Below are 72,089 nucleotides of genomic sequence, written 5' to 3'. Positions count from 1 at the left end.
AAAGCTGTTTTTTGATATAAATATGAACTTGATTGAACAAAACATGCATGTATTGTATAACATAATGTCCTAGGAGTGTCATCTGATGAAGATCATCAAAGGTTAGTGCTGCATTTAGCTGTGGTTTTGTTTTTTGTGACATTATACGCTAGCTTGAAAAATGTGTGTCTGATTATTTCTGGCTGGGTACTCTGCTGACATAATCTAATGTTTTGCTTTAGCTGTAAAGCCTTTTTGAAATTGGACAGTGTGGTTAGATAAAGGAGAGTCTTGTCTTTAAAATGGTGTAAAATAGTCATATGTTTGAAAAATGGAAGTTTTCGGATTTTCGAGGAGTTTGTATTTCGCGCCACGCCTACCATTGGATATTAGAGCAGGTGTTCCGCTAGCGGAACGTCTAGATGTAAGGGGTTAATGCCTTATAGAGAAACTGAAATATCCAATGTAGTCATAAACTGTGCAGTTATTGAACTGTGATGTGTCTGTATGCGTCTGAAGTGGAGATGAGAGCAATTTAGAACAACATGGCACATTTTCAAAGGAAGATAGGACACTACTTGTAATACACGAAGACATCAGTATACTTAAACTGGGACTTAGAGTTCTCTGTTAGAGTACTACGCAGTACTGTGTAATATAATCTAACATACAGTGAGGGAAAAAAGTATTTGATCCTCTGCTGATTTTCTACGTTTTCCCACTGACAAAGAAATTGTGAGTCTATAATTTTAATGGTAGGTTTATTTGAACAGTGAGAAAAACGCATGTCAAAAATGTTATAAAATGATTTGCATTTTAATGAGGGAAATAAGTATTTGACCCCTCTGCAAAACATGACTTAGTACTTGGTGGCAAAACCCTTGTTGGCAATCACAGAGGTCAGACGTTTCTTGTTGTTGGCCACCAGGTTTGCACACATCTCAGGAGGGATTTTGTCCCACTCCTCTTTGCAGATCTTCTCCAAGTCATTAACCTCTCTGGGCTAGGTGGGACGAATTCGTCCCACCTACGTAACAGCCAGTTGAATCCTGTGGCGCGATTTTCAAAACCTTTGAAATGCTATTACTTCAATTTCTCAAACATATGACTATTTTACACCATTTTAAAGACAAGACTCTCGTTAATCTAACCACACTGTCCGATTTCAAAAAGGCTTTACAACGAAAGCAAAACATTAGATTATGTCAGCAGACTACCCAGCCAGAAATAATCAGACACCCATTTTTCAAGCGAGCATATAATGTCACAAAAACCCAGAAGACAGTTAAATGCAGCACTAACCTTTGATGATCTTCATCAGATGACAACCCTAGGACATTATGTTATACAATACATGCATGTTTTGTTCAATCAAGTTCATATTTATATCAAAAACCAGCTTTTTTACATTAGCATGTGACGTTCAGAACTAGCATACCTCCCGCAAACCTCCGGTGAATTTACTAAATTACTCACGATAAACGTTCACAAAAAGCATAACAATTATTTTAAGAATTATAGATACAGAACTCCTCTATGCACTCGATATGTCCGATTTTAAAATAGCTTTTCGGATGAAGCACATTTTGCAATATTCTAAGTACATAGCCCGGCATCACAGGGCTAGCTATTTAGACACCCAGCAAGTTTAGCATTCACCATAATCAGATTTACTATAAGAAAAATGGACTTACCTTTCCTGTTCTTCGTCAGAATGCACTCCCAGGACTTCTACTTCAATAACAAATGTTGGTTTGGTCCCAAATAATCCATCGTTATATCCGAATAGCGTCGTTTTGTCCGTGCGTTCCAGAAACTATCCGAAATGGTAAATAACGGTCGTGCGCATGGCGCATTTCGTGACAAAAAAATTCTAAATATTCCTTTACCGTACTTCGAAGCATGTCAACCGCTGTTTAAAATCAATTTTTATGCAATTTTTCTCATAGAAAAGCGATAATATTCCGACCGGGAATCTCCTTTTCGGCAAACAGAGGAAAACAATCACAAAGACGGGGGCGGCCTGGTCACGCGCCTAAGCCCACAGTCCCTTGATTGGCCACTTGAGAAAGGCGATAATGTGTTTCAGCCTGGGGCTGGGATGACGACATTCAGGTTTTTCCCGGGCTCTGAGCGCCCATGGACGACGTAGGAAGTGTCACGTTAGAGCAGAGACCCTTTGTAAAAGATAGAGATTGCAAAGAAGTTCCAGAAATGGTCAGACAGGCCACTTCCTGTAAAGGAATCTCTCAGGTTTTGACCTGCCATTTGAGTTCTGTTATACTCACAGACACCATTCAAACAGTTTTAGAAAATTTAGGGTGTTTTCTATCCATATATAATAAGTATATGCATATTCTAGTTACTGGCTAGGATTAGTAACCAGATTAAATCGGGTACGTTTTTTATCCAGCTATGAAAATACTGCCCCCTAGCCCCAACAGGTTAAGGTTTCGAACCTGACGTTTGGCAACTCGAACGTTCAGCTCCCTCCACAGATGTTCTATGGGATTAAGGTCTGGAGACTGGCTAGGCCACTCCAGAACCTTAATTTGCTTCTTCTTGAGCCACTCCTTTGTTGCCGTGGCCGTGTGTTTTGGGTCATTGTCATGCTGGAATACCCACCCACGACCCATTTTCAATGCCCTGGCTGAGGGAAGGAGGTTCTCACCCAAGATGGTACATGGCCCCGTCCATCGTCCCTTTGATGCGGTGAAGTTGTCCTGTCCCCTTAGCAGAAAAACACCCCCAAAGCATAATGTTTCCAACTCCATGTTTGACGGTGGGGATGGTGGTTCTTGGGGTCATAGGCAGCATTCCTCCTCCTCCAAACACGGTGAGTTGAGTTGATGCCAAAGAGCTCCATTTTGGTCTCATCTGACCACAACACCTTCACCCAGTTGTCCTCTGAATCATTCAGATGTTCATTGGCAAACTTCAGACGGGCATGTATATGTGCTTTCTTGAGCAGGGGGACCTTGCGGGCGCTGCAGGATTTCAGTCCTTCACGGCGTAGTGTGTTACCAATTGTTTTCTTGGTGACTATGGTCCCAGCTGCCTTGAGATCATTGACAAGATCCTCCCGTGTAGTTCTGGGCTGATTCCTCACCGTTCTCATGATCATTGCAACTCCACGAGGTGAGCTCTTGCATGGAGCCCCAGGCCGAGGGAGATTGACAGTTCTTTTGCGTTTCTTCCATTTGCGAATAATCGCACCAACTGTTGTCACCTTCTCACCAAGCTGCTTGGCGATGGTCTTGTAGCCCATTCCAGCCTTGTGTAGGTCTACAATCTTGTCCCTGACATCCTTGGAGAGCTCTTTGGTCTTGGCCATGGTGGAGAGTTTGGAATCTGATTGATTGATTGCTTCTGTGGACAGGTGTCTTTTATACAGGTAACAAACTGAGATTAGGAGCACTTCCTTTAAGAGTGTGCTCCTAATCTCAGCTCGTTACATGTATAAAAGACAGCTGGGAGCCAGAAATCTTTCTGATTGAGAGGGGGTCAAATACTTATTTCCCTCATTAAAATGCAAATCAATTTATAAAATTTTTGACATGCATTTTTCAGGATTTTTCTGTTGTTATTCTGTCTCTCCCTGTTCCAATAAACCTACCATTAAAATTATAGACTGATAATTTCTTTGTCAGTGGGAAAACATACAAAATCAGCAGGGGATCAAATACTTTTTTCCCTCACTGTATATAAAGGCCCCGTGCACACACACATGCACACACACACACCCTTCCCAGTTCACGTTCACTACGGAGCACTACAGAGCACTACAGAGCACTACAGAGCATGACAGAGCTCTAAATTGCACGGCCGAGCACTACAGAGCACGACAGAGCACGACAGAGCTCTACAGATCACTACAGAGCTCTGCAGATCACTTCCTTCTCCTTCTCCAACTACAGAGCTCCAGTGGTGTTTGTAAAACTAGGGTATCACTCACACCTATACTAGAGATAGAGGAACACACACACACACACACACACACACACACACACACACACACACACACACACACACACACACACACACACACACACACACACACACACACACACACTCTCTAAATGCCAGTCACACCTGTAGTAAATAGGAACCGAATGACCTGATTTTTTCAGTCCCAGGAGTGATGTTCCCAGGAGAGGAAGCATGGTGAATCAGACCTTCATTTCCATCCCTCCCTCCCGTCCTTCATTTCCATTCTTTCTTCCCTCCCTAAACCCCTCCCTCCCTCTCTCCATTTCCCTCTCTGCTGTAACCTGTCATGGAATCACTCCTGCCTTCTGATGTTGTTCTCCATAGGGAATAATGCAGTGAAGGTGGTGCATGGTTCAGCCCACACTCTCTCCCTCCATCTTTCTTTCCCTCTCTCTTTCCATCTCTCCTCCCACTCCCTATTTCTGTATTTCCTACTTCTCGTTCGCTTTTCTCTTTCCCCTCTCTGTTGGAACTGGCGGACTATGATTAGGACAGAAGAGAAATGATAGTGAGAAAGAGTGATAGGAAGAGAAATAGAGGGACAGATATAAAGAAAGAGATAAAGAGAGAGAGCAAGGTAAGAGATAGAGAGAGGGGGAGAGAGAAAGAGTGATAGGGAGAGAAGTAGAGGGACAGAGAGAGAGAGAGAGAGAGAGAGAGAGAGAGATGAGGGTGAGAAAGTGACAGAGAAAAAGAGAGATGAGAGTGACAGAGAGAGAGAGAGATGAGAGGATGAGAGAGCGACAGAGAGAGAGCGACAGAGAGAGATGAGAGGATGAGAGAGCGACAGAGAGAGAGAGAGAGAGAGAGAGAGAGAGAGAGAGAGAGAGAGAGAGAGAGAGAGAGAGAGAGAGAGAGAGAGGAGAGAGAGAGAGAGAGATGAGGGTGAGAAAGTGACAGAGAAAAAGAGAGATGAGAGTGACAGAGAGAGAGATGAGAGGATGAGAGAGCGACAGAGAGAGAGAGAGAGAGAGAGAGAGAGAGAGAGAGAGAGAGAGAGAGAGAGAGAGAGAGAGAGAGAGAGAGAGAGAACTAGGTCATGATGCCGTATGAGGAGGTCCCTGGCTGCTTGATGAAAAGAAAGAAGAGAAGAGGCTAAAAAGAGATTGATGCTGGAGTTAGAGAAAAATATTTATGTGCTGCTGGAGAAAATGTAGGAGGAGGTAGCTAGAGAGAGACAGAGAGGGGGAGAGAGAGAGAGACAGAGAGAGAGAGAGAGATGAGAGAGATGAGGGAGAAAAAGTGACAGAGAAAGAGAGAGAGAGAACGACAGAGAGAGCGAGAGAGAGGGTGGTAGAGATATTAAGAGGTAGAGAGAAAGAGAGAGAGAGAGATCGTAACAACAAAGACAAATCAGGATACACAAACTATGAATGTTTTTTGTTAATTCCTTCAAATGTTTCAAGTAATTGTCTTTTTGTTTTCTCATTATTTGGTTGGGTCTAATTGTGTTGCTGTCCTGGGGCTCTGTTTGTATTTGTGAACAGAGCCCCAGGACCAGCTTGCCTAGGGAACTCCTCTCCAGGTTCATCTCTCTGTAGGTTATTGAATCGCTTCCTTCTAGGTGGTTATAGATTTTAACGGCTCTTTTCGGGATTTTGATGAATAGCAAATAGCAGGTATCGGCCTAATTCTGTTTTGCATGCATTATTTTGTGTTTTATGTTGTTCACTGAGGATATTTTTGTAGAATTCTGCATGCAGCATCTCAATTTGGTGTTTGTCCCATTTTGTAAATTCTTGGTTGGTGAGTGGACCCCAGACCTCACAACCAAGAGTGACAATGGTTACCGTAACTGATTCAAGTTTTTTGGGGATGTCAAATTTATTTTGCATTGTCCTTCTTGCCTTGTCTCTCAGATCGTTCACAGCTTTGTGGAAGTTACCTGTGGCACTGATGTTTAGGCTGAGGTATGTAGAGTTTTTTTGTGTGCTCTAGGTCAATGGTGTCTAGATGGAATTTGGATTTGTGGTCCTGGCAACTGGACCTTTTTTGGAACACCATTATTTTTGTCTTACTGAGATGTAGTGTCAGAGCCCAGGTCTGACAAAATCTGTGCAGAAGATCAAGGTGCTGCTGTAGGCCCTCCTTGGTTGGAGACAGAAGCACCAGATCATCAGTAGACAGTAGACATGTGACTTCAGATTCTAATAGGGTGAGGCCTGGTGCTGCAGACTGTTCGAATGCCCTTGCAAAGTCATTGATAAACATGTTGAAGAAGGTGGGGCTTAAGCTGCATCCTTGTCTCACCCCACAGCCCTGTGGGAAGAAATATGTGTTTTTTGCTGCACACTTGTTGTTTGTGTACATGGATTTTGTAATAGTGTATGTTTTTCCCCCAACACCACTTTACATCAATTTGTACAGCTGACCCTCATGCTACATTTTGTCAAAAGATTTTTTGAAATCAACAAAGCATGAGAATACTGCCTTTGTTTTGGTTTGTTTGTCAACAAGGCCGTGCAGGGTGAATATTGGGTCTGTCGTACAGCAATTTGGTAAATAACCAATTTGACATTTGCTCATTACATTGTTTTCACTGAGGAAATCTACGAGTCTGCGTTTAATGATAATGTAGAGGATTTTCCCAAGGTTGCTGTTGACGCATATCCCACGGTAGTTATTGGGGTCAAATTTGTCTCCACCTTTGTGGATTTGGATGATCAATGATGATGATGATGATGATGATCAATCAATCAATCAATGATCAATCAGTTCCAAATATTGGAGAAGACGCAAGAGCTAAGGATGATTTTAAAGAGTTTAAGTTTAGCCAATTAGAATTTGTGTTCTGTATATTTTATAATTTAGTTTAGGATACAGTCAACACAACAGGCCTTTTTGGGTTGGAGGGTTTGTATATTGTCCTGTATTTCATTCAATGTAATTGGAGAATCCAGTGGGTTCTGGGAGTCTTTAATAGTTGATTCTAAGATATGTTTTTGATCATGTTCTTGGTATTTGTTCTTTGTTATAGGGCCAACATTATTGTAGAAGGGGTTTATCTATACATCTCCATTTTGGATAGAAACCTCTTTGTGTTGTGGTTTGTTCAGTGTTTTCCAATTTTCCCAGAAGTGGTTAGATTCTATGGATTCTTCAGTTACATTGAGCTGATTTCTGACGTGCTGTTCCTTTTTTTCTGTAGTGTATTTCTGTATTGTTTTAGTGATTCACCATGGTGAAGCCGTAGACTCAGGTTTTCTGGGTCTCTATGTTTTTGGTTGGATAGGTTTCTCAATTTCTTTCTTAGGTTTTTGCATTTTTCATCAAACCATTTGTCATTGTTATGAATTTTCTTCAGGTTTCTGTTTGAAATGTTTAGATTAGATAGGGAAGCAGAAAAGTGAAATATACTGTTTTCTACTGTCAAGTTTACACCTTCACTATTACAGTGAAATGTTGTCTAAAAGGAATTGAATTTGATGTTTCCTAATTGTTTTTTTGGTAGGTTTCCACACTACTTTCCTTCTGTCTATAGCATTTCTTAATATTATTCAGTTACTTTGGCTTTGACGTCTCATTATTGAGTTTTGCTCTTTTCAAGTAGTCTGTGATTTTGCTGTGATCTGATAGGGGTGTCAGTGGGCTGACTGTGAATGCTCTGAGAGACTCTGGGTTGTGGTCAGTAATAAAGTAATCTACAGTACTACTGCCAAGAGATGAGCTATAGGTGTACCTACCGTAGAAGTCCCTTCAAAGCCTACCATTAACTATGAACATACCCAGCGTGCGACAGAGCCGCAGGAGTTGTGACCCGTTTAGGTTGGTTATGTTGTCATAGTTGTGTCTAGGGGGGCATACGGGAGAGTGAATGCTGTCACCTCCAGGTAGGTGTTTGTCCCCCTGTTTGCCGATGGTGTCAGGTTCTTGTCCAGTTCTGGCATTAAGGTCGCCACAGACTAGTACATGTCCCTGGGCCTGGAAATGATTGATCTCCCCCTCCAGGATGGAGAAGTGAGCAGATAGCACACAGGGCGACTGTGTTTGGACACCAGAGTTTAGACACTCTATGTTTAAGAAAACACTTTTTTTTTCTTGTATATATTTCCCGTTTGAGTCCATAAGGAGTACAATCTGTGTCTTTTGTATGTCCTCAGTGGGTGTGGGGGGGTTGTCAGGAGGGCTATCATGGTGGCAGACAGAGGGGGTGCTCAGAGGGGGTGGGATCCCCTGGGCTTGGGGTTCTTAATTTATCTGTCCCGCTGTGATGTCGACGCTATGGTCAGGGTCTGGGGTGAACTGTTCTGCTGTGGTGTTGAGACTTTTGTCGGGAGCTGAGGTGGGCTGTTCTGCTGGCTTCTCTGCAGGGGTGGCCACCTCTCTAATGCATTGTTCTCTGTCACACGTCATCCCCTCACTGATCCTCTCCTCTAGTGCTCTGTTCTCCGGCTCCTGCTCTTTCTCTTGTAGATGTTGTCTCACTACAGTCCAGAGTGCAGATATGTCTCTCTCCACCTCCAGCTCTCCGGGTCTGGTTAAGGGGGTGTTGTTGTGCTGGACTGTTGTCTGGGTCTGTGCTGACTGGAGTGTAATCTCCTGCTGTTCCAGCTCCACCTGCCTTACCTCCAGCTGGGTAAATGTATCCTTCATTTCAATGAGGGGATAGTACTCTGTGCTGGGAGGTTGACTTTCTGCTTGGGGGTGCTCGTCTGTGAGGTTGTATAATGAAGATGTCTGGTCTGACCCGCTCGGAGTGGCGGTATCTTTCTCAAGGGAAAGCTTCTCCTGCTGAGCTATTTATTTGATTAGGTGAAAGTCCAGCTGAAACTGCTTGGAGTTGCCCTGTACCAATACTGTTCCGGACTTACAGAGATTTATATTAGCTGACTCAGAGTCCTCGTTGTCTAGTATCCTGAGTTTCCACCCATCAGTAACACCCCTCCTGTTAACAAAGGGGTAGTGTTTTAATATAGCACTGCGCCATGCCAGGGGATGGTCTGTGTGGAAGATAAGGTTGCTTATGTTCCCATTTTTATAATAGTCAGCAAAAAGTGTCTCTTGATTTTCCATATGGAGCTTCATTTTGTTCTCTTTTCGTGTCTTATCATTCTTTACATACTGAGGATACTGTATTTGAATTACCTCTGAACAGTGGGAGGCAGCTTCTAAGGCCTCTTCATTTGGTTGGGGCTCTCCTGCCATTGTTGGGCTCAACGGCTTTGACACCTCTCACTTGACACATCAGTGCTAATTGAAGTTGTATCTCTTTGTCCTGTCAAGCTTTGTAGCCTCAGCATTCAGTCCTTATAAAGTAAAATGTATCATTGTAATGTATTTTTCTTCTTGGCTTTTGAAAGTAAAAAATAGTTTCAATAGCTCACTCAGTTCCAGAATGGATGTTGTTTTCAGGTTTCTGTTTGTTTGCCAGAGCATTTGCTGTATAGCTTGGGAATAGTAATCCTTGGGTGTAAGGAAGCATTCCAGGTAATTCCATCAAAAATCAGGTTGTAGGTTTGGAGTTGGAGCGAAGGTTATGCTGTGGAGGGAGGCATCCTCTATATGTCGACCTAGTGGAGTTCTCTCTCTAACAGTCAGTCGACAAAGCAGTCTGTCCCAGTGGCTAGCTGTTCAGCACTTATCATGAGCATCCTTTCACCTGCATGCTCCCTTCCTCCCTCCCTCCCTGCCTGCCTAAATCCATCCACATTTCCCTCCCTCCCTCAATCCATCCACCTTTCCCTCCATCCATCCATCCCTTCATCACTCCTTCAATCCATCCACCTTTCCCTCCCTCCCTCAATCCATCCACCTTTCCCTCCATCCATCCCTCCCTCCCTCCCTCCATCACTCCCTCAATCCATCCACCTTTCCCTCCCTCCCTCCCTCCCTCCCTCCCTCCCTCCCTCCCTCCCTCCCTCCCTCCCTCCCTCCCTCCCTCCCTCCCTCCCTCCCTCCCTCCCTCCCTCCCTCCCTCCCTCCCTCCCTCCCTCCCTCCCTCAATCATTCACCTTTCCCTCCTTCCATCCCTGTTCATTGCTTATGTCATGTTTATATGCTATCTGGGATGTTAATTGCTAAATTAACTCAGGAACCGCACCTGTGTGGAAGCACCTGCTTTCAATTTACTTTGTATCCCTCACTTACTCAAGTGTTTCCTTTATTCTGGCAGTTACCTGTACATGGGTCGCATCCCAAATGGCATCCTATTCCCTGTGGGCCTGTAGTGCTCCATATAGGGAATAGGGGCCCATAGGACTCTGGTCAAAAGTTGTGCTCCATATAGGGAATAGGGGCCCGTAGGACTCTGGTCAAAAGTAGTGCACTATGTAGGGAATAGGGGTCCGTTTGTGATGCCTCCGATGTATCCATCAGATGTGTGTCGTCCTCGTGGATTTCTACTTGGCCTAATTTAAAACACCGTAGAATAAATAGAAAGGAAACCGTAAATCGCTCTGGATAAACACTTACCTAAGATTAAAACCTGCAGCTTCAGAGCTGCTGAATACATGTTATGACTGTGTTATTTTATTGGTATGCATGTCTGTCAAGATTTTTCATCTCATATCTCGATGTAGCTGCCCGCTTTAGGAAATTCTATTTTCTTCAAGATTAGATTTTGACTATGCCTATGGGCCCTGGTCAAAAGTAGTGCCCCACATAGGGAATAGGATTACATTTGGGATATAGCCTTGATGTCCCAGTGCTTAATAGCACAGGGCTGCTGTCTCACTCATGATCTGTGGAGCTGAATATACTGAGTCCTCTACTGCCCCCTGGTGGATGGTTATAACCACAATCATTAAGCCTTTCTCTTTCTCCACTGCCAGCGTACTGCCAGCGTACTGCCAGCATACTGCCAGCGTACTGCCAGCGTATTCTAACAACTGGTTTAGAGGTTGGGCTTGATAGACTGTCATCCCATCTCCTTTTCCTCAACTTGACTAAACACCATTCTCTCAGCAGGTTTCAGGGTTGGGGTCAGTTTCTCTCTTTCAGGTTTTTACTCTATCTATCTATCATCTCAATTCAATTCAATGGGACTTATTGGCATGGGAAACATATGTTTACATTGCCAAAGCAAGTGAAGTAGATAATAAACAAAAGTATCTCTCTCTCGATCTATCTATCTAGCTTTCGCTCCGTCTCTCTATCTCAATTCAATCTAAGGACTTTATTGGCATGGGAAACATATGTTAACATTGCCAAAGCAAGTGAAGTAGATAATAAACAAAAGTCTCTCTCATACACAAACACATATATATATATATATATATATATACATATACACACACACACACACACACACACACACACACACACACACACACACACACATACATACATACATACATACATACATACATACATACATACATACATACATACATACATACATACATACATACATATAGCGCTCTCCCTCCCTGTCCCTCCCTCTTCTCTTAATTGAATTCAATTTAATATAAAGGGGATTGGAAATAAATATTTACGTTGCCAAATCAAGTAAAAAACACTATAAACAAAAGTGAAATAAACAATAAAAAATTAACAGTAAACATTGCACTCACAATAGTTCTGAAATATTGGAGACATTCCAAATGTTATATTATGGCTATGTACCGTTTTGTAACAATGTGCAAGTAGTTGAAGTATGAAAGGGAAAATAAATAAATGGATAAATATAGGTTGTATTTACATTGGTGTTTGTTCTTTGCCGATTGCCTCAATTTGTGAGCAGTGGGAACATAAGGGTTAGGGTTGAGAGCCAGGTCTTCTTATGGCGGCCTCTCTCAATAGCAAGGCTATGGTCACTGAGTCTGTCACTCTCTCCAGGCCAGGTCCACAGTCAGTGCCAGTAATTGCTTTTCTCTTTATAACTAGGTGCTAATTGTTGAGAGTGTGGAAAGAGAAGGGTTTATTATACAAAGTAAACCCAACACCAAAAGCCAACGATCTTCAAAGTTAAAACTCCTGTTGATGTTTTTTTTCTTATTTTTCTCGTTATTAGTTTAGTTTCTCTTTGTACTTTTTGTTTCATTGCATTTTAATTTGGACATATTACTCATTTAGCAGACGCTCTTATCCAGAGTGACTTAATTTTTTATTTTTGTATTTTTTTAATTGAATATCCGAAACATACAATATACCTGCAGTGAAGCCGCTCAACAACAACACCATACCAGTCATCCAACAGACTCCCATTCAGAGCGACACACAGAAGCATCCAGGGTCAATGCCCGATCTACCACCAGTTGACCGATCTACCACCAGGCCAAAAAACGTGAACCCGAACCCTCCAACATCCCCCCCACAGTTCCCCAATAGCTGTCCCTCAACCATTCGAGACCCCTCCCACAGCCCTCCCCAACAAGAAAAATTAAAATTAAAAATACAATTACTTCCATTTCCCTCCAAGAACCCCCAAATGCACCAACAACCAGGAGAATGAACTAAAGAGAAAAAACAAAAAGACAGAAGAAAACAGCCAACAGCAATGAAAAAAAAAACTAAAAACAAAATGAAATGAAAAAAAACAAAGGACATCAAGGACAACTAAAATCATAATAGCAATGCCAACTGTATATGTTTGTGTGCATGTCTGGCACTATTACATGTATGTGTGTGTTCTTGTATGTGTTTATTTGAGTGAGAGTGTGTGTATAGGCATGTGTACCAACACCTGCACGGCATCAGCCTCAGGCAAACCGGCATTAGCTGTAAAAACACTGCCCCTCAGTGTCATTCAAACATACTTTTTACTATGTTTTATTTTGACTTTACTTTTTACTTTTATCTTTGACCATCATTCTATCTCCTGCACAGCAGACACACTTATCCAGAGAGACTTACAGTAGTGAGTGCATACATTTTCATACTTTCTTTTCATATTGGTCCCCCGTGAGAATCGAACCCACAACCCTGGCTTTGCAAGCGACATGCTGGACCAAGTGAGACACTAATACAGAGTAATAATCTGTTTACTTGGAGGTCTGAGAAATTCAACATTTAAGAGGATTTCCTTCTCCTGATTTTTGCCACCAGCGTCAGTCATAATTAATGAACTCATTCACAGGAAAACAATGAACTGCTTCTACAGAAGAGACAGGTCATTGAGTCCTTCAATAATGAACTACTTCTACATAAGAGACAAGTCATTGAGTTGTTTAATAATGAACTACTTCTACAGAAGATACAGGTCATTGAGTCCTCCTCTTAAGGATTGGACCCTTTTTTTTTCTTTTTTTTTCGCCTAAAATGGCATACCCAAATCTAACGGCCTGTAGCTCAGGACCTGAAGCAAGGATATGCATATTCTTGATACCATTTGAAAGGAAACACTTTGAAGTTCGTGGAAATGTGAAATTAATGTAGGAGAATATAACACATTAGATCTGGTTAAAGATCATACAAAGAAAAAAACACATTGAAATACAAGAGAAATGCCATAATGTATTATTCCAGCCCAGGGGCAATTTAGATTCTGGCCACTAGATGGCAGCAGTGTAATGTGCAAAGTTTTAGACTGATCCAATGAACCATAAAGAAAGAAAGGTAATTTCAATTTTTATTTAAACTTTATTTAACTAGGCAAGTCAGTTACAAACAAATTCTTATTTAAAATGACAGCCTACAACAACCAAACCTGGACGATGCTGGTCCAGTTGTGCACCGCCCTATGGGACTCCCAATCACAGCCGGATGTGATACAGCCTGGAATTAAAACAGGGACTGTAGTGACGCCTCTTGCACTGAGATGCAGTGCCTTAGACTGCTGCGCCACTCGGGAGGCCAAGTCAATGAGTTCTTTATAATTCAAACAGAATGTCTTTAGTCGTGACTCAGACCTTATGATGACCTTCTTATCTCTCCGAGGGAAAGAGTCACGACCATAGCTGCCATGTAAAAATAACGACTCTTTATCTACGGCAGTCCAAAGCACACCATCCCTCAGTTTGATCCTAATGGCATTTTCATTAGGCTTTTAAATGTGACAGTGAGGAGAGTGTTAAAATGTCTCCACTATGCAGTTTGTTATAATGTAGCCCTTTGTGAAGTCTAAATCAGAGCTCATACATATCAATCAATAATTTATTATCTTTCTACTCTGTGGTTTCATTCATGAAATTATTCCTTGTGTAAACAGCCTTAGAAAAGAAAGTTTCCTGCTGAGACTTGCCTCTAATTCAAAATCTCAATCCCAATGTTACCTGTGGTCTGTAGGGGGTTTTCCAATGTGCAGAAGGATGTTATATGAAATAACCAGATGATTAAAAACATATTGATTTTCCTCATCATTATCAGCAGTCGTCCACCATGAACTCATGTATGAAATTCTAATGTATTATGCAAAAGGGTGCACTATGTTATAAATGTATCACGAAAGGGTTATGAATGTGCTATAAAATCCTTATGTAACGTTAGGTATGGCCTACATTCAAATGAAAGTGTCAACAAGTTTTCTCTGGCTGACCACTAGGTAGCAGTAGTGGAGTAGCTTGGTATTTAGACAGTCCTGTCAGAAGGTGAAGAACGTTGACGGGACGGGGGGACGGGGGACGGGGGGGAGAAGAGGAGAAGGAAGAGGTCAGGTTAGTTTGGGGGTCAGGACATCAGGATATCTCCAGGGACTTTCTAAAGTGTCTGCTGCTGTGAGGGACATTCTCTCTCACACACACACACACACACACTGCTTAGAGGGAGGTTTACCCAGGGAAGACTAGCATAAACACAAAGTCTTCCTTAACTAACCTTGTGGACACACAATTGATTCCCATTCAAAATCCTATTTTCCCTAACCATAAAACTAACCTTTAACAACAAACCCTAATCCCAATTCTAAACCTAACACTAATTCTAACACTAATTTTAATTATAATTCTAAACCTAACAGTAATTATACTCCTAATTCTAAACCTAACACTAAATCTAATCATAATTCTAAACCTAACACTAATTCTAATCCTAATTCTAAACCTAATACTAATTCTAATCCTAACACTAATTCTAACACTAAACCCCATAGAAATATCATTACACCTTGTTGGGATTAACAAAACCTGCAAAATGTCCCCAGTTGGTCAAATGTTTGGTTGTTTACTAGTCTTGTTGGGAATTCGGACACACAGACACACAAACACACACACACAGACACACACAGACACAAACACAGACAGACCCATAAACACACAAACACACAAACACAGACACACAGACATACAAACACAGACATACACACACCCACCCACACACACACAGACACACACACACAGACACACACGCAAACACACAGACACACACACAAATATACACACACACACACACACACACACACACACACAAATACACACACACATACAAAAACACACATACACACAAACAGGCACACTTACAGAAACACAGACACACAGAAACACACACACACACACACACACACACAAACACACACCCAGACACAGACACACCCACAGACACACCCACAGACACACCCACACAGACAGACACAGAAACACCCACAGACAGACACAACCACACATAGACACACCCATAAACACACACACAGATGCAGACACACACACATACACAGAGACGCACACACACACACACACACACACAGAGACGCACACACACACACACACACACACACACACACACACACACACACACACACACACACACACACACACACACACACACACACACACACACACACACACACACACACAGACACCCACAGACACCCACACCCACAGACACCCACACCCACACACAGCCACACACACAGCCACACACACAGCCACACACACAGCCACACACACACCACACACACACACAGAGAGACAAACCCATAAACACACACACACAGACACACACACACACACACAGAGACAAACCCATAAACACACACACACAGACACACACACAGACACACCCATCAACACACACACACACACACACACACACACACTCTCTACCATACTATAACCCTGTATCCCCCTCTACCATACTATAACCCCCTATACCATACTATAATCCCCTCCACCCCCTCTACCATACTTTAACCCCCTCTACCATAATGTAACCCTCTCAACCATACTATAACCCTGTAACCCCCTCTACCATACTGTAACCCCCTCCACCATACTTCTGAATACAGCAGCTGCAGACCTTAGAGTGAAATACTGACTTAAAAGCCCTGAAACAACAAAACAGTTTTCAGAAAAATAAGTGTTAGGTAAAACATTGTACCAAATCTGGAAATCTACCCCTCAACACCCAACATTCCCCTGTAAATCCATCTAATATACTATAACCCATCTACCTTGCTATAACACCGTCTACCACACCATAACCCCGCTGCCATACTGCAACCCCCGCTGCCATACTGCAACCCCCGCTGCCATACTGCAACCCCCGCTGCCATACTGCAACCCCCGCTGCCATACTGCAACCCCCGCTGCCATACTGCAACCCCCTCTGCCATAACATCCTCTACCATACTATAACACCCTCGAGCATACTATAACCCTCTCTACCATACTATATCCCCCTCTACCATACTATAAGCCTGTAACCCCCTCTACCATACTATAACCCCCTCTACCATACTGTAATCCTCTCTACCATACTATAACCCTGAAACCCCCTCTACCATACTGTAACCCTCTCTACCATACTGTAACCTCCTTCTACCATACTATAACCCCCTCTGCCATACTGTAACCCCATCATCCATACTTTAATCCCCTCTACCCCCTCTACCATACTACAACCCCCTCCACCATACTACAACCCCCTCCACCATACTACAACCCCCTCCACCACACTACAACCCCCTCTACCATATTATAACCACCTCTACCATATTATAACCCCCTCTACCATATTGTAACCCTCTCCACCATACTATAACCCCTTCTACCATATTGTAACCCTCTCCACCATACTATAACCCCTTCTACCATACTGTAACCATCTCTACCATACTGTAACCCCCGTCTACCATACCCTAACCCCCTCTGCCATACTGTAACCCCCTCTGCCATACTGTAACCCCCTCCACCATACTATAATCCCCACTACCCCCTCTACCATACTATAACCCTCTCTTCCATACTATAACCCCCTAGACCATACTATAACCCCCTCTAACATACCTTTACCACATCCACCATACTATAACCCTCTCTACCATACTATAACCACCTCTAACATACTATAACCCTGCAACCCCTTCTACCATACTGTAACCCTCTCTACCATACTGTAACCCCCTTCTACCATACTGTAACACCCTTCTACCATACTATAACTCCCTCTACCATACTATAACTCCCTCTACCATACTATAACTCCCTCTACCACACTATAACTCCCTCTACCATACTATAACTCCCTCTACCATACTATAACTCCCTCTACCACACTATAACTCCCTCTACCATACTATAACTCCCTCTACCCCCTCTTCCATACTATAACCTCCTCTACCGTACTATAACCCCCTCTACCGTACTATAACCCTCTCTACCGTACTATAACCCCCTCTACCGCACTATAACCCCCTCTACCGCACTATAACCTCCTTCACCATACTATAACCCCCTCTACCATACTTTAACCCCCTCCACCATACTGTAATACCCTCTACCACACTATAACTCCCCCTACTTTACTGCAACCCCCTCTACCTTACTATAACATCCTTTACCATACTATAACATCCTTTACCATACTATAACCCCCTCTACCATACTATAACCCTCTCTACCATACTATAACCCTCTCTACCATACTATAACCCCCTCTACCATACTATAGCCCCCTCTACCATACTATAACCCCCTCTACCATACTATAACCCCCTCTACCATACTATAACCTTGTAACCCCATCTACCATACTATAACCCCCTACTACCATACTATAACCCCCTTCTACCATACCATAACTCCCTCTACCTTACTGTAACCCCCTCTACCATACTGTAACCCTCTCTACCATACTGTAACCGCTTTCTACTATACTATAACCCCCTCTACCATACTATAACTCCCTCTACCATACTATAACTCCCTCTACCATACTGTAACCCCCTCCACTATACTTTAATCCCATCTACCCCATCTACCATACTATAACCCCCTCTACCATACTATAACCTCCACCATACTATAACCCCCTCTACCATACTATAACCTCCACCATACTATAACCCCCTCCACCATACTGTAATCCCCTCCACCATACTGTAATCCCCTCTAATCCCTCTACCATACTACAACCCCCTCTACCATACTATAACTCCCTCTACTGCAACCCCCTCTACCTTACTATAACATCCTTTACCATACTATAACCCCCTCTACCATACTATAACCCTGTAACCCCCTCTACCATACTATAACCCCCTCTACCATACTATAACCCTCTCTAACATTCTATAACATCCTTTACCATACTATAACCCCCTCTACCATACTATAACCCTCTACCATACTATAACCCCCTCTACCATACTATAACCCTATAACCCCCTCTACCATACTGTAACCCTCTAACATTCTATAACCCCCAACCCCCTCTACCTTACTGTAACCCTCTCTACCATACTTAAACCCCCTTCTACCATACTGTAACCCCCTCTCCCATACTGTAACCCCCTTCTACCATACTGTAACCCCTTCTACCATACTATAACCCCCTTCTACCATACTATAACCCCCTTCTACCATACTGTAACCCCCTCCACCATACTGTAACCCCCTCCACCATAATGTAACCCCCTCCACCATAATGTAACCCCCTCCACCATAATGTAACCCCCTCCACCTTACTGTTACCCCCTCAAATTCAGATCTAGACTTTGAAGGTTGTTTCATTGATTTGTTTCATTCTTCTCCGCTAAACAGGAACTGATTTAGACTTGGGAGACCAGGTGGTGCATTTAACGATTAGGTAGAACAGAAAACCACCACTAGTCCAGACATCGTAGGGTCAGAGTTGAATATCTCTAGTCTATTACATTCTACTGGGAGGAAGAATCAGGGTTTTTAACAGCACCAGGACATTTAACAGCACGAGGATATTTAACAGCAGCAGGATATTTAACAGCACCATGATGTTTACCAGCACCAGGATATTTACCAGCACCAGGATATTTAACAGCACCAGGATATTTAACAGTACCAGGATATTTAACAGCAGCAGGATATTTAAATTAACAGCATTAGGATAGGTGTAGAAACTCAAAGAAAGCCAAATATCACATGGGACAGGAACAAACATTCAATCCCAGAGCAGATAGGTGAGTATTTAAGAATGGAGATTAGCCAGGGGCTAGAGAGGGTGTTTCAAAATCTGCCAGTTTCCACAGTGTATTCCTTTTTAATATCAGGATAAAGGCCAAGCGTGTTTTTTTTTAGCATGTATTCTGCGGACAGAAAGGAATCCCTTTGGTGGTTAAGAGACCTGTGCTGGATTTTATTGGGCTGTGGTGGATCAGGCCAGGAAACCAGAGTTAATACCTCTCTACCACTTCAAACACATGCCAGGACCTCTTTAATGTCATGGAGTGGAGGGGAGGTGGAGGGGGTGAGGGTGAGACAGAAGAGAGATCAACCTGGAAGGCGGGAGATCTAGGCTTAAACCTTGCTTATGTCAGGGGGAGGGATGGATGGTATGAGGAGGGTGGGAGGTGGGGAGGTGGAAGATGGGAAGAGGGGAGGTGGGGAGGGGCCTCTGTATGCCTATGTAGCTATTCCATAAAAAAATCTGCCGTTTCCAGCTACAATAGTCAATAACAACATTAACAATGTCTACACTGTATTTCTGATCAATTTAATGTCATTTTAAGACTTTTTTTTCTTCATCAAGGACATTTCTAAGTGACCCCAAACTTTTGAACGATAGTGTATATCTTTTTAAGATATATTTTTAGAAATATTACAATGTTTCTTCCACATCACAGATTATTTTGTGTAAATTGCTGACAAAAAAATGACAGTTAAATCAAATGTAATCCCTTTTTGTAACACAACATTTTGAAAAAGTTAACTTCTGCTACTCAGTTTTATACTCTGACCCAATGGTTGACCCTTTCTTATGGTAGCAGGTCACACATCTTGCTGCTGTGATTGCACACTGCGATTTTTCACCTAACAGATATAGGAGTTAGAGCTCTCACTCACTCACACACACACTCACTCACTCCCCTGGTTTCACTGCTACTCTTTCATGTATGACTACAGTCATTGCTGTTCTATGTGGATGAGAATAAAGGCTTGAGGGTTGTGGGGTGGAGTGGGCTTGTTGCAGGGTTGTTATGTGGCAATCCTAGGATGTCTTTCTAGTCCTGCCAGCAGTAGCGGCAGCGTTTATGGGTGAGAGTTAGACTCAGTTTCTCCGACGTTAATGTCTTTCTGTAAAGACAGCTATGACACATTCCCTCCTCAAGGTTATTGTTGGAAAACCTAGATGGTCTAGGGATGTCTCTCTCTGTGTCTCTCTCTGTGTCTGTGTCTCTCTCTGTGTCTGTGTCTCTCTCTGTGTCTGTGTCTGTCTCTGTGTCTGTCTGTCTGTCTGTCTCTGTGTCTGTCTGTCTGTCTCTGTGTCTGTCTGTCTGTCTCTGTGTCTGTCTGTCTGTCTCTGTGTCTGTCTGTCTGTCTCTGTGTCTGTCTGTCTCTGTGTCTGTCTGTCTGTCTGTCTGTCTGTCTGTCTGTCTGTCTGTCTGTCTGTCTGTCTGTCTGTCTGTCTGTCTGTCTGTCTGTCTGTCTGTCTGTCTGTCTGTCTGTCTGTCTGTCTGTCTGTCTGTCTCTGTGTCTGTCTGTCTCTGTGTCTGTCTGTTTCTGTCTCTGTGTCTGTCTCTGTGTCTGTCTCTGTGTCTGTCTGTCTGTCTCTGTCTCTGGAAATTGAGGTCAAAGTGCAGGGGGTAATGAGATGCAGACAGCAGAGGCTGGGCCTAGTCATGCCAGGGATGGTGGGGTAGCTGAGGCTGGGTCTAGTCAGACTAGAGATGGTGGGGTAGCGGAGGCTGGGTCTAGTCAGACTAGAGATGGTGGGGTAGCGGAGGCTGGGTTTAGTCAGACTAGAGATGGTGGTATAGCGGAGGCTGAGTCTAGTCAGGCTAGAGATGGTGGTATAGCGAAGGCTGAGTCTAGTCAGGCTAGAGATGGTGGGGTAGCTGAGGCTGGGCCTAGTTATGCTATGGAGGGTGGTGTAAATGATGCTGGGCCTAGTCATGCTATGGAGGGTGGTGTAGAGGATGCTAGGTCTAGTCAGGTTATGCTAGTGGATGAGGAGAGTATAGTGGGGAAGTGTAAGAGACCAGAGGGGGAGGAGGAGGGTGTCAAGCGGAAAAGGAAAAAGGGTGTGGTTAAAGGCACAATGGAAACTTTGCCTTTTGCTGTGGGGGATGCCCTGACCAGAGAGGAAGAGCAGGTGTTCAGGGTGGGAGATAGAGATGAGGAGGAAAGTGAGTCTGAGGAAGGGGGCTCTGGTGGAAAGGGGCAAGTGTGTTGAGCCATGGGACAAATCTTAGTGCAGGAGTGGCAGTCCTTTTTGCACCAGGTCTGTCTAAAAATTTGCTCCTCAAAGGAGGTGTGTAGGGGTAGGCTCCTTGTTGTTAAAGCAGAAATCAACAACATGGGTTTTGTCTTTATAAATGTGTATGCGCCTAATACAGGGAGAGAAAGAGGGGTTCTATTTGGGATTCTTACACAGGAACTCACAGGTAGCGCCTGAGGAGGCGCTGGTGGTCGGAGGGGACTGGAACTGTACAATGGATTTTTACAAAAGACAGAAATGGGGAAGAGCCTCATTCAGTGGGAGTGTTAAGGGACATCATTAATCAGTTCGACCTAGTGGATGTTTGAAGAACTAAACATCCAAACACAAGACAGTATACATGGGTGAAAAGTTTTTGGGGCTAGGGTGAGTGCAGCCCGACTTGATCGGTTTTACATGTCTAGAAATCGGAGCAATAGGCTGTTGGGCGCTACCATTCTCCCGGTGGGGTTTTCGGATCATCACATAACTTTGGCTCGGCTGTCTATTTCACCAGGGCCTCGGCAGGCATCTTATTGGAAGTTCAATGTAAAGCTCTTACAAGATGCCACTTTTTGCTCAGGTTTCCAGACCTTTTGGGAAAAGTGGGGGCAGCGAAGAGAGGAGTATGAGTCTCTGAGCCAATGGTGGGATGTGGGGAAAGTCCAAATTCGGCTTTTCTGTCAACAGCATACATCTCTCTCATCCTCAGAGGCTAGGAGAATATTGGGGGACTAGAGCGGTGTATTAGCGAGATGGAGGTAGAGATGGTGGGGCAAGGCAATGTAGGCCTTCAGGCTAATTTAGCTGAATTACGTAGGGACCTGGGCAGTTTTTTCCAGGTTAAAGCAAAGGGAGCACTTGTAAGAACTAGGTTCTCCATGCTCAAGGAGATGGATGTTCCCAGCTCCTTCTTCTTTGGTTTGGAAAGACAGAGCAGTGAAGCCAAGGGAATGCATTGTCTACGGCTGTCTGATGGGCCGGTGACCTCTGTGATGGGTGAGATGCGGGAGCGGACTGTGGAGTTTTATACTGAATTGTATAGGGCAGAAGTGTGTGGTCTATTGTGTGCTCAGGTCTTGTTCGCAGGACTACCTATGCTCTCTCTGGCACAGAGGGATGAAATGGACATTCCTCTGTTGTCCCATGAGCTGGCAGAGGCCATAACCCAGATGTTCCCCGGTCGTGCACCGGGGGTCAATGGACTCCCAGTGGAGTTTATAAAAAATTCTGGGGAATAATTGGACAGGACTTCTTTTGCGTGTTGCGTGAAGGCGTCGGGGTAGGAGAGTTGCCGATGAGCTGCCGTCGGACGGCTCTGACTCTCCTGCCCAAAAAAGGGACTTGTGTGAACTTAAGAACTGGAGGCCTGTGGCATTACTCTGTGCGGACTCCAAGATATTTGCCAAGGTCCTCTCTAACAGACTGAAGTCCCATTTGGACTCGATAGTACATAAGGACCAAACATATTGTGTACCGGGACGCTCAATCACAAACAACTTGTTCTTAATTAGGGACATGTTGGACTTGTCGAGAGGTTCTAATGTGAACTTTGGACTGGTCTCTAGATCAAGAGAAGGCTTTTGATAGAGTGGACCATGAGTATCTGTTTAATGTGATGTTTGGGTTTGGGAAGAGTTTTTTGACATGTGTGAAGCTGTTGTATGCTGGGGTGTCATGTATGGTTATGGTGGGAGGGGGGTCAGTAGGCCAGTCTGGGTGAGACGGGGCATTAGGCAAGGATGCCCTCTATCTGGGCAGTTATACACACTAGCCATTGAGCCTTTTTTAGGACTGCTACGCAGGAGACTGCAGGGAGTGTCCTGGACAGGCATGGATGTGGTGACAGGCATAGCATATGCAGTGTCAGCATATGCAGATGACATTTCTGTGATGGTCAGGGATGGTCACTATATGCAGGCACTAGAGACTAGTCTGAAGGTGTATGAGGAAGCTTCATCAGCTAAGGTAAACTGGGGCAAAAGCAAAGCTCTGTTATGTGGGGCATGGGGGGGATAGGGCTCCTCCTCTGCTTCCAGGGGGTTTGCAGTAGGGTTGTGAAGGGCTTAAAGTGTTGGGGGTGTACCTGGGCTCGGAGAAGTGGGTCAGGAAGAACTGGGAGGGGCTGTCACAGGCAGTGGTGTCAAGACTGGCCAGGTGGAGGTGGCTCCTGTCCCAAGTGTCATATAGAGGGAGGGTGCTGATAATTAACAACCTGGTGGCATCTTCCCTGTGGCATAAACTGGCTGTCCTCAAACCCCACCACCACCGGTCTGCTTGCAGACCTGCAACGCAAGCTGGTGGACTTCTTCTGGTCGGGCCATCACTGGCTGAGGGCGGCAGTGTTGTACATGACCATCCACGAAAGAGGACAGGGCCTGGTGGAACTGGAGAGCAGGATGGCTGCTTTCTGGACAAAGGCGGTGCAGAGACTGCTGTACCATACTGATGTTGGCTGGAGGGAACCAGCATGCGAGCTGCTGAGGAGAGCTGGCGGATTAGGTTTGGACCGGCAGCTGTTCCTCATGAAGCTGGAGAGGCTGAGTACAGCAGGTCTCTCAGATTTTTACTCTGCAATGCTGAGGGCCTGGCAGCTGCTAAGGCACACACGAGAAGGGGGTGTGGAGCCTGGTCTGTGGGTGTGGGAGGAGCCTATCTTCCACAATCCAGCCATTCCTTTGAGATCGGTCCAGTCGGCCACCCTGCAGAGGCAACTGATGGCAGGGGGTGTCCAAAGGCTGGGTGACCTGAGACTGCTGGGAGAGGAGGGATGGAAAAGCCCGGAAGTCTTGGCACAACAAACAGGAATAAAGTCTCTTAGGCTGCTGGAGAGATTCCTGGAGGAGTTCCAGGAGGCACTGTCTGAGCCGGTAAGGGGGATGTTTGAGCGGCCAAAGGGAGAGGGGCCACCAAGTTTTCCGCCACTGCAGGTGACGGCAGAGACTGGAGACTTGCAAGGGGGTGTGGAGGACTTGTTAGATTTTAACACTCCGAGCCTGGGGGAGTTTGAAGGGGTGGGAGGTAAAGCCCTCTACAACCTCTGCCATAAGTTCAGGAATATTAAGAGCCTAACAGGAGTGAGGGCACATCAGTGGCAGGGGGTATGTGGGGCAGAGAGTATGGTGGGTTTTAGATGTAGGGGGCTCTACAAACCCCCAGTACAAAGAGGTCAGGGGACCTCCAGTGGAGGGTTCTTCATGGAGCCCTGGCCACTAACAGCTGGTTGGCACGGGTTGAACCAGGAATCGGGCAGGGGTGTCCTTTTTGTAAAATGAAAGAAACTGTGATTCATGTGTTTTCTGTGTGCACCAGGTTAATGCCACAAATGTCTCTGTTGGAATGTCTGTGTGAGAGGTTGGGGGTGGGTTTTACTGTTGGGGTGTTCATAATGGGATACAGGTATTCAAATAAGGAGAAGGCCAAATGTGTTTTGTTGAATTTTCTGTTTGCTCAGGCAAAGTTATCTATTTGGCTAACAAGGAGGAACAGGGTCAAAGGTGGGGCGATAACACACCCTTTATTATTGTTTAATGGGATGGTCTCTGCGCGCCTTAGGGTTGAGTTTGAGTTCTATAAAATGATAAAAAGTGTGGAGATGTTTCAGGAGATACGGTGGGTGGGGGGGCTGTCTGTATAGCTGGGGAAGATGTTTTGGATATAGGGTTGTAGGAGTGGGTATTGTTTTGAGTATTGTGATGTTGGTTTGTATCATGTGGTAGCTGGAAGGGTTAGTATGGTACATGTATGCAGTACAGGATATATTTTTGGTTTTATTTTTAAGGGGGGTGGGTGAGTTTTAAATGAAATGAGAATGTTTCAGTAAAGACAAAAAGTCAAAAAAGGTCTCTCTCTCTACACACCTATTTTTGTCTCTCCCTCCACCTCTCTCTCTCAATTTCAATTTCATTTTAAGGGCTTTATTGGCATGGAAAATATATTTTAATATTGCCAAAGCAAGATAACCTGTTGGGGATAGGGGGCAGTATTTGCACGGCCGGATAAAAAACGTACCCGATTTAATCTGGTTACTACTCCTGCCCAGTAACTAGAATATGCATATAATTGTTTGATTTGGATAGAAAACACCCTAAAGTTTCTAAAACTGTTTGAATGGTGTCTGAGTATAACAGAACTCATATGGCAGGCCAAAACCTGAGAAGATTCCAAACAGGAAGCGCCCTCTCTGACCATTTCTTGGCCTTCTACACCATCTCTATCCAAAACAAAGGATCTCTGCTGTAACGTGACATTTTCTAAGGCTCCCATAGGCTCCCAGAAGGCGCCAGAACATTGAATGATGACTTTGCAGCCCATGGCTGAAAAACAGTAGCGCATTTGGTAAGTGGTCGATCTGAGAACAATGAGACGGGGGCGCGCGCATGCACGAGACGACTCCATGTTTACATTTTTTGTCTTTGAACGAAAACAGGGTTTCCCGGTCGGAATATTATCGCTATTTTACGAGAAAAAAAGCATAAAAATTGATTTTAAACAGCGTTTGACATGCTTCGAAGTACGATAATGGAATATTTTGAATTTTTTGGTCACGAAACGCGCGTCACCCTTCATTACCCTTCGGATAGTGTCTTGAACGCACGAACAAAACGCTGCTATTTGGATATAACTATGGATTATTTGGAACCAAACCAACATTTGTTATTGAAGTAGAAGTCCTAGGAGTGCATTCTGACGAAGAACAGCAAAGGTAATCCAATTTTTCTTATAGTAAATCTGACTTTGGTGAGTACCAAACTTGGTGGGTGTCAAAATAGCTAGCCTGTGATGGCCAGGCTATCTACTGAGAATATTGCAAAATGTGCTTTCACCGAAAAGCTATTTTAAAATCGGACATAGCGATTGCATAAAGGAGTTCTGTATCTATAATTCTTAAAATAATTGTTATGTTTTTTGTGAACGTTTATCGTGAGTAATTTAGTAAATTCACCGGAAGTGTTCGGTGGGAATGCTAGTCACATGCTAGTCACATGCTAATGTAAAAAGCTGTTTTTTGATATAAATATGAACTTGATTGAACAAAACATGCATGTATTGTATAACATAATGTCCTAGGAGTGTCATCTGATGAAGATCAAAGGTTAGTGCTGCATTTAGCTGTGGTTTTGGTTTTTGTGACATTATATGCTAGCTTGAAAAATGGGTGTCTGATTATTTCTGGCTGGGTACTCTCCTGACATAATCTAATGTTTTGCTTTCGTTGTAAAGCCTTTTTGAAATCGGACAATGTGGTTAGATAAAGGAGAGTTGTCTTTAAAATGTTGTAAAATAGTCATATGTTTGAAAAATTGAAGTTTTGGGATTTTTGAGGAGTTTGTAATTCGCTCCACGCCCTATCGTTGGATTTTGGAGCGGCGTTCCGCTAGCGGAACATCTAGATGTAAGAGGTTAAATCCCCTTTGATGAGGAAATGAAACATTTTATGGAAAAGAGGGATGAGGGATGAGGCAAAAGGTATGTCAATTAAGTATGTTAGCCCAACTGATTGGCCAATGTCCTGCAAATTAAGAAATCATGTGACTAAACTAAATATTAATAAAAATAAACTACACTATGAAACAAAGATACATTTTAAAGAGTGATAGTAAAAAGCTTTGAGGCATCTTAAATGACCTTTAATAAAAAAAAAAAAAGCCAACTCGACTTCTTCAGATGGCTCATTCATCACAAAGCCCACTAATATTGCAAACTACTTTAATGACTTTTTCATTGGCAAGATAAGCAAACGTAGGGATAACATGCCAGCAACAAACGCTGACACAACACATCCAAGTATATCGGATCAAGTTATGAAAGACAAGAATTGTTCTTTTGAATTCCGTAAAGTCAGTGTGGAAGAGGCGAAAAAATTATTGTTGTCTATCAACAATGACAAGCCACCAGGGTCTGACAATCTAGATGGAAAATTACTGAGGATAATAGCAGACAATATTACATATGCCACATCTTCAATTTAATCCTACAAGAGAGTGTGTGCCCTCAGGCCTGCAGGGAAGCTAAAGTCATTCCGTTACCCAAGAATAGTAAAGCCCCCTTTACTGGCTCAACCTTGAAGGCAGAACTCAATGTGTCAGAGTGAGCAATGAGCTGTCGCCCACTCTTAGCTATGATGTGGGCGTGCCCCAAGGGTCAATACTGGGGCCCCTCCTGTTCAGCCTGTACATTAATGATCTGCCTTCTGTCTGCACTGGGTCTGAAGTTAAAATGTATGCAGATGATACAGTGATATATGTGCATCCAAAGAGCAAACAACAAGCTGCACAAGAACTCACTACTGTAATGGTCCAGGTTACAAAGTGGCTCAGTGACTCGTGTTTGCATCTCATTGTGAAAAAAACTGTTTGCATGTTCTTCACAAAGAGGGCAACAGATGCTACTGAGCCAGATGTCTATGTGTCAGGGGAGAAGCTCCAGGTGGTATCTGATTTTAAGTACCTTGGCATCATACTTGATTCCAACCTCTCTTTTAAAAAGCATGTGAAAAAGGTAATTCAAATAACCAAATTCAACCTAGCTAATTTCCGATTTATACGAAATTGTTGACCACAGAGGTAGCAAGACAGTACTTCAAATCGATGATACTCCCCCACTTAACATACTGCTTGACTAGTTGGGCCCAAGCTTGCTATACAACATTAAAACCTATTCAGTCTGTCTACAAACAGGCTCTCAAAGTGCTCGATAGGAAGCCCAATAGCCATCATCACTGTTACATCCTCAGAAAGCATGAGCTCCTGAGTTGGGAAAATCTTGTGCAATACACCGACGCATGTCTTGTATTCAAGATCCTAAATGGCCTAGCTCCCCCTCCACTCAGTATTTTTGTTAAACAGAAAACCCAAACATATGGCAGCAGATCCACAAGGTCTGCCATGAGAGGTGACTGTATAGTTCCCTTAAGGAAAAGCACCTTTAGTAAATCCGCTTTCTCTGTGAGAGCGTCCCATGTCTGGAATACACTGCCATCAGACACACATAACTGCACCACATATCACACTTTCACAAAATGCATGAAGACATGGCTAAAGGTCAATCAGATTTGTGAACATAATCCCTAGCTGTGTATTGCCGCTTTCCATGTTGTCTGTTGTCTGTAGCTTGTGAGGTGTGGAAACACTGTTGTTTTTATGGATTTTGTCTTGTTGCTTTTTGTTCTATGTTGCTCTGTCTGTATGCTATATCTTGCTTGTCCTATGTTACTCTGCGTGTGCTCACTGTTCAATGATTGTCTATATTGTAATTGTTTTTAATAACCTGCCCAGGGACTGCGGTTGAAAATTAGCCGGCTGGCTAAAACAGGCACTTTTACTGAAACGTTGATTAATGTGCACTGTCCCTGTAAAAATAAAATAAACTCAAATAGCAAACCAATCAGCCTGTTACCAAGCCTTAGTAAACTTCTGGAAAAAATTGTGTTTGACCAGATACAATGTTATTTTACAGTAAACAAGTAGACAACAGAATTTCAGCATGCTTATAGGGACGGACACTCAACAAGCACAGCACTTACACAAATGACTGATGATTGGCTGAGGAAAATTGCTGATAAAATGCATGTGGGGGCTGTCTTCTTAGACTTTAGTGCAGCTTTTGACATTATTGATCATAGTCTGCTGCTGGAAAAACGTACGTCTTATGGCTTTACACCCCCTGCTATAATGTGGATAAACCGTTACTTGTCTAACAGAACACAGAGGGTGTTCTTTAATTGAAGCCTCTCAAATATAATCCAGTTAGAATCAGGAATTCCCCGAGGTAGCTGTTTAGGCCCCTTGCTTTTTTCAAATTTGACTAACGACATGCCACTGACTTTGAGTGAAACCAGAGTGTCTATGTATGCGAATGACTCAACACTATACCCGTCAGCTACTACAGTGACTGAAATGACTGCAACACTCAACAAAGAGCTGCAGTTAGTTTCAGAGTGGGTGGCAAGGAATAAGTTAGCCCTAAATATTTCCAGTGGGTTTTGGCAGTCCTTAACTTCTTATGGGCAGGTGGGAAGGTAGCGTCCCACCTGGCCAACATCCGTTGAAATTGCAGAGGGCGAAATTCAAACTACAGTATTATAAATATTTAACTTTCATAAAATCACAAGTGTAATACATCAAAATAAAGCTTAACTTCTTGTTAATCCAGCCACTGTCTCAGATTTCAAAAAGGCTTTACGGCGAAAGCAAACCATGCGATTATCTGAGGCCAGCTCCCCGCATAAAAACACATGAAAAACATATTTCAACCAGGCAGGTGCGACACGAAAGTCAGAAATAGCGATATAAATAATGCCTTACCTTTGATGATCTTCTTCTGTTGGCCCCCTTGTTCGATAATGTCCTTCTTTATATCCATAAAAACTCAGTTTAGCTGGTGCGCTTCAGTCAATAATCCACCCAGTTTCCCTCCATCAAAATGCATACAAAATGAATCCCAAACATTACTAATAAACTTTTCCAAACAAGTAAAACAACGTTTATAATCAAACCTTAGGTACCCTAATACGTAAATAAACAATACAATTTAAGACGGAGAATCGTTATTGTCTTTACTGGAGAAAAATACCAAAGAGCACACTCTCTTCACACGCTTGGAAACACTACAGCTAAAATGGGAGCCACCTAGAAAAAGTACAATTTCTGGCTCATTTTTCCAAAAAACAGCCTGAAACTCTTTCTAAAGACTGTTGACATTTAGTGGAATCCCTAGGAACTGCAATCTGGGAGGACTTGGCCTTATAATAAAAGTGATAGCCATTGAAAATAGTGGTAGGCCATATCAGTTCTGTTATACTCACAGACATAATTTTAACAGTTATAGAAACTTTAGAGTGTTTTCTATCCAAATCGACCAATTATATGCATATCCTAGCTTCTGGGCCTGAGTAACAGGCAGTTTACTTTGGGCACGCTTTTCATCCGGATGTCAAAATACTGCCCCCTACCCAAGAGAGGTTAATAGTTGATTCTAAGATTTGTGTTTGATCATGTATATGTTTTTGCTGTTTGTTGTTTGTTATAGAGCCAAAAGGATTATCTATACATCTCCATCTTGGATAGAAACCTCTTTGTGTTGTTGTTTGTTTTCCAATTTTCCCAGAAGTGGTTCGAGTCCATGGATTCTTCAATTTCATTGAGCTGTTTCTGACGCGCTGTTCCTTCTTTTTCCGTTTTTCTGTATTGTTTTATTGATTAACAATAGTGAAGGCGTAGACTCAGGTTTTCTGGATCTCTATGTTTTTGTTTGGACAGGTTTTTCAATTTCTTTCTTAGGTTTTTGCATTCCTCATCAAACCATTTGTCATTGTTGTTCATTTTCTTCGGTTTTCTGTTTGAAATTTTTAGATTTGGAAAGAAGCTGAGAGGTCAAATATACATTTAAGATTTTCTACTGCCAAGTTTATACCTTCAGTATTACAGTGGAACGTTTTGTCCAGGAAGTTGTCTAAAAGGGATTGAATTTGTTGTTGCCTAATTGTTTTTTGATAGGTTTCCACACTACATTCCTTCCATCTGTAGCATTTCTTACTTAGTTCCTTTGGCTTTGATGTCTCATGATTGAGTATTGCTCTGTTCAATAAGACTGTGATTTTGCTGTGATCTGATAGGGGTGTCAGTGGGCTGACTGTGAATGCTCTGAGACTCTGGGTTGAGGTCAGTGATAAAGTAGTCTACATACAACTGCCAAGAGATGAGCTATAGGTGCACCTACCAAAGGAGTCCCCTCAAAGCCTACCATTGGCTATGTACATACCCACCGTGCGACAGAGCTTCTGGGTCTGGAAAGGATTAATTTACACCTGTCTTCATTAACCTCCCTGGGCAAGGTGGGACGTTTGCGTCCCACCTAGTCAACAGCCAGTGGAATCGTGTGGCGCAAAATACAAATACCTCATAAATGCTATAACTTCAATTTCTCAAACATATGACTATTTTACACCATTTTAAAGACAAGACTCTCGTTAATGTAACCACACTGTCCGATTTTAAAAAGGCTTTACAGCGAAAGCAAAACATTAGATTATGTCAGGAGAGTACCCAGCCAAAAATAATCACACAGCCATTTTCAAAGCATGCATATATGTCACAAAAACCAAACCACAGCTAAATGCAGCACTAACCTTTGATGATCTTCATCAGATGACACTCCTAGGACATTGTTATACAATACATGCATGTTTTGTTCAATCAAGTTCATATTTATATCAAAAACCAGCTTTTTACATTAGCATGTGATGTTCAGAACTAGCATACCCACCGCAAACTTCCGGTGAATTTACTTAATTACTCACGATTAACGTTCACAAAATACATAACAATTATTTTATGATTTATAGATACAGAACTCCTTTATGCAATCACGGTGTCAGATTTTAAAATAGCTTTTCGGCAAAAGCACATTTTGCAATATTCTGAGTAGATAGCCCGGCCATCACGGCTAGCTAATTTGACACCCACCATGTTTGGCCCTCACCAAACTCAGATTTACTATTAGAAAAATTGGATTACCTTTGCTGTTCTTCGTCAGAATGCACTCCCAGGACTTCTACTTCAACAACAAATGTTGTTTTGGTTCGAAATAATCCATAGTTATATTGAAATAGCTCTGTTTTGTTCGTGCGTTGAGGTCAGAATCCGAAGGGTGACGCGCGGGCGCATTTCGTGACAAAAAAATTCTAAATATTCCATTACCGTACTTCGAAGCATGTCAAACCCTGTTTAAAATACATTTTTATGCGATTTTTCTCGTAAAATAGCGATAATATTCCAACCGAGCGACGTTGTATTCGTTCAAAGAGAGAAAGAAAAAAATGGAGTCCTCTCGTGCACGCGCGCTCTAGTGTCAGTGTTCCCTGCCTGACCACTCAATAACACTCCTGCTGTTTTTCGCCCAGACTGCAAAGCTCTCATTCCACTTTCCGACGCCTTCTTAGAGCCAATGGAAGCCCTAGAAAAAGTCACGTTACAGCAGAGATGCTGTATTTTTGATAGATATGCCCTAGAAGGACAACAAATTGTCAGACAGGGTACTTCCTGCATGGAATCTTCTCAGGTTTTGGCCTGCCATATGAGTTCTGTTATACTCACAGACACGATTCAAACAGTTTTAGAAACTTTCGAGTGTTTTCTATCCAAATCTACTAATTATATGCATATTCTCGTTTCTGGGCAAGAGTAGTAACCAGAATAATTCGGGTACGTTTTTTATCCGGCCGTGCAAATACTGCCCCCTAGCCCCAACAGGTTAAAGTATGGGGATTCATTTTTCTCTGTTAAGATAATTTCCTTTTGAGTTTCTAGCCAAATGTAAATGTAAAATGTTCCTGTTTTGATTAATTTAATGGGGTGAGTTAGGTCTGCTCTATGTCTCGCTGGTCTGGGCGGGGTGCCTATTGATCTGTTGCTCCTGTGTGAAGTGTTGGGGCTGCGTTTGAGGCTGCATTTGAGGCTGCGTTCTCTCTCTTTCGCTCTCTCTCTCTCCACATCTCTCTATTACCATTCTCTCTCTCTCTCCAGCTCTCCCTGTCTCTCTATCACCTCTCTCTCTCTCTCTCTCCACTTCTCTTTGTCTCTCTATCACCTCTCTCTCGTCACCTCTCTGTCGCTCTATTACCTCTCTCTCTCCACCTCTCTCTGTCTCTATCTCCATCTTTCTCTTTCTCCACCGCACTTTGTCTCTCTATCACCTCTCTCTTTCTCTCTCTCCACCTCTGTCGCTCTATCACCTCTCTCTCTCTCCACCTCTCTCTGTCTCTTTCTCCATCTTTCTCTTTATCTTGATATATTTTTCTCTCCCATAGGAAGCCTCTTTGTTGTGAATGGGGCCCATCCAATAAACAGAGAGACTCTAAAGAGGAAACGTACAACACTGAATGAGGTAATTTTTTTTTTTAAACACTCAAATGACAAGCTTATCTTCAACATAACTCTTTAAGACAAAACAAAATGTAACTGGACGAGGTTCACTCAGTTTCTGACTCCTTTCTTCTGTTTCGTGTCTACTTTGAACACGATCCTGCTGACCCTAATGTTAACTGTTATAAGGAAAATCCATCAATTTACTGTATCTTCATATTAAAAGACACTTGTAAAATATATCATTCTATAAGCCTGTAACAAATATCCACTTCAGAGAAACAAATGTTTTTTTTTAAGGCAAATACACTGCAGATATTGTTTGTGTCCCAAATCCCACTCTATTTCCTATCAAGTGTACCACTTTTGTAAATGTAACCATATTCCAATAGGACTCTGGTCACAAGTAGTGCACTATATAGGGAATAGAGTGGCATTTGGGACAAGGATATGATGTCAAACCAGGACAAACGGCTTATAGTTTAAACTTTGATTTGTGAATGTTAAACTGACAGACATGGTTGAGCAAACTTCTTTCTCTCTCTCGTTTTGTTTTCCCATGAAATGCAATTTTTATAGGTTTGTTTCTACGTGATCCACCCATCTGATGGAACTATATGGATAAGACATTAAAAGGGAAATCTGCAATTTACCTCAAAAGGTGGCAGAGTTACTGCTTTATTGTTCTTTAAACTGCGGATTGCCCCTTTATGCCAATGCTGAGTCATATCCATGTGGTTTTCAATGGGAAAAGATGACATGAAACACAAATGCATAATATATATAAATATTTTGTTTAATATCAAGTTGATCATGTCAATGTACAGTATACGTGTTCACAGTGACAAGACAGAGAGACTGAGAAGCCCTCACGACTAAAACAACAAAAATGAAAATTAATAACTGAAGTATAATGATCATAACAACTTCTACCTAGTGAGTCTTGCAAACGTTCATGTGCACAATAACATCGCACCCCACTCAATGGTCAATGAAAATGTATCAGAAAACAGAAATGGCTTAAATGTTTTATTTATTTAAACTTTATTTAGACAGGGAGTCAATGCTGAGACCAAGGTGTCTTTATTTAGACAGGAAGTCAATGCTGAGACAAGGTTTATTTTACAGATGAGTCTTGTATAGCACCACAATACACATCAAAATACAGTAAACACATTAAACTACACATTCATATACACATTAAAATATGCGTTATTATACACAAAAAAACACGTTATTATACACAACAATACAAGAAAAGCAAAACCCAATCATAAAAAACTGACCGTCTGAAATGCCACAGAGGGTTCCCTAACAACCGTCTGAAATGCCACAGAGGGTTCCCTAACAACCGTCTGAAATGCCATAGAGGGTTCCCTAACAACTGTCTGAAATGCCACAGAGGGTTCCCTAACAACCGTCTGAAATGCCATAGAGGGTTCCCTAACAACCGTCTGAAATGCCATAGAGGGTTCCCTAACAACCGTCTGAAATGCCATAGATGTTCCCCTAACAACCGTCTGAAATGCCATAGATGTTCCCCTAACAACCATCTGAAATGCCATAGAGGGTTCCCTAACAACCGTCTGAAATGCCATAGAGGGTTCCCTAACAACCGTCTGAAATGCCATAGATGTTCCCCTAACAACCATCTGAAATGCCATAGAGGGTTCCCTAACAACCGTCTGAAATGCCATAGAGGGTCCCCTAACAACTGTCTAAAATGCCATAGAGGGTCCCCTAACAACCGTCTGAAATGCCATAGAGGGTCCCCTAACAACCGTCTGAAATGCCATAGAGGGTCCCCTAACAACCGTCTGAAATGCCATAGAGGGTTCCCTAACAACCATCTGAAATGCCATAGAGGGTCCCCTAACAACCGTCTGAAATGCCATAGAGTATTGCACCCCTTAAGCAAATTAGGGTTAAGTGCCTTGCTCATGGGCACATCAACAGATTTTTCAATGTTGCATTAAACGGTAAGGGAATGGTGATATGCTAGCAACTTTTGTAGTATAATATGGATTTTTGAAATATTGTTTGAATGCAAAAGCAAACATTCTCATTGTGGAAACATAGAGCTCTCTACTGGAGTGAGTTAGGAGAGAAGCCCCAGTGGAGAGACGCCCCAGTGGAGAGACGCCCCAGGGGAGAGACGCCCCAGCGGAGAGACGCCCCAGCGGAGAGACGGCCCAGGGGAGAGACGGCCCAGGGGAGAGACGGCCCAGGGGAGAGATGCACAAGTGCAGAAAGACATGCAATACTGTAAATGACATTAACACTGATACAAAACAGAGATGTACATCAAATCACAACATTGACACATATAACGCTGTTGCAATCCACAAAGTTGAACAAAGTTTTTTTTTTCAATGAAATACAAAACCCTTCATGTGCTCACATATCATATAGGTACACACTGCTATGAAGGTTACAGTAAGCACTACCATGAAGATACACAGGGTTACAGGTTACAGTACAAACTACTATAAAGCTATACAGGGTTACAGGTTACAGTACACACTACTATGAAGCTATACAGGGTTACAGGTTACAGTACACAATACAATGAAGCTGTACAGGGTTACAGGTTACAGTACACACTACTATGAAGCTATACAGGGTTACAGGTTACAGTACACACTACTATGAAGCTATACAGGGTTACAGGTTACAGTACACAATACAATGAAGCTGTACAGGGTTACAGGTTACAGTACACACTACTATGAAGCTGTACACGGTTACAGGTTACAGTACACACTACTATGAAGCTGTACAGGGTTACAGGTTACAGTACACAATACTATGAAGCTGTACAGGGTTACAGGTTACAGTACACACTACTATGAAGCTGTGCAAGGTTACAGGTTACAATACACACTATGAAGCTTTACATGGTTACAGGTTACAGGTTACAGTACACAATACTATGAAGCTGTGCAGGGTTACAGGTTACAGTACACAATACTATGAATCTGTACAGGGTTACAGGTTACAGGTTACAGTACACAATACTATGAGGTTACAGTACAGAATACTATGAAGCTGTACAGGGTTACAGGTTACAGTACACACTACTATGAAAACATATACAGGGTTACAGTGTACAGTACTGTACACACGTTGTCACTTCCATCAGTTCCCTGAGTGGGGTGTGGAGGGATGGGTTCAGTCTCCTAGTTAGAGTGGATGGGTTCAGTCTCCTAGGTAGAGTGGACGGGTTCATTCTCCTAGGTAGAGTGGATGATGGGTTCAGTCTCCTAGGTAGAGTGGATGATGGGTTCAGTCTCCTAGGTAGAGTGGATGATGGGTTCAGTCTCCTAGGTAGAGTGGATGATGGGTTCAGTCTCCTAGGTAGAGTGGATGATGGGTTCAGTCTCCTAGTTAGAGGATGGGTTCAGTCTCCTAGTTAGTGGATGGGTTCAGTCTCCTAGTTAGAGTGGATGATGGGTTCAGTCTCCTAGTTAGAGTGGATGATGGGTTCAGTCTCCTAGTTAGTGGATGATGGGTTCAGTCTCCTAGTTAGAGTGGATGATTGGTTCAGTCTCCTAGGTAGAGTGGATGGGTTCAGTTTCCGAGTTAGAGTGGATGGGTTCAGTCTCCTAGTTAGAGTGGATGGGTTCAGTCTCCTAGTTAGAGGATGGGTTCAGTCTCCTAGTTAGTGGATGGGTTCAGTCTCCTAGTTAGTGGATGGGTTCAGTCTCCTAGTTAGAGTGGATGATGGGTTCAGTCTCCTAGTTAGAGTGGATGATGGGTTCAGTCTCCTAGTTAGAGTGGATGATGGGTTCAGTCTCCTAGTTAGAGTGGATGATAGGTTCAGTCTCCTAGTTAGAGTGGATGATAGGTTCAGTCTCCTAGTTAGAGTGGATGGGCTCAGTCTCCTAATGTCCAGCATTATGGTCGTAATGGTGTTGGTGGCTGCATTTTCCTCAGCCAATGTAGAGTGGATGGGCTCAATTTCCTGGTAGATGGGATCCGCCTGTTGTTGTATAGGATTTCCAAGTGTGGGATGTTTCCCTTGCTGCTCCACTGTGGGGGGACTGGGAGGAGGAGAGCTGGGGGGTGGTCGACTGGGATGGGGACCTGGAGGAGGAGAGCCTGGAGGGGTCTCCTGGGATGGGGACTGGGAGGAGGAGAGCTAGGAGGGGGTCTACTGGGACTGGGACTGAGATGAGAGCTAGGAGGGGGTCTACTGGGACTGGGACTGAGATGAGAGCTAGGAGGGGGTCTACTGGTACTGGGACTGAGATGAGAGCTAGAAGGGGGTCTGCTAGGACTGGGAGGAGGAGAGCTAGGAGGGGATCTGCTAGGACTGGGAGGAGGAGAGCTGGGGGGGTCTGCTAGGACTGGTAGGAGGAGAGCTGGGGGGGTCTGCTAGGACTGGTAGGAGGAAAGCTAGGAGGGGGTTCTACTGGGATGGGGACCATCAGAGGTGGTGTGGATGGAGTCAGCCTGGTGGTCAATGGGGTGGTCCAGTGGTGGATGCTGCTCCAGGGAGTAGGAGCTTGGGGTTTGACTAACAGGAGGGTGTCTTTTGGGAGGATGAGGAGCTGGGGGTGGGACTAACAGGAGGGGGTCTTCTGGTTCTGGAAGGAGGACCTGTGGTTGGGACTAACAGGAGGGGGGTCTTCTGGGTCTGAGGCTGGAAGGAGGAGGTCTCCTCAGAACCATTATCTGAGCACTGGGTCCCAGGAGGAGGAGGTCTCCTCAGAACCACTATCTGAGCACTGGGTCCCAGGAGGAGGAGGTCTCCTCAGAACCACTATCTGAGCACTTGGTCCGAGGAGGAGTAGGGTGCTCAACTCATGTTCACTGTGGTCCACCACTGGTACCCCGTTTACCTCCACCAATCTAAAGGAGATGCACACATGCAGGTTAGGCCTTATACACAGATGGTACACAAACACTCCTTCTGCATCCAGTTTATTTCAGTATTGCAATTTACTTTCTGATATGACAACATGTAACCACGAGCACCTGGCTCACCTTCACTGTTGGCAGCAGTGCCTAAACATTGTAATTTTAGTCATGGTCGAGAAAGTTTTTTAGTTATGGTTGGGACATGTTTTTTAGTTATGGTCGAGACATGTTTTTAGTCATGGTTGGGACAGGTTTTTAGTCATGGTTGGGACAGGTTTTTAGTCATGACAGGTTTTTAGTCATGGTTGGGATAGGTTTTTAGTCATGACAGGTTTTTAGTCATGGTCGGGACGGGTTTTTAGTAATGGTATGGACAGGTTTTTAGTCATTGTCTTGACATGTTATTAGTCATGGTCAGGACTGGTTTTTAGTCATGGCAGGGACAGGTTTTTAGTCGGGACATGTTTTTAGTCATAGTCAGGACAGGTTTCTAGTCATGATTAGGACAGGTTTGTAGTCATGACAGGTCTTTAGTCATTGTCAGAACAGGTTTCTAGTCAGAAGATACAGTTGAAGTCGGAAGTTTACATACACTTAGGTTGAAGTCATTAAAACTTGTTTTTCAACCACTCCACCATTTTTTGGTTCACAAACTGTAGTTTTGGCAAGTCGGTTAGGACATCTACTTTGTGCATGACACAAGTAATTTTTCCAACAATTGTTTATACAGATTATTTCACTTATAATTCACTGTAACACAATTCCAGTGGGTCAGAAGTTTACATACACTAAGTTGACTGTGCCATTAAACAGCTTGGAAAATTCCAGAAAATGATGTCATAGCTTTAGAAGCTTCTGATAGGCTATTTGACATCATTTGAGTACCTGTTGATGTATTTCAAGGCCTACTTTCAAACTCAGTGCCTCTTTGCTTGACATCATTGGAAAATCAACAGAAATCAGCCAAAACCTCAGAAGAAAAATTGGAGACCTCCACAAGTCTGGTTCATCCTTGGGAGCAATTTCCAAACGTCTGAAGGTACCACGTTCATCTGTACAAAAAATAGTACACAAGTATAAACACCATGGGACCACCCACCCATCATACCGCTCAGGAAGGACACGCGTTATGTCTCCTAGAGATGAACGTACTTTGTTGCGAAAAGTGCAAATCAATCCCAGAACAACAGCAAAGGACCTTGTGAAGATGCTGGAGGAAACTGGTACAAAAGTACCTATATCCACAATAAAACAAGTCCTATATTGACAGCAAGGAAGAAGCCACTGCTCCAAAACCCCCATAAAAAAGCCAGACCACGGTTTGCAACTGCACATGGGGACAAAGATCGTACTTAATGCCGATCGTCATGTTTGGAGGAAAAAGAGGGAGGCTTGCAAACCAAAGAACACCATCCCAACCGTGAAGCACGGGGGTGGCAGCATCATGTTGTGGGGGTGCTTTGCTGCAGGAGGGACTGGTGCATTTCACAAAATAGATGGAATCATGAGGGAGGGAAATGTGGATATATTGAAGCAAAATCTCAGACAAGTCAGGAGGTTAAAGCTTGATTGCAAATGGGTCTTCCAAATGGGCAATGACCCTAAGTATACTTCCAAAGTTGTGGCAAAATGGCTTAAGGACAACAAAGTCAAGGTATTGGAGTGGCTATCACAAAGCCCTGACCTCAATCCTATAGAAAATGTGTGGGCAGAACTGAAAAAGCGTGTGCGAGCAAGGAGGCCTACAAACCTGACTCAGTTACACCATGTCAGGAGGAATGGGACAAAATTCACCCAACTTATTGTGGGAAGCTTGTGGAAGGCTACCCGAAACGTTTTAGACCCAAATTAAACAAGTTAAAGGCAATGCTACCAAATACTAACTGAGTGTATGTAAACTTCTGACCCACTGGGAATGTGATGAAAGAAATAAAAGCTGAAATAAATAATTCTCTCTACTAAATAAAGTGGTGATCCTAACTGACCTAAGACAGGGAATTTTTACAAGGATTAAATGTCAGGAGTTGTGAAAAACTGAGTTTAAATGTATTTGGCTAAGGTGTATGTAAACTTCCGACTTCATCTGTAAAACAACAGGTAAGAGAGACTGGTTAGATTACTCTCACTTTCTAGCATGAAGTTACGTTGATAGCCAAATCAATCCAAATCCCTCACCTCTGTAACTGGCACTGTTCTCTCATTCTCACTGCAGGTAACTGGCAAAACTCTAAATACAAGTATAGGCAGAACCTGCACCTACCCATCAATAGTAATTAGACATGGCACAAGAAATATCAAAAGACTTTGGTATTAAAACTAATTAAAGAGTCATGAAACATTAAAAACATCAGTTTAAACGCATAAATCCCAGGTCATTAAATATTCCCTTCGTTAACTTATATTTATAGACTGTTTAAAAAAATTTAAAAAAAATGAAAAGGAGGGGGGGGGGAAACAAGTGAGGCTTTATATTTTTACACTGACTGTGAAAAGATAATTGGCAGAAAATGCTGTGCTCAGCGGGCCAAACATGCAGTAATGTTCAAAGACTTCTCTCAGCGTCTCTCTTTGGGCCTCTGTGGTTGTCTCTGTACTGTCTTGCAGGCTCCTGTCTCATAGTTACTCAGGGCAATCAGTTCAAAGTGAGAGAGCCGCTTCTCATGACGTGTGTGTGTGTGTGTGTGTGTGTGTGTGTGTGTGTGTGTGTGTGTGTGTGTGTGTGTGTGTGTGTGTGTGTGTGTGTGTGTGTGTGTGTGTGTCACCCTAGTAATAAAACAATAGCCTAACTAATTGCATGACCGCGTGTTATTCTTGTTTTATCTTGTCCTTCACTCTGCTTAAACATTCCATAGTTCAGCTCTACGTTACATTGGTTTCCTGTTATGGGCCCTGTCTGTCAGGGGTTTCCATAGTTACAGGAAGGAGGAAGGGGAAAGTAAGGCAGTGGAGGAAGATGAGATGTGAGATGCCAAACACTTCCCAACACTGCTCCCAAACTGGAAACTCTGATGTGGATTGTTAAATACAGAGCAAAACAGTGTGCTTGTCTTTACAATAAGGGCGGTGCTCAGTTGCAACATTAGAAAAGTGTTTCATGATTTGGGATACAGCAGGGTTGGTTGGGGGTCAATTTCATTTGGAATTGAAATTTCACTTCACTTCTTGTATTGACAGAATTGAAATAGAATTGACCCCATTGACTCTAACCCTGGCGTATCGAATACTGTATACCGGTGCTCTTCAGCTCCGGTCCTAGAGACCAAAACACTTCCAGGACCAGAGCTGAAGAGTACTGATCTATACAGTCCATCCCTATATTGGCATCTACAGTGTCCTGCTCTGTACAATCCATCCCTATGTTGGCTTCTACGGTGTCCTGCTCTGTACAATCCATCCCTATGTTGGCATCTATGGTGTCCTGCTCTGTACAATCCATCCCTATGTTGGCATCTACGGTGTCCTGCTCTGTACAATCCATCCCTATGTTGGCATCTACGGTGTCCTGCTCTGTACAATCCATCCCCATGTTGGCATCTACGGTGTCCTGCTCTGTACAATCCCATCCCTATGTTGGCATCTAAGGTGTCCTGCTCTGTACAACCCCATCCCTATGTTGGCATCTAAGGTGTCCTGCTCTGTACAATCCATCCCTATGTTGGCATCTACGGTGTCCTGCTCTGTACAGTCCATCCCTATGTTGGCTTCTACGGTGTCCTGCTCTGTACAATCCATCCCTATGTTGGCATCTACGGTGTCCTGCTCTGTACAATCCATCCCTATGTTGGCATCTAAGGTGTCCTGCTCTGTACAATCCCATCCCTATGTTGGCTTCTACGGTGTCCTGTTTAGTATATTTACCTGTTAGTGTACGGTACAGGATAATACAGGGTATTTACAATTGGCTCATTCATCCCCCCCCCCCCTCCTCTCCCCTGTAACTATTCCCCAGGTCGTTGCTGTAAACGAGAATGTGTTTTCAGTCAACTTACCTGGTAAAATAACGGTAAATTAAATAAAAATGTACCTGTCCTCCAGACAGAGGGGTGAATGTGAGTTGTCCACCTGTATCACCACCAGTCCTCTGTCCTTTGAGAGTTTGAAGGTGAATCCATACCGCCCATCTTCCCCACGGCTCTCCTGGACAACCAGTAGCATGGCTGGACACTGGGGAGTGACCAGTTGGCCCAGGGTAGAACACTTCCTCTGGTGAGACTGGGACTGGAGGGATCTCTCCTGGAAATACAGAACACGGGCGGACAGACAGGCGGAAAGATGGGCGGACAGGCAGATGGATCGGAAAGACAGACAGACGGACAGATGCACTTAAACTCAGGTGTCTGTATTCTGTCTCTAAATGTTGTCTATCACTAGCAGCACCATATCACCAGGTAACATTCTGGGTATGTTGTCCATCACTAGCAGCACCATATCACCAGGTAACATTCTGGGTATGTTGTCTATCAGCACCATATCACCAGGTAACATTCTGGGTGTGTTGTCTATCAGCACCATATCACCAGGTAACATTCTGGGTGTGTTGTCTATCAGCACCATATCACCAGGTAACATTCTGGGTATGTTGTCTATCAGCACCATATCACGAGGTAACATTCTGGGTGTGTTGTCTATCAATAGCAGCACCAATTCACCAGGTAACATTCTGAGTATGTTGTCTATCACTAGCAGCACGATATCACCAGGTAACATTCTAGGTGTGTTGTCCATCACTAGCAGCATCATATCACCAGGTAACATTCTGGGTGTGTTGTCCATCACTAGCAGCACCATATCACCAAGTAACATTCTGGGTATGTTGTCTATCAGCACCATATCACCAGGTAACATTCTGGGTATGTTGTCTATCAGCACCATATCACCAGGTAACACTCTGACTGTGTTGTCTATCAGCACCATATCACCAGGTAACATTCGGAGTATGTTGTCAATCAGCACCATATCACCAGGTAACATTCTGGGTGTGTTGTCTATCAGCACCATATCACCAGGTAACATTCTGAGTATGTTGTTTATCACTAGCAGCACCATATCATCAGGTAACATTCTGAGTATGTTGTCTATCACTATCAGCACCATATCACCAGGTAACATTCTGAGTATGTTGTCTATCACTAGCAGCACCATATCACCAGGTAACATTCTGGGTGTGTTGTCCATCACTAGCAGCACCATATCATCAGGTAACATTCTGGGTATGTTGTCTAGCAGCACCATATCACCAGGTAACATTCTGGGTGTGTTGGCAATCAGCACCATATCACCAGGTAACATTCTGGGTGTGTTGTCTATCAGCACCATATCACCAGGTAACATTCTGGGTATGTTGTCTATCAGCACCATATCACGAGGTAACATTCTGGGTGTGTTGTCTATCACTAGCAGCACCAATTCACCAGGTAACATTCTGAGTATGTTGTCTATCACTAGCAGCACCATATCACCAGGTAACATTCTAGGTGTGTTGTCCATCACTAGCAGCATCATATCACCAGGTAACATTCTGGGTGTGTTGTCCATCACTAGCAGCACCATATCACCAGGTAACATTCTGGGTGTGTTGTCCATCACTAGCAGCACCATATCACCAAGTAACATTCTGGGTATGTTGTCTATCAGCACCATATCACCAGGTAACATTCTGGGTATGTTGTCTATCAGCACCATATCACCAGGTAACACTCTGGCTGTGTTGTCTATCAGCACCATATCACCAGGTAACATTCGGAGTATGTTGTCAATCAGCACCATATCACCAGGTAACATTCTGGGTGTGTTGTCTATCAGCACCATATCACCAGGTAACATTCTGAGTATGTTGTTTATCACTAGCAGCACCATATCATCAGGTAACATTCTGAGTATGTTGTCTATCACTATCAGCACCATATCACCAGGTAACATTCTGAGTATGTTGTCTATCACTAGCAGCACCATATCACCAGGTAACATTCTGGGTGTGTTGTCCATCACTAGCAGCACCATATCATCAGGTAACATTCTGGGTATGTTGTCTAGCAGCACCATATCACCAGGTAACATTCTGGGTGTGTTGGCAATCAGCACCATATCACCAGGTAACATTCTGGGTGTGTTGTCTATCAGCACCATATCACCAGGTAACATTCTGGGTGTGTTGTCTATCAGCACCATATCACCAGGTAACATTCTGGGTATGTTGTCTATCAGCACCATATCACCAGGTAACATTCTGGGTGTGTTGTCTATCAGCACCATATCACCAGGTAACATTCTGAGTATGTTGTTTATCACTAGCAGCACCATATCATCAGGTAACATTCTGAGTATGTTGTCTATCACTATCAGCACCATATCACCAGGTAACATTCTGAGTATGTTGTCTATCACTAGCAGCACCATATCACTAGGTAACATTCTGAGTATATTGTCTATCACTAGCAGCACCATATCACCAGGTAACATTCTGAGTATGTTGTCTAGCAGCACCATATCACCAGGTAACATTCTGGGTGTGTTGGCAATCAGCACCATATCACCAGGTAACATTCTGAGTATATTGTCTATCACTAGCAGCACCATATCACCAGGTAACATTCTGAGTATGTTGTCTAGCAGCACCATATCACCAGGTAACAATCTGAGTATGTAATCTATCACTATCAGTATGTGTAAATGTACTTGGTGAATAAAGGTGATTCTGAATGAAGAGCAGCAGCCCATTTCTGGAAGACTATTTTATTGTCCTGACAGACAACCTCCGATCTTTATCCACAGCTTTTTATCTCTGGTGATACATCAAACGTGTACAACCAGACAATGCTAACAGGTAACACAATCCTCTCATTATCAGTGTAAATAACCTGTGTTGCCAGGGAAATACTCTGAGAGATACTGTATGTCATTCATTCATTCATTCACATCCCTTTGTTTCCACTAAATAAATACTGTAGTTTCACTTTCATCGTGACTAAATACAAGGCTCTTTCATCGTGACTAAATACAAGGCTCTTTCATCGTGACTAAATACAAGGCTCTTTCATCACGACTAAATACAAGGCTCTTTCATCACGACTAAATACAAGGCTCTTTCATCACGACTAAATACAAGGCTCTTTCATCATGACTAAATACAAAGCTCTTTCATCGTGACTAAATACAAGGCTCTTTCATCGTGACTAAATACAAGGCTCTTTCATCATGACTAAATACAAGGCTCGTTCATCACACTAAATACAAGGCTCTTTCATCATGACTAAACACAAGGCTCTTTCATCATGACTAAACAAACATCAGATGTGGGCATCAAAATGTTGAATGAATGAACAACCTCATTTCATGGTCTGCTCTCTTGAATGACAAACACATTCTTCAATCCCTTCTGTCCTCTCTATCTCATTGTCCCTTCAGTCCTCTCTTTTTCATTGTCCCTTCTGTCCTCTCTCACACACACACACCACATTTTCCCCCCTTCCCCAACACACTTGTAGATATTAGACTATAACTGCGCCTTCCTGTTTTATACTGATTCTAAACTGTTTATTCTATTCTACTGAGTCATTTACTTTATGTTTGTATTCTATTCTTATCTTTGATCATTTCTTATTGTTGTTGCATTGTAGAGAAGCTTCAAGTAAGCACACACACACACACCACACACACACACACACACACACACACACACACACACACACACACACACACACACACAGATATATGTGTAGAGCTGTGACACCCGAGAGCCTGTGACCGTAGCAACAATGGGATGCTGGTGACAAAAGCCACTGGAGGGACAGGAAGGAGAGAGGGAGAGAGAGAGAGAGGGAGAGAGGAGAAAGAAAAGAGAGGGACACTGGAGGGAGAGATCGAGATGGAGAGGTAGGGAGTGGTAGGGAATTAGAGGGAGAGAGAGGGAGAGAGGGAGAGAGAGGAGGGAGAGAGAGGAGAGAGAAGGAGAGGTGAGAGGAGAGAGGGGAGAGAGAAGAGGGAGAGATGAGGGAGAGAGGAGCGAGAGGAGAGAGAAAGAGAGGGTCAGGAGAGACAGGAGAGAGTGAGAGGGGAGGGGGAGAGAGAGAGAAGGAGCGAGAGAGGAAGAGGAGAGAGGGAGAGAGGAGGGAGAGATAGGAGGGAGAGAGAGGAGGGACAGAGAGATTGGAGGGAGAGAGAGAGGGAGAAGACATAGAGAGTGAGAGAGAGAGACAGGACTAGGTGTGTAAAGCTCTCATCCACAGAGGAGTCAGAGAACCTTCTTCTCTCTTGTCTTTTTCTTTTTAATGTTCTGTTATCCTGGTGGAGGAGCAGCTAACGAGGTGCTATGAAAGGACACACAAGGCTCTCTCTTTGAACAGAGGCCCTGTGTCATGTTACTGTGGCCCCAGGGGTTTTAGGGCCCATACCAAGGCCTAGTCTCTCTCAGAGCAGCAAAGCCTTTTTAGGTGGTGAGTTGGTGGGAAAAGCGGCCAAGCTAATGTTTATCATATGACCTAATCAGAGACAGGGTCAGGTTCACAGACCGGAGGGTGGGGTGGGGGTGGGGGGGCAGCCTGGGAACTAATAGATTCAGGTGTGTGTGTGTGTGTGTGTGTTTTATTAGCTCTCTCTTGTCTCTCTGGCTGCGGCTGTGGATAACAGACAATAAGGAACTATTTCATCAACTTGAGAGTACCAGTCTAAGGGGTGCAACCTGGATCAATACAACTGGAGAGTAATGGGGGGGTGGTAAGAAGCAATCTGGATCAATACAACTGGAGAGTACTGGGGGGGTGGAAAGAAGCAATCTGGATAAATACAACTGCAGAGTACCAGGGGGGTGGAAGGAAGCAATCTGGATCAATACAACTGGAGTACCAGGGGGGTGGAAGGAAGCAATCTGGATCAATACAACTGGAGAGTACCAGGGGGGTGGAAGGAAGGCGCAGGAAAGTCAGGCTACAGGGGTAGAGCGGACGGAAAGTAGACGAAATGTAAGGAGAGTCGAGGGAAGGAGGGAAGAAACAACAAATAGCGGAAACTATTTTAAAAGAGCGGTGTGATTTGAGCTTTAGACAGACAATATAAGGGAGGGGGTGAAATAATGACCCTCCCTTCCCCCTCTCTTCCCTCTGTCTCTATTTCCATCTCTCCAATATCTAATTTCTTTGAAGCTGGATTGATTGTGGGACAGCTGTGCTACCTCTCCTTCCTGTGGTTAGTCAGGCTACAGAGCTGAGTAGGGTGTCTGAGATTAGGTTAGTCAGGCTACAGAGCTGAGTAAAGTGTCTGAGATTAGGTTAGTCAGGCTACAGAGCTGAGTAGGGTGTCTGAGGTTAATCAGGCTACAGAGCTGAGTAGGGTGTCTGAGGTTAGTCAGGCTACAGAGCTGAGTAGGGTGTCTGAGATTAGGTTAGTCAGTCTACAGAGCTGAGTAGGGTGTCTGAGATTAGGTTAGTCAGGCTACAGAGCTGAGTAGGGTGTCTGAGGTTAGTCAGGCTACAGAGCTGAGTAGGGTGTCTGAGATTAGGTTAGTCAGTCTACAGAGCTGAGTAGGGTGTCTGAGATTAGGTTAGTCAGGCTACAGAGCTGAGTAGGGTGTCTGAGATTAGGTTAGTCAGGCTACAGAGCTGAGTAGGGTGTCTGAGATTAGGATAGTCAGGCTACACAGAGACAGACAGACAGAGATAATCTTTTTCCACAACTTTTTCCACATTTTGATACGTTACAGCCTTATTCTAAAATTGATTCAATAAAAAATGTTCCTCATCAAACTACACACAATACCCCATAATGACACAGCGAAAACAGGTTCAGATATTTTTTGAACTTTATTTTTTTTAAAGACAGAAATACACTATTTGCATACGAATTCAGACCTTTTGCTTTGAGACTCCAAATTGAGCTCAGGTGCATCCTGTTTCCATCAATCATCCTTGAGATGTTTCTACAACTTGACTGGAGTCCACCTGTTGTCAATTCAGTTGATTGGACATGATGTGGAAAGGAACACACCTGTTTATAAAAGGTACTACAGTAGACAGTGCTTGTCAAAGAAAAAAAACAAGCCATGAGGTCGAAGGAATTGTCCGTAGAGCTCCGAGACAGGATTGTATCGAGGCACAAATCTTTGGATGGGTACCAAAAAAGGTCTGCATCATTGAAGGTCCCCAAGAACATAGTGGCCTCCATAATTCTTAAATGGGAGAAGTTTGGAACCACCCAGACTCTTCCTAGAGCTGGCCGCCCGGCCAAACTGAGCAATCGGGGGAGAAGGGCCTTAGTCAGGGAGGGGACCAAGAACCCGATGGTCAATCTGACAAAGCTCCAGAGTTCCTCTTTTGAGCTGGGAGAACCTTCCAGAAGGACAACCATCTCTGCTGCACTCCACCAATCAGGCCTTTATGGTAGAGTGGCCAGACGGAAGCCACTCCTCAGTAAAAGGCACATGACATCCCGCTTGGAGTTTGCCAAACATCACCTAAAGACTCTCAGACCATGAGAAACAAGATTCTCTGGTGTGATGAAACCAATATTTAACTATTTGGCCTGAATGCCAAGTGTCAAGTAAGGAGGAAACCAGGCACCATCCCTACGGTGAAGAATGGTGGTGGCAGCATCGTGCTGTGGGGATGTTTTTCAGCAGCAGGAAATGGGAGACGAGTCAGGATCGGGGGAAAGATCAACATAGCAAAGAACAAAGAGACCCTTAATAATAACCTGCTCCAGAGCGCTCAGGACCTCAGACTGGGGTGAAGATTTACCTTCCAACAGGACATCAAACCTAAGCACACAGCCAAGACAATGCAGAAGAGGCTTCGGGACAAGTCTCAGAATATCCTTGAGTGGCCCAGTTTAAGGCCGGACTTTAAACATATCTAACATCTCTGGAGAAGCTTCCCTTCTAACCTGACAGAGCTTGAAATAATCGGTAGAGAAGAATGGGAGAAACTCCCCAAATACAGGTGTGCCAAGCTTGTAGCGTCATACCCAACAAAGTACTGAGTAAAGGTCTGAGTACTTATTTTAAAACCTCTTAAATAAGGATCGTACCCATTTTTCAATTTCAGCCTAAAATGACAAATCTAACTGCCTTTAGTTAAGGACCTGAAGCAAGCATATGTATATTCTTGATACTATTTGAAAGGAAACACTTTGACGTTTGTGGAAATGTGAAATGAATGTAGGAGAATATAACACATTAGATCTGTTAAAAGATAATACAAACAAATGCATGCGTTTTATTTTTATTTATTTTTACAATTATTATCTTTGAAATTCAAGGGAAAGGCCTTACTTTCAGATAGGAGTCTAGGTGTAATTTAGATTTTGGCCACCAGGTGGCATCAGTGTGTGTGTGCAAAGTTTCAGACTGATCCAGTGAAGAATTACATCACAGCACAATATTTTGTATCAAGTCTGCCAGGAGTTTGTCCAATGTGCCGAATTGGACATTAGATACATTTAAGTACATAACTATAGAGAACATACAAAAATGATATGGTAATAAAAAATATATGTTTACACACTCCCAGGAGTGTCATACATGATCGATCATTAAATTATACATTAACTTTCAAACATATAGATGAAAGGGCTAGGTGGGTTTGGCGCCAGAAACAGCAGTGGGGTAAAACTGTAGACACCAGTTCCTACATTTGAACATAAAAATGGATTATATCAAACAAAACAATGCTACATTTTATCTCTGGGACCCCCAGGATGACAAATCAGAGCAAGATTACTGAATGTAAGTACGTTATTTACCTTCAGAGGTGAATGTATCAAACCAGTTGCCGTGACAAAAGTTTGTTGTTGTGCACTCTCCTCAAAGAATAGAATGGTATTTTTTCACTGTAAAAGCTACTGTTAATTGGACACCGCAGTTAGATTAACAATAATTTAAGCCTTCTGCCCATATAAGACATGTCTATGTCTAGGAAAGTTGGCTATTGTATACAACGTCACTCTAGTCACATTAGCGTACGTTAGCAACAACCGTCCCGATTTAGGGAAACCCATCCCATAGAGGTTATTAATGTGATGTTTTTTACATATTTATTTATACATTTGCAAAACAGTTACACAAATCTGTTTATGCTTTGTCATTGTGGGGTATTGTGTGTAGATTAATGGGGGGGGGGGGGGGGGGGGGGGGAAATGTAATGTCTCCTGTCTAGCTACCAAGGGATTTACCACGGCTCATCTAGACTTCTGGAATGTCTCCTGTCTAGCAACCAAGGGACTTACCCTGGCTCATCTAGACAAACACACTGAAATTGAAAAAAACGAAAATGTCTAGGCCAGCTAAATAAATGGTTAGGGTTAGGCCAGCTAATCAAATGGTTAGGGTTAGGCCAGCTAAAGAAAGGGAAACCAGAGCCAGAGTAAGAGGGTGACGCAGAGCATTATGGGATATATTATGCTCTGTTTTTCAAGGGGCTTGTGCTGTGTTTCTGTGGAGGTATCCTGTCTGGCTCTCATGTCTGTGGAGAGGCCTTAGAGTTTCACCTACGACCCCAACCTGCTAAATGGCAGCCAGCGCTCCGAGGCATTCATACGCCCTGGTCGGGGGGTTGTCGGGGGGAAAGGGGGACGTTGGGTGAGGGTTGAGACGGAGGGGAAGGGGGAGGGTGGGGCAGAGAAGGTGGGGTCGAGAGGCAGGGCGTTGAATGGTGGAATTTAGTGGACTTACACTCTTAGAAAATAAAATGCTATCTAGAAACACATTTTTCAAGTGTTCTACGTTTCTTTCGCCTCTACCTTATCTTGGTTGTCCTGCAGTGCAGTCTGGTGGTGTGCTATGTTTAGATGTCAGGGGTTAGGACTAACTTGTCTTGGTTGTCCTGTAGTGCAGACTGGTGGTGTGCTTTGGTTAGATGTCAGGGGTTAGGACTAACTTGACTTGGTTGTCCTGCAGTGCTGCCTGTCGATGAGCTAGCTGTCTCTTGAGGTGAACCAGGGAGGTTTAAGATTGGGTTAACACAGTAACAAACAGGTAAAACAGGTAAATGTACCTTGTCTTGGCTGTCCTGAAGTGCTTGCTGTAGATGGGCTACCTGTCGATTGAGGTGCACAAGAGAGATTTCTTCTTTAAACACTTGACAGTTCAGCTTCATCTTATCCAGAAGACGAACCTCTGATCGCCTGTAAGGTAAAGATAACATAAACTCAGCAAAAAAAGAAACGTCCTCTCACTGTCAACTGCATTTATTTTCAGCAAACTTAACATGTGTAAATATTTGTATGAACATAGCAAGATTCAACAACTGAGACATAAACTGAACAAGTTCCACAGACATGTGACTAACAGAAATTGAATAATGTGTCCCTGAACAAAGTAACACTCAGTATCTGGTGTGGCCACCAGCTGCATTAAGTACTGCAGTGCATCTACTCCTCATGGACTGCGCCAGATTTGCTAGTTCTTGCTGTGAGATGTTACTCCACTCTTCCACCAAGGCACCTGCAAGTTCCCGGACATTTCTGGGGGGGAATGGCCCTAGCCCTCACCCTCCAATCCAACAGGTCCCAGACGTGCTCAATGGGATTGAGATCCGGGCTCTTCGCTGGCCATGGCAGAAGACTGACAATCCTGTCTTGCAGGAAATCATGCACAGAACGAGCAGTATGGCTGTTGGCATTGTCATGCTGGAGGGTCATGTCAGGATGAGTCTGCAGGAAGGGTACCTTCCCTGTAATGCACAGCGTTGAGATTGCCTGCAATGACAACAAGCTCAGTCTGATGATGCTGTGACACTCTGCCCCAGACCATGACGGACCCTCCACCTCCAAATCGATCCCAGAGTACAGGCCTTGGTGTAACGCTCATTCCTTCAACAATAAACACGAATCCGACCATCACCCCTGGTGAGACAATACCATGACTCATCAGTGAAGAGCTCTTTCTGCCAGTCTTGTCTTGTCCAGCGACGGAGGATTTGTGCCCATAGGCGACGTTGTTGCCGTTGATGTCTGATGAGGACCTGCCTTACAACAGGCCTACAAGCCGTCAGTCCAGCCTCTCTCAGCCTATTGCGGACAGTCTGAGCACTGATGGAGGGATTGTGCTTTCTTGTGTACCAGGTAGTTACAGGGAGCAAATAACATTTATGATAGCAAATTTCAATTTACAAAAAACCCCGACGTTTTCGTCTTTTGAGCTCCTAGTCATGAAACCTATGCAGCCTACTCAATCACTTTTTATAGCTACTGTTTACAGGCCTCCTGGGCCGTATACAGCGTTCCTCACTGAGTTCCCTGAATTCCTATCAGACCTTGTAGTCATGGCAGATAATATTCACATTTTTGGTGACTTTAATATTCACATGGAAAGTTCCACTTTCGGAGCCATCATCGACTCAGTGGGTTTTGTCCAACATGTCTCCGGACCTACTCACTGCCACAGTCATACTCTGGACCTAGTTTGGTCCCGTGGAATAAATGTTGTGGATCTTAATGTTTTTCCTCATAATCCTGGACTATCGGACCACCATTTTATTATGTTTGCAATCACAACAAATAATCTGCACAGACCCCAACCAAGGATCATCAAAAGTCATGCTATAAATTCTTGGACAACTCAAATATTCCTAGATGCCCTTCAAGAATCCCTCCGCCTACCCAAGGAAGTCAGAGTACAAAAATCAGTTAACCACCTAACTGAGGAACTCAATTTAACCTTGCGCAATACCTAAGATGCACTCTTAAAAACAAAAAAAAAACATTTGTCACAGGAAACTAGCTCCCTGGTATACAGATAATTCACGAGCTCTGAAGGAAGCTTCCAGGAAATTGGAACGGAAATGGCGCTACACCAAACTGGAAGTCTTCCGACTAGCTTGGAAAGACAGTACCATGCAGTATCGAAGAGCCCTCACTGCTGCTCCATCATCCTATTTTTACAACTTAATTGAGGAAAATAAGAACAATTCAAAATTCACAAGCACTTTCTGTTCTTAATTTTTTTGAAACAAGTAATTTTTTTAATTTCACTTCACCAATTTAGACTTTTGTGTATGTCCATTACATGAAATCCAAATAAAATCCATTTAAATAACAGGTTGTAATTCAACAAAATCAGGAAAACGCCTAGAGGGGTGAATACTTTTGCAAGTCACTGTAGTTACAGTGAGAATTCAAGTAAAGGAATGTTTACCAGGTAGTTACAGGGAGACAATCACATAACATAGACACAGGAGGAAATATGCTTTATGTTAATAACTGTACTTGTAAATTCAGGGGTAGTCCCTAAACGTCAGTAGAGCTCATCTCCCTGCTACTGTCAGTTCAACACCTTAACTGTTGCACAAATAGGTCCACACTCTTTGAGAAGGTTACTAGCTGTTGCATTAACTTGGCTACAATGGGCTTCTAATTCACACTTATTGTGCAAGTGCACAAATTATTTCAAAAGCATTAAGTATGTACGCATGAGCGAGTGAGGAAGTGAGCGAGTTGATTTGAAATATGAGAAAGTGTTAAGATGGGTTGTTTCAACTGCTTTCACACCACGTGTTGTGAATGTCACCATGAATATTTATTTATTTTAACCTTTATTTAACTAGGCAAGTCAGTTATGAACAAATTCTTCTTTACAATGATGGCCTACCCTGGCCAAACCCTAACCTGGACAATGCCGGGCCAATTGTGCCAGAGACCAATATGACACAACTTAATTGTTACTGTGATCCAATGTGATCTCACATAAAAGTTACATTTTCTTTGGCTCATTGCATTATGGGAACAATAGTTTTGTTATGAACATACTTGTTCCTGTGAGAGGCTGTGTCTCTCATGGACTCTCGAAGGCTCTGTAGACCGTGTCTCTTGTCCCTGAGCAGTCCCAGAGCCAGCCCAAGGCGCTGCTCCAGCTCTGGGGATCTCAACCCCGACGCATCCACCTCCCCATCCATTCTCTTCAGCTCTGAACAGAACGCTACCAGGCCGTGGTGTATCTCCTGCACCTAGGGTCAACATTAGGTTCAACAATGAATTAAAGGTCCCTAGATGCTATGCTATTATATGCTAGCAGTAGGTTACCAGGCCGTGGTGGATCTCCAGACCATGGGGTCAACATGAGGAGTCAACAAACAAGACAAAGAAGAAGAAGACAATGACAAGACAATTACCGGGATGATGGAGAATACTCTACTTTATTTCACCTGCAGGATGACGTTCTGTAGAGAGTCCACCTGTTCATTGAGTTCACATATCTTTTCCTCTTTACCTGGCTGGCTGACCACCTGTACCTGGCGGGTTTGATTGACTGGGCCGTTGCCAAGGGACCCGTTGAAAGTAGGTGCTGGGGATTGGGGCTGGACAACACTTTTAGGTTTCTCCTGGTGGGTTTTAAAACAAAAAGACAATTAGTTCACGACACAAAGTCTTTTACACAAGCCACAACAGTCTACCTAGCAGTATCTAGTGCCAGACAGAACAGCAGTAGATCAGTAGTCTCTAGTGTCAGACAGAACAGCAGTAGATCAGTAGTCTCTAGTGTCAGACAGAACAGAACAGCAGTAGATCAGTAGTCAATAGTATCAGACAGAACAGCAGTAGATCAGTAGTCTCTAGTGTCAGACAGAACAGCAGTAGATAAGTAGTCTCTAGTATCAGACAGAACAGTACAGCAGTAGATCAGTAGTCTCTAGTGTCAGACGGGACAGCAGTACATCAGTAGTCTCTAGTGTCAGACAGGACAGCAGTACATCAGTAGTCTCTAGTGTCAGACAGGACAGCAGTACATTAGTAGTCTCTAGTGTCAGACAGGACAGCAGTACATAAACTAAGTTTCAGCCTATTCCTGGAAACATTGAACCACTGTAGTTTACATCAATTATAATTTCTAAAGTGGAAGTTGGAAAAGTTATATTTGAGCGTTTCAGTGAATGGTTAGTGAGGGAGGCCCTGCTCTCTCGCTTCCCCAGTTGTTTAGTTCATTTTCATTCCAATCTCCTTTGCATTAGCGTAGCCTCTCCTGTAGCCTGTCAACTATGTGTCTGTCTATCCCTGTTCTCTCCTCTCTGCACAGGCCACACAAACGCTTCACACCGCATGGCCGCTGCCACTCTAACCTGGTGGTCCCAGCGCGCACGACCCAGGTGGAGTTCCAGGTCTCCGGCAGCCTCTGGAACTGCCGGTCTGCGGCCAACAAGGCAGAGTTCATCTCAGCCTATGCTACCCTCCAGTCCCTCGACTTCTTGGCGCTGACGGAAACATGGATTACCACAGAAAACACTGCTACTCCTACTGCTCTCTCCTCGTCTGACCACATGTTCTCGCATATCCCGAGAGCATCTGGTCAGTGGGGTGGTGGCACTGGAATCCTCATCTCTCCCAAGTGGACATTTTCTCTTTCTCCCCTGACCCATCTGTCTATCTCCTCCTTTGAATTCAATGCTGCCACAGTCACTAGCCCATTCAAGCTTAACACCCTTATCATTTATCGCCCTCCAGGTTCCCTTGGAGAGTTCATCAATGAGCTTGACGCCTTGATAAGTTCCTTTCCTGAGGATGGCTCACCCCTCACAATTCTGGGTGACTTTAACCTCCCTACGTCTACCTTTGACTCATTTCTCTCTGCCTCCTTCTTTCCACTCCTCTCCTCTTTTGACCTCACCCTCTCACCGTCCCCCCCTACTCACAAGGCAGGCAATACGCTTGACCTCATCTTTACTAGATGCTGTTCTTCTACTAATCTCACTGCAACTCCCCTCCAAGTCTCCGACCACTACCTTGTATCCTTTTCCCTCTCGCTCTCCTCCAACACTACTCACTCTGCCCCTACTCAGATGGTATTGCACCGTCACAACCTTCGCTCTCTCTCTCCTGCTACTCTCTCCTCTTCCATCCTATCATCTCTTCCCTCTGCTCATTCCTTCTCCAACCAATCTCCTGATTCTGCCTCCTCAACCCTCCTCTCCTCCCTTTCTGCATTCTTTGACTCTCTATGTCCCCTATCCTCCCGGCCGGCTCGGTCCTCCCCTCCTGCTCTGTGGCTTGACGACTCATTGCGAGCTCACAGAACAGGGCTCCGGGCAGCCAAGTGGAAATGAAGGAAAACTAGCCTCCCTGCGGACCTGGCGTCTTTTCACTCCCTCCTCTCCACATTTTCTTCCTCTGTTTCTGCTGCTAAAGCCACTTTCTACCACTCTAAATTCCAAGCATCTGCCTCTAACCCTAGGAAGCTCTTTGCCACCTTCTCCTCCCTCCTGAATCCTCCTCTCCCCCCGCCCCCTCCTCCCTCTCTGCGGATGACTTTGTCAACCATTTTGAAAAGAAGGTTGACGACATCCGATCCTCGTTTGTTAAGTCAAACGACACCGCTGGTCCTGCTCACATTGCCCTACCCTATGCTTTGACCTCTTTCTCCCCTCTCTCTCCAGATGAAATCTTGCGACTTGTGACGGCCGGCCGCCCAACAACCTGCCCGCTTGACCCTATCCCCTCCTCTCTTCTCCAGACCATTTCCAGAGACCTTCTCCCTTACCTCACCTCGCTCATCAACTCATCCTTGACCGCTGGCTACGTCCCTTCCGTCTTCAAGAGAGCGAGAGATGCACCCCTTCTCAAAAAACCTACACTCGAGCCCTCTGATGTCAACAAATACAGACCAGTATCCCTTCTTTCTTTTCTCTCCAAAACTCTTGAGCGTGCCGTCCTTGGCCAGCTCTCTTGCTATCTCTCTCAGAATGACCTTCTTGATCCAAATCAGTCAGGTTTCAAGACTGGTCATTCAACTGAGACTGCTCTTCTCTGTGTCATGGAGGCTCTCCGCACTGCTAAAGCTAACTCTCTCTCCTCTGCTCTCATCCTTCTAGACCTATCTGCTGCCGTTGATACTGTGAACCATCAGATCCTCCTCTCCACCGTCTCCGAGTTGGGCATCTCCGGCGCGGCTCACTCTTGGATTACGTCCTACCTGACAGGTCGCTCCTACCAGGTGAGGTGGCGAGAATCCATCTCCGCACCACGTGCTCTCACCACTGGTGTCCCCCAGGGCTCAGTTCTAGGCCCTCTCCTATTCTCACTATACACCAAGTCACTTGGCTCTGTCATATCCTCACATGGTCTCTCCTATCATTGCTACGCAGATGACACACAATTAATCTTCTCCTTTCCCCCTTCTGATAACCAGGTGGCGAATCGCAACTCTGCATGTCTGGCAGACGAGTTGTGGATGACGGATCACCACCTCATGCTGAACCTCGGCAAGACGGATCTGCTCTTCCTCCCGGGGAAGGACTGCCCGTTCCATGATCTTGCCATCATGGTTGACAACTCCATTGTGTCCTCCTCCCAGAGTGTTAAGAGCCTTGGCGTGACCCTGGACAACACCCTGTCGTTCTCCGGCAACATCAAGGCGGTGACCCGATCCTGTAGGTTCATGCTCTACAACATTCGCAGAGTACGACCCTGCCTCACACAGGAAGCGGCGCAGGTCCTAATCCAGGCACTTGTCATCTCCCATCTGGATTACTTCATCTCGCTGTTGGCGGGGCTCTCTGCCTGTGCCATTAAACCCCTACAACTCATCCAGAATACCGCAGCCCGTCTGGTGTTCAACCTTCCCAAGTTCTCTCACGTCACCCCGCTCCTCCGCACACTCCACTGGCTTCCAGTTGAAGCTCGCGTCTGCTACAAGACCATGGTGCTTGCCTACGGAGCTGTGAGGGGAACGGCACCTCCGTACCTTCAGTCTCTGATCAGTCCCTACACCCAAAGAAGGGCACTGCGTTCATCCACCTCTGGCCTGCTCGCCTCCCTACCTCTGCGGAAGCACAGTTCCCGCTCAGCCCAGTCAAAACTGTTCGCTGCTCTGGCACCCCAATGTTGGACAAGCTCCCTCACGACGCCAGGACAGCGGAGTCAATCACCACCTTCCGGAGACACCAGAAATCCCACCTCTTTAAGGAATACCTGGGATAGGATTAAGTAATCCTTCTAACTCTCCCCCTACCCTTCCCCCAAAAAAGATATAGATGTACTATTGTAAAGTGGTTGTTCCACTGGATATCATAAGGTGAATGAACCAATTTGTAAGTCACTCTGGATAAGAACGTCTGCTAAATGACGTAAATGTAAAATGTAAATGTACGTCAGTAGTCTCTAGTGTCAGACAGTACAGCAGTATATCAGTAGTCTCTAGTGTCAGACAGAACAGTACAGCAGTATATCAGTAGTCTCTAGTGTCAGACAGTACAGCAGTACATCAGTAGTCTCTAGTGTCAGACAGTACAGCAGTACATCAGTAGTCTCTAGTGTCAGACAGTACAGCAGTACATCAGTAGTCTCTAGTGTGAGACAGGACAGCATTACATCAGTAGTCTCTAGTGTCAGACAGTACAGACAGCAGTAGATCAGTAGTCTCTAGTGTGAGACAGGACAGCAGTAGATCAGTAGTCTCTAGTGTCAGACAGGACAGCAGTACATCATTAGTCTCTAGTGTCAGACAGGACAGCAGTAGATCAGTGGTCTCTAGTGTGAGACAGGACAGCAATAGATCAGTAGTCTCTAGTGTCAGACAGGACAGCAGCACATCAGTAGTCTCTAGTGTCAGACAGGACAGCAGTAGATCAGTATTCTGAATGACACTAGAGACTACTGTTCTAATGCTGTCCTGTCTGACACTAGAGACTACTGTTCTAATGCTGCCCTGTCTGACACTAGAGACTACTGTCTGTGACTTCAACAACACTGTTCTGTTTGGCACTAGATCGTACTGTCTGTGACTTCAACAACACTGTTCTGTCTGACACTAGATCGCACTGTCTGACTTCAACAACACTGTTCTGTTTGGCACTAGATCGTACTGTCTGTGACTTCAACAACACTGTTCTGTTTGGCACTAGATCTTACTGTCTGTGACTTCAACAACACTGTTCTGTTTGGCACTCGATCGTACTGTCTGACTTCAACAACACTGTTCTGTTTGGCACTAGATCGTACTGTCTGTGACTTCAACAACACTGTTCTGTTTGGCACTAGATCGTACTGTCTGTGACTTCAACAACACTGTCCTGTCTGACACTAGATCGTACTGTCTGTGACTTCAACAACACTGTTCTGTTTGGCACTAGATCGTACTGTCTGTGACTTCAACAACACTGTTCTGCTTGATACTAGATCGTTCTGTCTGTGACTTCAACAACACTGTTCTCTTTGGCACTAGATCGTACTGTCTGTGACTTCAACAACACTGTTCTGTTTGATACTAGAACAGGTTGTCTGTGACTAGTACGACTGTACATTGTAAGTGGCAATGGTATGCAAGTCTTACCTTTTTGCACAGGTACAACTCTAGATATTTGTTCTCTGAGCTTGCCAAGTCAACTATCTGTTGGTCTGATGACAGCTCCTCTGAAGAAGCTTCAAAGCACAGACATAAACATAATTTATTGTCTCCTGTCAATGATATGGCCATTAAATGATATAGTATGTCACAACCCTACTAAAAGCAGTAGACTGGTCCCAGATCGGTTTGTGCTGTCTTGTCATCTCCTATATTCGTTGTCAATGTTTGACGTGGCAATGACTAGGAGTTAGCACAAACAGATCTGGACCAGGCTTGCGTAACCCTCTGCCTTTACTACAAGTACAGAACAAACAGATCTGGACCAGGCTTGCGTAACCCTCTGCCTTTACTACAAGTACAGAACAAACAGATCTGGACCAGGCTTGCGTAACCCTCTGCCTTTACTACAAGTACAGAACAAACAGATCTGGGACCAGTCTAGTGTAAACCTATACTACAAGACCTGAAGAGGTCTTTGCCTACAGCCAGTCAGTCAGCCAGTCAGTCAGTCAGTCAGTCAGTCAGTTAGCCAGCCAGTCAGCCAGTCAGTGTTAGCCAGCCAGTCAGTCTCAGCCAGTCAGTCAGCCAGCCAGTCAGTCAGTCTCAGCCAGTCAGTCAGTCTCAGCCTTGTCAGCCAGTCAGTCTCAGCTAGTCAGCCAGCCAATTAGCCAGTCAGTCTCAACCAGTCAGCCAGTCAGCCAGCCAGCCTGTCCATCTCATCCTGTGAGCCAGTCATTCAGCCCGTCAGTCTTAGCCATTCAGCCTGTGAGCCAGTCAGTCAGCCAGTCAGTCAGCCAGTCAGTCAGCCAGTCAGTCAGCCATTCAGTCAGTCAGCCATTCAGCCTCAGCCAGTCAGTCTCAGCCTTGTCAGCCAGTCAGCCAGTCAGTCTCAGCTAGTCAGCCAGCCATTTAGCCAGTCAGTCTCAACCAGTCAGCCAGTCAGCCAGCCAGCCTGTCCATCTCAGCCTGTGAGCCAGTCATTCAGCCCGTCAGTCTTAGCCATTCAGCCTGTGAGCCAGTCAGTCAGCCAGTCAGTCAGCCAGTCAGTCATTCAGCCATTCAGCCAGTCAGTCAGCCAGCCAGTCAGTCAGCCAGTCAGTCAGCCAGCCGTCAGCCATTCAGCCAGTCAGCCAGTCAGTCAGTCAGTCAGCCAGCCAGCCAGCCATTCAGCCAGCCAGCCAGCCAGTCAGTCCATCTTTCATACTATGAGTGGTTAACACAGACCTGGTTTGTCTGTGAGGCTGAAGAGTTCCTTGTCCTCTGTCATTCCTAGCATCCTTAGACAGGACTCCATCACCTTCCCCACCGTGGTCTCTCTGGGGGTCCGCAGGTGGACTATCTGCACTGACGCTGAATCACACACCATGACATTATGATCAGGGGCAGTCCATATGGAATCACTAGCTAGTTGTATGTGCAAGTTATAGTGCCAGTAAAATCACCAGTCCTGAGATACATAGAAGTAATGCACACATTGATTCTTAACAGATTTAATATCAAGAAACCATGTATGGTGATCTCCATCAGCAGAGAGGTCCTCTGGTTCATAGGGTTAGGGCTTTTGCATCTATTACAGGGAGAAAATAAAAATACTCACTCAGGTCATACTGACAGTATAGAACAGAACAGAATATAGAACAGAATAGAATATAGAATAGAATAGAATATAGAACAGAATAGAATAGAATATAGAACAGAACAGAATAGAATATAGAACAGAATAGAATATAGAACAGAAAATAGAATAGAATAGAATATAGAACAGAATAGAATATAGAACAGAATAGAATATAGAACAGAATATAGAACAGAATAGAATATAATACAGAACAGAACTGAATATAGAACAGAATAGAATAGAATAGAATATAGAGCAGAATAGAATATAGAACAGAATATAATATAAATGTAACGCCCTGGCCATAGAGAGGGGTTTTTGTTCTTTATTTTGGTTAGGCCAGGGTTTTACATTGGGTGGGCGTTCTATGTTCTTTTTCTAGGTTTTTGTATTTCTTTGTTTTGGGCTGTGTGTGGCTCCCAATCAGGCACAGCTGAAGTTCGTTGTTGTTGATTGGGAGTCACACATAAGGAGCAGGTGTTTCCTTTGGGTTTTGTGGGGGATTGTTTCTGTTTAGTGTTTTGCACCTGACAGGACTGTTTGGCTGTCGGTTTCCTTGTTTTGGTTTTGTATAGTGTTCTTGCCGTAATTAAATACAAAGATGAACACTAACTCCGCTGCGTATTGGTCCACTTTCTCAGACGATGACTTCTCTGTTTTGTCTGAGGACGAAGACAGCCGTTACAATAAAACAGAACAGAATATAGAACAGAATAGAATAGAATATAGAACAGAATAGAATATAGAACAGAATAGAATATAGAATAGAATATAGACCAGAATAGAGTATAGAACAGAACAGAATAGAATATAGAACAGAATAGAATATAGAACAGAACAGAATATAGAACAGAACATAATAGAATAGAATATAGAACAGAATTGAATTTAGAAAAGAACAGAATATAATATAGAACTGAATAGAATAGAGCAGAATAGAATATAGAACTGAATAGAATAGAATATAGAACAGAATAGAATATAAAACAGAATATAGAATAGAATAGAATATAGAACAGAACAGAATATAGAACAGAACAGAATAGAATATAGAACAGAATACAATATAGAAAAGAATAGAATATAGAACAGAATTGAATATAGAACAGAATTGAATATAGAACAGAACAGAATAGAATAGAATATAGAACAGAATATAGACCGTAATAGAATGATGGGTCAGTACTGAGAATAGCTAAGCATACATACCTGAATTTAAAGGATTTCTTTTGATTCATGTTAAGGCAGCTTACACGCTGGGAGGACTTTGATTGGCTCATGGTCACCAATGCTGCTGTGAATTTCTGTATGTTGTTAGGACCAAAGGTTTCTACGAGGACAGAAAACAGCTAGCTACTTGAAGGAGGATTGGCGGAGTAACATTGAAAAGTGCTTTGATAATCTGGAAAAAGACTATATAAATCCAATCAATTATTATTTTTATTACTTATGAATGCCGTACATGTTGAGATGACACATTCAACAATAAAGGGAAAGATGTGATTGATTGATGGGTTGGTTGACTGATCGGCAGATAGATTGATAGATAGATGGATCGTCTGATTGATTAACCCCCCCAAAAAGTGTCACATACACTGGATAGCTGCAGTGTAATGTGTTGTTTTACAGGGTCAGCAATAGTAGTATGATAAGTGTTGTTTTACAGGGTCAGCCATAGTAGTATGATAGGTGCAGTGTAATGTGTTGTTTTACAGGGTCAGTCATAGTAGTATGATAGGTGTTGTTTTACAGGGTCAGCCATAGTAGTATGATAGGTGTTGTTTTACAGGGTCAGCCATAGTAGTATGATAGGTGTTGTTGTACAGGGTCAGCCATAGTAGTATGATAGGTGCAGTGTAATGTGTTGTTGTACAGGGTCAGCCATAGCAGTATGATAGGTGTTGTTTTACAGGGTCAGCCATAGTAATATGATAGGTGTTGTTTTACAGGGTCAGCCATAGTAGTATGATAGGTGCAGTGTAATGTGTTGTTTTACAGGGTCAGCCATAGTAGTATGATAGGTGTTATTTTACAGGGTCAGTCATAGTAGTTCGATAGGTGCAGTGTAATGTGTTGTTTTACAGGGTCAGCCATAGTAGTATGATAGGTGTTGTTTTACAGGGTCAGCCATAGTAGTACGATAGGTGCAGTGTAATGTGTTGTTTTACAGGGTCAGCCATAGTAGTATGATTGGTGTTGTTGTACAATGTCAGCCATATTAGTATGATAGGTGTTGTTTTACAGGGTCAGCCATAGTAGTATGATAGGTGCAGTGTAATGTGTTGTTTTACAGGGTCAGCCGTAGTAGTATGATAAGTGTTGTTTTACAGGGTCAGCCACAGTAATATGATAGGTGTTGTTGTACAGGGTCAGCCATAGTAGTATGTTAGGTGTTGTTTTACAGGGTCAGCCATAGTAATATGATAGGTGTTGTTTTACAGGGTCAGTCATAGTAGTATGATAGGTGTTGTTTTACAGGGTCAGTCGTAGTAGTATGATAGGTGCAGTGTAATGTGTTGTTTTACAGGGTCAGCCATAGTAGTACAGAACCCATGGAGCAAATTAAGTTTAAGTGCCTTGCTCAAGGGCACATCAGCAGATGTTTCACCTTGTCGGCTCAGGTATTTGAACCAGCCACCTTTCGGTTACTGGCCCATTGATCTAAACGCTTGGCTACCTTCTACCCGGGGTTAGAAGTGATGACAGATTGATTGATCGATTGATCGGCTGATTAATTGATCATACCCAACAAGGAGTCCAGTTTCCGTGAGGTGGTGCTGGGTGGGTGTAGCTCTCTGTATACAGCTGATAGGAGCTGCTCTCTCTCCTCCAGACTGGAGATGTGAAGGACCTCCAGGGTAGTCAGGTCTATTGAGGCTATATCAGTTCCACACAGCTCTGCCTCTGTCAGGGGTCAAGGGTCAGGAACAGACAGAGATCAGAGATCAGCCCCCATGGAACCCCCCAAACAGCCCTCATAGAACCCCAAACCTGTCCCAATGGAAACCCAAAACAGTCCCAAACAAATCTTCAGCTCCCTCAAATATGGAACCCACAACAGACCACATAGAACTGAGAAAACAGTCAGAATGAAACCTTGCATGACCATTTACAAGTTAATACTTTTACAATGACATCTTCCATACATTTTCAAAAAGATCTAGAACCTGTAGAGAAAAATCATTAATTCAACATACATACATTTCCTAAAAAGGATGTAATTATGGTCTGAGAAAAAAGTGAATCTATGTTGTAGAAAAATATGTTTTAAGATAAGCAAATTGGCAAAGTCAGCATGGAATGTTTTGGGAAGATAAAAGAACAAGAGATTATGCAATAGAGATGGGAGAGGAGAGGGATGGGAGGATAGGGGAGAAGAGAGAGGAGGAGGAGGAGGAGGAGAGAGGAGGAAGAGGAGAGAGAGGAGGAGGGAGGAGGAGGAGGAGAGAGGAGGAGAGATGAGGAGGAAGAGGAGAGAGAGGGGGAGGAGGAGGAGAGAGAGGGGGAGGAGGAGGAAGAGGAGAGAGAGGAGAGGGATGGGAGGATAGGGGAGAAGACAGAGAAGGAGGAGAGAGAGGAGGAGGGGGAGGAAGAGGAGAGAGAGGAGGGGAGGGGGATGGGAGGAGAGAGGAGGAGAGAGACGAGGAGGGAGGAGGAGAGAGAGGAGAAGGGGGAGGAAGAGGAGAGAGGAGGAGGAGGGGAGGAGGAGAGAGAGAGAGAGGAGGAGGAGGGGGAGGAAGAGGAGAGAGAGGAGGAGGGGGAGGAGGAGGAGAGAGGAGAGGAGGAGGGGGAGGAGGAGAGAGAGGAGGAGAGTAGGAGGGGGAGGAAGAGGAGAGAGTGGAGGAGGGGGAGGAAGAGGAGAGAGAGGAGGAGGGGGAGGAGGAGAGAGGAGGAGGGGAGGGGAGGAGGAGAGAGAGGAGGAGGGGGAGGAGGAGAGAGAGAGGAGGAGGAGAGAGAGGAGGAGAGGAGAGAGAGGAGGAGGGTGAGGAAGAGGAGAGGGATGGGAGGATAGGGAAGAAGAGAGAGGAGGATGTGGAGGAGGGGGAGAATGAGGCAAATTGGCAAAGTCAGCATGGAATGTTTTGGGAAGATAAAAGAACAAGAGATTATGCAATAGAGATGGGAGAGGAGAGGGATGGGAGGATAGGGGAGAAGAGAGAGGAGGAGGAGGAGGAGGAGAGAGGAGGAAGAGGAGAGAGAGGAGGAGGGGGGAGGAGGAGGAGGAGAGAGGAGGAGAGATGAGGAGGAAGAGGAGAGAGAGGGGGAGGAGGAGGAGAGAGAGGAGGGGGAGGAAGAGGAAAGAGAGGAGAGGGATGGGAGGATAGGGGAGAAGACAGAGAAGGAGGAGAGAGAGGAGGAGGGGGAGGAAGAGGAGAGAGAGGAGGGGAGGGGGATGGGAGGAGAGAGGAGGAGAGAGACGAGGAGGGAGGAGGAGAGAGAGGAGAAGGGGGAGGAAGAGGAGAGAGAGGAGGAGGGGAGGAGGAGAGAGAGAGAGAGAGGAGGAGGGGGAGGAAGAGGAGAGAGAGGAGGAGGGAGAGGAGGAGGAGAGAGGAGAGGAGGAGGGGGAGGAAGAGAGAGAGGAGAGTAGGAGGGGGAGGAAGAGGAGAGAGTGGAGGAGGGGGAGGAAGAGGAGAGAGAGGAGGAGGGGGAGGAGGAGAGAGGAGGAGGGGAGGAGGAGAGAGAGGAGAGAGAGGAGGAGGAGAGAGAGGAGGAGGAGAGAGAGGAGGAGGGGAGGAAGAGGAGAGAGAGGAGGAGGGTGAGGAAGAGGAGAGGGATGGGAGGATAGGGAAGAAGAGAGAGGAGGATGTGGAGGAGGGGGAGAATGAGGATGGGGAGGAAGAGGAGAGAGTGGAGGAGTGGGAGGAGGAGAGAGAGGAGGAGGGGGAGGAAGAGGAGAGAGAGGAGGAGGGGGAGGAGGAGAGAGGAGGAGGGGGAGGAAGAGGAGAGAGTGAAGGAGGAGGAGGAGGAGAGAGGAGAGAGGAGGAGGGAGGAGGAGGAGAGAGAGGATTTTTTTTAAGAATAGACAACCTGCACACTGTTGAATATTAATTTAGCTTTAGTCTTAGTCTTAGCCCATGTGAAAAAAGTAGTACAAAAACACAATAATGAATTATATACAGATATAACATAATAATTTGTGTGTGTGTGTGTGTGTGTGTGTTACCTCTGATGTAAGTAAGGCATTTGTGCAGGCCGATGCTGCTGAACCATTGGCAGACTTCTTCAGTGTTGAACTCTCCAAGAGGTTTAGCTCCCTGTCTGTCTGAGTCCTGTGCCACACACACACACACACACGAACATAAAGGTCAATTTTTTAATCAATTTCCTATTTCATAATGATGTGTAGTATGTCTGTGTTCTAATGTACAATCCTATAAATTACGTTGTTACCTTGCAGTTCGTCTACCGATCTACACAACCTTCACTAGGAGGGCGTTATTAATGTTTGTTCAGACGAGGGATCCAAGGTCAATACAGAGCCTCCTTTGATAGAATAGGGAAAATACCAATTTTTTAATGTGTTCTCTGACATTAAAATTGATTGTGATTTGGCCTGCAGTGGAACACCTGTTTCCAGCAGCAGACTTGGCCAGGCATATAATCTTAGTTGAAGTGTGTGTGTGTGTGTGTGTGTGTGTGTGTGTGTGTGTGTGTGTGTGTGTGTGTGTGTGTGTGTGTGTGTGTGTGTGTGTGTGTGTGTGTGTGTGTGTGTGTGTGAGTGTAAGTGTGAGTGTGCGAGCGTGTGCGTGTATGCGTGAGTGTGTGTGTGTGATCATAGGAGTTGAAGTGTGTGGTTTTGGCACCTTGGTGATATAATTTCTCCTACAGTCCAATATAATGGTGCAGCGTTTAGGAAATGGACAACTATTACTTCATCATTTTACACGATCGGCAATTTTTTCTTTATCGTATTTCAGCCACTTTATCCCTAAGCACATACAGAAACAGTACTCCTTGTCCTCCTCTGAGGAGCCTCCACTGATGTACAAATTGATATATAATATTTTACATTATGTGCAGAAGGTGATTGAGAAAAATAATGGGTGAGTTGCTATTATGCTGTAGGTCGTCATGAATGCAAAGACGTGAGCGTAACTGCAATTTATCAATTTTGATTCCTGAAAACGTTTTTGAACACCGACTCATGAAAGGGTTTTTCTTAATTTTTAAAAACATATTTTTTACTGTTTTCTACATTGTAGACTAATAGTGAAGATATCAAAACTATGAAATAACACATATGGAATCATGTAGTAACCAAAAAAAGTGTTAAACAAATCAAAATATATGTTATATTTGAGATTCTTCAAAGTATTTGATATTTTATTAGGATCCCCAGTAGCAACTGCTACTCTTCCACACAAAACATGAAACATGACATGATACAGAACATCAATAGACAAGAATAGCTCAAGTACAGAACTACATAAATAAATGTTAAAGGCACACGTAGCCTACATATCAATGCATACACATCTAGCAAACTATCTAGATCAAATAAGGGAGAGGCGTTGTGCCATGAGATGCTACTTTACCTGTTTTTTGAAACCAGGTTTGCTGTTTATTTGAGCAATAGGAGATGGAAGGAAGTTCCATGCAATAAGGGCTCTATGTAATACTGTACGCTTTCTTGAATTTGTTCTGGATTTGGGGACTATGAAAAGACCCCTGGTGGCATGTCTGGTGGGATAAGTGTGTGTGTCAGAGCTGTGTGTAAATTGACTATGCAAACTATTTGGGATTTTCAACACAATAATGTTTCTTCTAAAAAGAAGAAGTGATACAGTCAGTCTCTCCTCAACTCTTAGCCAAGAGAGACTGGCATGCGTAGTATTTATATCAGCCCTCTGATTACAATGAAGAGCAAAACATGCCGCTCTGTTCTGGACCAGCTGCAGCTTTCCTTGCAGAACTGGACCACACGACTGAACAATAATCAAGACTAGACAAAACTAGAGCCAGCAGAACTTGCTTTTTGGAGTGTGGTGTCAAAAAAGCAGAGTATCTCTTTATTACGGACATACCTCTCCCCATTTTTACAACCATTGAATCTATATGTTTTGACCATGACAGTTTACAATCTAAGGTAATGCCAAGTAATGTAGTCTCCTCAACTTGTTCAACAGCCACACCATTCATTACTAGATTTGGCTGAGGTCTAGAACAAGGAATGATTTGTACCAAATACAGTGCTCTTAGATTTCGAGATGTTCAGGACCAGTTTATTACTGGCCACCCAGTGCAACTCTTTGTTAAGGGTTTCAGTGACTGTGGTTGCTGATGCGTATATGGTTGAATCATCAGCAAACATGGCATTCATGCTTTGCTGAATGCCAGTGACAGGTCATTGGTAAAAATCGAAAAGAGTAGAGGGCCTAGAGAGCTGCCCTGCGGTACACCACACTTTAAATGTTTGACCTTAGAGAAGCTTCCATTAAAGAAAACCCTTTGAGCACTGTTAGATAGATAGCTCTGAATCCACAATATAGCAGAGGTTGAAAAGCCATAACACATTCGTTTTTTTCAAAAACAGGTTATGGTTAATAATATCAAACGCTGCACTGAAATCTAACAATACAGCTCCCACAATCTTATTATTATCAATTTATTTTGACCAATCATCAGTCATTTGTGTCAGTGCAGTACATGTTGAGTGCCCTTCTCTATAAGCATGATGAAAGTCTGTTGTTAATTTGTTTACAGAGAAATAGCATTATATTTGGTCATACACTATTTTTTCCAACAGTTTGCAGCAAGCTTAAAGGTCTGCTCTTAGAACCAGTAAAGGCCAGTTTACCACTCTTTGGTAGTAGAATTACTTTGGCTTCCCTCCAGGCCCGAGGACAAATACTTTCCTCTAGGCTCAGATTAAAGATACGACAGATAGGAGTGGCTATAGAGTCAGCTACCATCCTCAGTAGCTTTCCAACTAACTTGTCAATGCCAGGAGGTTGTGATTATTGATCGATAATTTTTCCACCTCTCCCACAATAACTTCACAAAATTCAAACTTGCCATGCTTTCTTTCATAATTTTTTTTATGCATGAATACGATAGCTCGCTGTTTGTTGTTGTTATTTCCTGCCTAAATTTGCTCACTTTGCCAATGAAGTAATCATTAAAATAATTGGCAACAAAACCATTTGATGTGATGAATAAGCTATCTGATTCGATGAAAGATGGAGATGAATGTCTTTTTGCCTATAATTTAATTTAAAGTACTCTAAAGTTTTTTTTGCATCATTCTTTATATCCTTGATTTTGGCTTCATAATACAGTTTCTTCTTTTTGTCTTTCTGCCTATAATTTCATTTAAAGTACTAATACGTTTATTTCCTTTATTCTATATGTCGTTACATACAGTTTCTTCTTCTTCTTCTTCTTCTTACATTTAGTCACATAATTTCTCAACCTGCAGTAAGTCAGCCAGTCACATGTGCAGCCAGATTTATTAGCCACTCCCTTTGCCTCATCTCTTTCAACAATACAGCTTTCAACAATACAGCTAGTGGCTTAGGTGGTAGAGCATGGTGTTTGCAACACCAGGGTTGTGGGTTTGATTCCCACGGGGGACCAGTACAGAGAAAAAATGTATGAAATGTATGCATTCACTACTGTAAGTCGCTCTGGATAAGAGCATCTGCTAAATGACTAAAATGTCATGTAAATGTAGATTCCTCATCAATCCATGGAGCCTTTACAGTTCTAACAGTCAGTTTCTTAACATGTGCATGTTTATCAATAATTGGTAGAAGAAACTTCATAAATCCATTTTAGTGCAGTGTCTGGATGCTCCTCATTAATCACATCAGACCAACAAATATTTTTAACATCATCCACTTAAGAGTCACATTAAAATATTTTGTATGATCTCTTATATACAATTTTAGGTCCAGCTGTTGGAACTTTGGCTTTCCTGGATATAGCCACTATATCACAGCATCCAATGGGTACAGATACAGCTTTAGAATAAAGTTCTACAGTATTAGTAAAAATGTGATCAATACATGTCGGTGATCTTGTTCCTGTAGTGTTTGTAAACACCCTTGTAGGTTGATTAATAACCTGAACCAGATTACAGGCACTGGTTACAGTAAGAAGCTTCCTCTTGAATGGACAGCTTGATGAAAACCAGTCAATATTCAGGTCCCCAAGAAAGCAGACCTCTCTGTATACATGACATACACCATCAAGTATTTCGCACATATTATTTAGATACTGACTGTTAGCACTTGGTGGCCTATAGCAACACCCCAAAAGAAAATGCTTTAGATGTGCCAAGTGAACCTCTAACCACAACACTTCAATAACACTTGACATAAGATATTCTCTAAGCATTACATGGATATGGCTCTGAATATATACAGCAACACCCCCCTCCCCTTCTATTGATGTTAGAGTGGCTTGCGAAAGTATTCACCCCCTTCGAATCTGTCCTATTTTGTTGCTTTACAACCTGGAATTAAAATAGATTTTTTTGGGGGTTGGTATCATTCGATTTACACAACATGCTTACCACTTTGAAGATGCAATTTTTTTTAATTGTGAAACAAACAAGAAATAAGACAAAAAACGAAAGACTTGAGTGTGCATAACTATTCACCCCCCCAAAGTTAATACTTTGTAGAGCCACCTTTTGCAGAAATTACAACTGCAAGTCTCTTGGGGTATGTCTCTATAAGCTTGGCACATCTAGTCACTGGGATTTTTGCCCATTCTTCAAGGCAAAACTACTCCAGCTCCTTCAAGTTGGATAGGTTCCGCTGGTGTACAGCAATCTTTAAAGTCATACCACAGATTCTCAATTGGACTGAGGTCTGGGCTTTGACTAGGCCATTCCAAGACATTTAAATGTTTCCCCTTAAACCACTCGAGTGTTGCTTTAGCAGTATGCTTAGGGTCATTGTCCTGCTGGAAGGTGAACCTCCATCCCAGTCTCAAATTTCTGGAAGACTGAAACAGGTTTCCCTCAAGAATTTCCCTGTATTTAGCGCCATCCATCATTCCTTCAATTCTGACCAGTTTCCCAGTCCCTGCCGATGAAAAACATCCCCACAGCATGATGCTGCCACCACCACGCTTCACTGTGTGGTGATGAGGGGTGATGAGAGGTGTTGGGTTTGCACCTGACATAGCGTTTTCCTTGATGGCGTTTTCCTTGATGGCCCCCCAAAAAAGCTACATTTTAGTCTCATCTGACTTGAGTACCTTCTTCCATATGTTTGAGGAGTCTCCCACATGCATTTTGGCAAACACCAAACATGTTTGCAAATGTTTGGTAAACGGCAAATGTTTGGCAAACGGCCCCTCTTCCGTAAAGCTTAAATTGTCCTATGAACAGACACTCCAATCTCCACTGTGGAGCTTTGCAGCTCCTTCAGGGTTATATTTGGTGTCTTTGTTTCCTCTCTGATTAATTCCCTCTTTGCCTTCTCCATGAGTTTTAGCGGGCAGCCTTCTCTTGGCAGATTTGTTGTGGTGCCATATTCTTTCAATTTTTTAAGAATGGATTTAATGGTGCTCCATGGGATGTTCAAAGTTTCAGATGTTTTCTTATAACCGAATCCTGATCTGTACTTCTCCACAACGTTGTCCCTGACCTGTTTGGAGGGCTCCTTGGTCTTTATAGTGCCGCTTGCTTGGTGGTGTTGCAGACTCTGGCGCCTTTCAGCACAGGTGTATATATACTGAGATTATGTGACAGATCATGTGACAGTTAGATTGCACACAGGTGGACTTTATTTAAGTAATGTGTGACTTCTGAAGGTAATTGGTTGGACCAGATCTTATTTAGGGGCTTCATAGCAAAGGGGTGAATACATATGCATGCACCACTTTTCGATTTTTTATTTTTAAGAATTATTTTGAAACAAGTTATTTTTTAAATTTCACTCACGCACTACTTTTCCGTTTTTTATTTATTAGAATTTTTTGAAAAAAGTAATTTTTTACATTTTTAATTTCACTTCACCAATTTGGACCTTTTTGTGTATGTCCATTACATGACATTCAAATATAAATACAATTTAAA

At 43.7% G+C, this 72,089-nt stretch overlaps 1 protein-coding gene across 1 annotated transcript; it reads right to left on the bottom strand.

Moving 5' to 3' along the window:
• Positions 1-34,340: 34,340 nt before the first annotated feature.
• Positions 34,341-66,329, bottom strand: LOC106591840 (uncharacterized). Its single transcript, XM_082965726.1, has 10 exons — positions 66,222-66,329; positions 63,803-63,961; positions 60,945-62,387; positions 60,664-60,789; positions 59,425-59,513; positions 54,308-54,484; positions 53,913-54,109; positions 51,161-51,290; positions 42,205-42,413; positions 34,341-38,171 (listed from the first exon to the last, which is right to left on the bottom strand). The coding sequence occupies exons 3-10, from the start codon at positions 60,985-60,987 to the stop codon at positions 37,991-37,993; spliced, it is 1,152 nt and encodes a 383-aa protein (XP_082821852.1). The 5' UTR covers positions 60,988-62,387; positions 63,803-63,961; positions 66,222-66,329; the 3' UTR covers positions 34,341-37,990.
• Positions 66,330-72,089: the final 5,760 nt, after the last annotated feature.

Source organism: Salmo salar, chromosome 19, assembly GCF_965601325.2.
Source record: "Salmo salar chromosome 19, fSalSal1, whole genome shotgun sequence".
Taxonomy (NCBI): Eukaryota; Metazoa; Chordata; class Actinopteri; order Salmoniformes; family Salmonidae; genus Salmo; species Salmo salar.
This window is presented reverse-complemented; position numbering and strand designations above follow the sequence as displayed.

Excerpts from the sequence above, each read along its gene's own strand:
- LOC106591840 (XM_082965726.1), bottom strand. The coding sequence starts at position 60,987 with ATGAACCAGAGGACCTCTCTGCTGATGGAGATCACCATACATG. Across the intron at positions 60,790-60,944 it reads GATGGAGATCACCATACATG|CGTCAGTGCAGATAGTCCAC; the intron begins GTTTCTTGATAT and ends TGTGTGATTCAG. Across the intron at positions 59,514-60,663 it reads CAGCCTCACAGACAAACCAG|CTTCTTCAGAGGAGCTGTCA; the intron begins GTCTGTGTTAAC and ends TGTGCTTTGAAG.